The sequence below is a fragment of the Acipenser ruthenus genome, chromosome 1 (assembly GCF_902713425.1).
Source record: "Acipenser ruthenus chromosome 1, fAciRut3.2 maternal haplotype, whole genome shotgun sequence".
NCBI lineage: Eukaryota > Metazoa > Chordata > Actinopteri > Acipenseriformes > Acipenseridae > Acipenser > Acipenser ruthenus.
This window is the reverse complement of record NC_081189.1, coordinates 90,087,392-90,159,480: the sequence shown is the minus strand read 5'-3', so window position 1 is coordinate 90,159,480 and position 72,089 is coordinate 90,087,392. Positions and strand designations below refer to the sequence as shown.

General features: G+C 40.7%; 1 protein-coding gene across 1 annotated transcript; it reads right to left on the bottom strand.

Annotated features, from left to right (window-relative positions):
- Positions 1-12,361: 12,361 nt before the first annotated feature.
- Positions 12,362-49,677, bottom strand: LOC117421357 (neuronal acetylcholine receptor subunit beta-2-like). Its single transcript, XM_059031972.1, has 6 exons — positions 49,397-49,677; positions 29,361-29,506; positions 28,713-28,757; positions 21,535-21,644; positions 17,258-18,209; positions 12,362-15,764 (listed from the first exon to the last, which is right to left on the bottom strand). Exons 1-6 carry the CDS (start codon positions 49,446-49,448, stop codon positions 15,618-15,620), a joined length of 1,452 nt encoding a protein of 483 aa, XP_058887955.1. The 5' UTR covers positions 49,449-49,677; the 3' UTR covers positions 12,362-15,617.
- Positions 49,678-72,089: the final 22,412 nt, after the last annotated feature.

The following is a 72,089-nucleotide window of genomic DNA, read 5'->3' as shown; positions in this document are numbered from 1 at the left end:
GAACACTCTGCGGAACATTGTAAAGTACTTCAGAAACCATACATACTTTTTGCTTTTTTTTCACCACAATAGTTTTTTTTTCTTCTTTTTTTAAGTTAAGTATTTTGTATTATGTATTCTGCTTAGATACATGTATAAAAATGTGTTATTCTGTGACCTGAGGGACCTTACAATACTTCCTGAAAATGTTGTTGAAAAACATCGATGTTTGGGCAAATTACAAGACATTGTTTCACCTGATTGATTGCAATGAGATACACTCAGGGTCTTATAATAGCAATAATGGACACTACTCTCGATTTATTTTCTCAGAATAAATATTTCTAAATAAAAATAATAGTTATTCATTCCATTATTATCAGTAATAAGGGAAAAAAAACCATACCTGATACATTTAGTTCGTGAAATAGTATATGCTTATATCCAATCATTTCTTCATATTTATAAATGTTCTAATATGTCTAATATGTTCTAATAAGTCTTCAAATTAAGAGTTAACTGTCAGAGAGAATCTTTGCAATAAAGATGAAAATGACCACAGCCTATAATGCGGTATGCACCAGATTTGAAATATATAGATTTATAGAATATATAGATTTTCCCTTTACGTTATTTGAATCCAGTACTAAATCATGTTTTGGGAATTATTTGTTAATTTCCAATATATATATATATATATATATATATATATATATATATATATATATATATATATATATATATATATGATGAACAATAAGATAGACTTATACCCATACCTGGACACTTTTGGATTTGACTGACCCTGAGACCCTTGAAAATATGAAATCAAATTTTGCTGCCCTCTTCACTGTAACATTTGTATTTCCTTTTTAAAACATAGGTTACGTGTTTGCAGATAAAACACCACTGCAAATTTGAAGGAAATAATGTTTAACTGCATAGATATTATACACAGGGCTTCTGATTTTCAGTTTTAACCAATAAAACCTGATAAAACAACCCAGATACAAAAAAATTAAATCGATGGATAGCCAATAAACACCAGAAAAACTATGGAAATGGTTACTCAATTCACGTTGACTTTACCATTTTCCCATTAAAAAATAAAACCTACTACAAAAATAATAATAAATACTTTTCCCAGCGCTGCTGGGCAATGTCCCGCCTTCCTGACGTGTATCTATCATTGATTCGTTCTGAATACTTTAAACCCGCCCCAACTACTGAGTGACAGCACATTCCTACATTTCTATTGGAGTCTCTGCTGGCAAGATTTAAAACGAGATTACAATCAGGAATGGAGGCTTGTTAGCTGGATTTAAAGCTGTATTACAGTTAAGATACGGAGGATTTAAAACAGAATTTTGGTGAAATGTAAAAAAATGTCTACACACAAAACCCCAGAAGAATGTGCCCGTGACCACAGGGATTTTGTTGTGGAAGACAGCAAAGGAAAGAAGGTACAACCTAAGTGTGCAAGTACTGTCAAGTTACTATACATATTTTGAAAGAAAAGCATATTGGAAAGTAACCGAAAACACTAATTTCTTACAGTAAGTCAAAAACGAAAGTCCCGAAAAAAACACATTTACATAAAACTCAAAAATAGCTAAAAATAAGCACCGAAAAATACAATTAATAAAAAATGAAAAACAGAAGCCCTAATTATACAATAAGCAAGTTTTGTACTTGCATTTTACTGGTGCAAGGTGTTGCGTCTCCCTTACTAACATAGACCACTAGGTGGCAGTAGGTCTTTACTCTAGTTGCCTTTGAAAGGAAGTCGAGCTTCTAGGATGTAAGATGGCGGATAGAAAATAAAGTTTGTATGAGTTCACCCTTTAACTTTCTACTCCTGAGTTTACTGCTTTGTCCTTCAGCACCACAAATTGACAACGAGGCTGGCCACTGCATCTGTACCTCTTTCTGCACCGCTTTTAGCCAGCCCTGGTACGCCTGTGATACAATTTCAAACTTGGAAGAAAATATTTGAGAATTACATGCTGTTGATAAATGCTACTGGGGATGAGTGACCTGAAGCCTGAAAACACGCTGTCCTGCTTCATTGCCTTGGAACTGAGGGACAGAGAATGTTCTACTCTCTTCCGAACACAGGCACGACATTTGCCTCTGCTGTTGCTGCATTACAAAATCATTTTATTCCAAAAGTGAATGTTGTGGCCGAGCGGCATAAATTTAGACAACAGGAACAGAGGGCTGATGAAACTATTGTGCAGTACCTCGCAACACTCTATGAACTGATAAGACTGTGTGATTTTGGGAGTAAAGAAGATGAAATGCTGAGAGACCAAATTGTTGGAAAAACTAATTATAGAATCTCCGAAAGACAGCTGCTCGAGTCAGACTTAACTTTGAAATCAGCTGTTAAACACGCAGATCTAAAGTGTGGCTATGATTATGCATAGGACCTTTCGTATTTTATGCGTAGGATAATCTAAGGAATCCAGTAGCCTCAAAAATGAGTTTGAATCAGAATCAATGTCAGCATGAAGGTTAAAATTACCAAAAAAAGGAATCCTATCATATTTGACTGTCAATGAGAGCACTGCTGAGATCTACATTTAATTGTACCTGGACTGCTGAAGTACAGGACAACTTCCACACTGTCAAGAAGGTTGAGCACTGTTTGACCCATCGTTGCCTACCTTCGTTTCGACTGATGCCACTGACTGTGGCATTGGGGTGTACGTACACAGCTCCATCCTGATAATACTGAGCGTACAGTTGCTTTCGCTTCCAGGACCTTGTCTATGACAGAAAGAAAGTATTCCACTGCTGAAAAAGAAGCCTTAGCTTGTGTTTGTTCCATTGAAAGATGGAGAACATACCTGTGGGGTAGGCACTTCATCTTAAGAACAGATCGCCAAGCACTAACCACTTTGCTAGCAATTAAAGGATTAGGTCATGCTGGGATGAGAATCGCCAGATGGTCTGCACACTTGCTCTGCTTCACATTAACTCCAAACCTGGATCACAAAACCATACAACTGAGATTGCCATTGCCTGAATCCACTCCTGTCAATGGTGACTCTAAATCTGAATTAGTGGCTGCTATTTTCACCTCATTTTATGCTGTTCCTTTGTGTGAATTTACTGACACCTGCAACACCTGCCCTGAGCTAACGAAACTACGATCTCAAATTGAGGGAGGTTGGTCTAAAACTCTAGCTAAACATCTAGCTCCATATATTGCTCCTTACTTTCCCATTCGACATGAACTTGCCGTGCATGACTCATTTGTTATGAAAGGAAGTAACCGACTGATAATGTCCATTGCTCTTCGACAAAGCTAGTGAACTTAGCTCATGAAGGTCATCAGGGAATAGTGCATACTAAACAGCGTCTCAGAGACCTTTACTGACGGCTGTCATTTCTTCCTATGTGCCAGGTTAGACATATTTCTGACAGTTAAATAGGCCATGATAGGTGCTTTAAACTTCAGAGTTTTAAAAATCGCCAGCATGAAATGACTGAAACAGAAAATTATGCAATAATTCTAAACGATAATAATTTATTTTGAATATATTTATTGCACTGAATATTAAGTAGTTATAATGCTGTCATGTTGTTTAGGGTTTAATATGAATTAGTGTGGAGTGGATCATACATTTTATTCATAAAGGAATTCCTAAGTAATTGCATTGTTGGCAATGGAACAACATGAACAAAGCAATACTAGAATGTGTTTGTGGTTGTACAGAGCCAACTTTCAAGTTAGTACAGTTTTACTTGGTCCCATTAAAATCCCATATAACCTCAGTCATGAGGCAAAGTCATATAAATATTCATTTAATAAAAAATGAACATGGTTGGGAATACATTTTATATGTTGCTGAACCTATTTTTGCTGATGATAGGTAACTCAGCTTAGTGAAAGTGAAGGCTCTGCACGTTTCTTTGACATTTCTGCGGGATTGTTTTGAGTGTCTTCTTGTGTCAGGATTATGTCAGATTGTTGAATGCTAGAAGATGCACATCTTGAATTCAAAATGCTTCTGTAGGAAATGCACCCAATAATGAATGTACAGACGTGCTCAAATTTGGTACCCCTCCACAAAAAACGAAGAATGCACAATTTTCTCTGAAATAACTTGAAACTGACAAAAGTAATTGGCATCCACCATTGTTTATTCCATATTTAATAGAAATCAGACTTTGCTTTTGATTTTTTATTCAACATAATATTGTAAATAAGAAAACAAATGAAAATGGCATGGACAAAAATGATGGGACTGCTAACCTAATATTTTGTTGCACAACCTTTAGAGGCAATCACTGCAATCAAACGTTTTCTGTAGCTCTCAATGAGACTTCTGCACCTGTTAACAGGTAGTTTGGCCCACTCTTCCTGAGCAAACTGCTCCAGCTGTCTCAGGTTTGATGGGTGCCTTCTCCAGACTGCATGTTTCAGCTCTTTCCATAGATGTTCGATAGGATTCAGATCAGTACTCATAGAAGGCCACTGCAGAATAGTCCAATGTTTTGTTCTTATCCATTCTTGGGTGCTTTTTTAGCTGTGTGTTTTGGGTCATTATCCTGTTGGAGGACCCATGACGTGCGACTGAGACAGAGCTTTCTGACATTGGGCAGTACGTTTCGCTCCAGAATGCCTTGATAGTCTTGAGATTTCATTGTGCCCTGCACAGATTCAAGGCACCCTGTGCCAGGCGCAGCAAAGCAGCCCCAAAACATAACCAAGCCTCCTCCATGTTTCACTGTAGGTATGGTGTTCTTTTCTTTGAAAGCTTCATTTTTTCGTCTGTGAACATAGAGCTGATGTGACTTGCCAAAAAGCTCCAGTTTTGACTCATCTGTCCAAAGGACATTCTCCCAGAAGGATTGTGGCTTGTCAATATGCATTTTAGCAAATTCCAGTCTGGCTTTTTTATGTTTTTCTTTCAAAAGTGGAGTCCTCCTGGGTCTTCTTCCATGGAGCCCACTTTCGCTCAAAAAGCGACGGATGGTGCGATCAGAAACTGACGTACCTTCACCTTGGAGTTCAGCTTGTATCTCTTTGGCAGTTATCCTTGGTTCTTTTTCTACCATTCACACTATCCTTCTGTTCACTCTGGGGTCGATTTTCATCTTGCGGCTGTGCCCAGGGAGGTTGGCTACAGTTCCATGGACCTTAAACTTCTTAATAATATTTGCAACTGTTGTCACAGGAACATCAAGCTGCTTGGAGATGGTCTTGTAGCCTTTACCTTTACCATGCTTGTCTATTATTTTCTTTCTGATCTCCTCAGACAACTCTTTCCTTTGCTTTCTCTGGTCCATGTTCAGTGTGGTGCACACAATGATACCAAACAGCACAGTGACTACTTTTCTCCATTTAAATAGGCTGAATGACTGATTACAAGATTGGAGACATGTGTGATACTAATTAAAGAAACTAATTAGTTTGAAATATCACTATAATCCAGTTATTTATTATCTTTTCTTAGGGGTACTGTGACAGTCTGGCTCGCAGTGGTGTGGTGGATGACGTCACGGACCAGGAAGTAACTGACTCCAAACAGTGGATGGGCGGGTGAAACCGAGTGCCAAAGCACTCAGCGTATTTAATAATAAATAAACAAAAGATTTAAACAAAATACAAACAAAAGGGCACGAGGGCCAAACGAATAAATAAACAAACAAGTAAGTGCCGTGCTGGATTATCCAGCACGTATTAGCAATTGTTTTTTAAATATTATTCCTTCTCTCCGCTCCCCGTACTCTCTACTCCAACACCCCAACATCAAGTGCAGAGAGCTGCAGGTTTATATACTCTGGCCGAGGGATTAACTAGTTGGTAATTATCTTATTATCCCCCGGCCAGAGTCTGCACGCGTTTGGTAAGGATGCATGACTGTCAGCTATTTAAGTAATCAGTAGCTGATCAGCCATGCATCCTCACGGGGTTTTTTAAATAATAATAAAAGACGCGGCGCTTTTACCCGCGCCGCAAACAAAAATACAAATAATAATAAATAGGGGCGGGACACTCCGCCACACATGCCCCCCCTTGTGCGCAGCACACATGGCCCCAACGGCCACCTCCCCCCTCAGTCTTAAAGTCCCGGAAGAGGGGGAAGCAAGTTACTTCTGGGGGGTGGCCATGGTGGAATCTCTGGCACCCCCCCATTCTTCGTGGCCGGCAGCTCCCTCTTCCGGGGCTCCCGCCACACTCTATCCTGCCGGGAAAGTGCGGCTGGGGGAGCTGGTCTCCTGACCTCTCCCCCCTTCTTCATGGCCGGCAGTTCCCCTCCGTGGGGCTCCGACCACATGATCTCCAGCCGCGAAAGTGCGGCTGGGGGAGCTGGTCTCCTGACCTCCCCCCCTTTCTTCATTTCTGGCAGCTCCCTTTCATGGAGCTCCGGCCATCGTGTAGCGACCCCAGGCGAAGCAGGATCCCTGGCGACCCCAGGTGAAGCCGGACCCTCGACGACCCCAGGCGAAGCAGGATCCCTGGCGACCCCAGGCAAAGCCGGACCCTCGACGACCCCAGGCGAAGCAGGATCCCTGGCGACCCCAGGCGACGGCAGCAGCAGCGGACCCTCGGAAGGCGACGGCAGCAGCAGCGGACCCTCGGAAGGCGACGGCAGCAGCAGCGGACCCTCGGAAGGCGACGGCAGCCGCAGCGGACCCCCGGAAGGCGACGGCAGCCGCAGCGGACCCTCGGAAGGCGAACTCGGGAGGGGAGCCCCTGGCCATGGAGGCGGCAGCGGGAGCTCCACTTCTCCCTCGTACCCTGTGTCCTGTGGAGAACAAAAGGCAGCCCCAGGCGATGCAGAACAGCCATCCCCAGGCAATGGCGATGGTGGGAGGGGAAAGCAGTCCTCCCACAGCGGCTGAGACGGAACCAGCAGGTATTTACCCTCTGCTGGTGGAGCTGGGAGTGGCAAGCAGTCCTCCCACGGCGGCTGAGGCGGAACCAGCAGGTATTCACCCTCTGCTGGTGGAGGTGGGAGGGGCAAGCAGTCCTCCCACGACGGTTGAGGCAGAACCAGCAGGTATTCACCCTCTGCTGGTGGAGGTGGGAGGGGCAAGCAGTCCTCCCACGACGGTGGAGGCGGAACCAGCAGGCATTCACCCTCTGCTGGTGGAGGTGGGAGGGGCAAGCAGTCCTCCCACGACGGTGGATGTGGAACCAGCAGGCATTCACCCTCTGCTGGTGGAGGTGGCGGAGGCAGAGGCAGCTCTTGCTGCTCTGCTCCTGGTGATGGTGGAGACAGAAGCAGCTCCTGCTGCTCTGCTCCTGGTGGTGGTGGAGACAGAGGCAGCTCCTGCTGCTCTGCTCCTGGTGGTGGTGGAGGCAGAGGCGATGGGGCGGATGCTGGCCACTCAGAGGGAGGCTGTGGCGGTGCTGGCTCCCTCTGCTGTGGCGGCTGGGCTGGTGTGTGCCGTGCTCCCTTCAGCAGCATAAATAGAGGCTGCTGGGGAACACCAGCATCCTGCCCTTCTCCCCCCCAGAAAAATTCAGGGGGTTGAGCCTGTAACTCCTCCCCTTCTGGCTCTTGGGACTGCAGCTTGGGTCCTAAGGCTGTGGAAGCGCAGACTTCCACCTCTTGGGCTATGGACGCACCGACTCCCCCCTCTTTGGGCTGTGGACGCACCGACTCCTCCCTCTTGGGCTGTGGACGCACCGACTCCTCCCTCTTGGGCTGTGGACGCACCGACTCCCCCCTCTTGGGCGTAGGACGTTCGGGCTCCTCCCACTCGGGCGTAGGACGTTCGGGCTCCTCCCACTCGGGCGTAGGACGTTCGGGCTCCTCCCACTCGGGCGTAGGACGTTCGGGCTCCTCCCACTCGGGCGTAGGACGTTCGGGCTCCTCCCACTCGGGCGTAGGACGTTCGGGCTCCTCCCCAGGCTGTGGAGGCGAAACCAGCAGGCATTCTCCCTCTGCTGGTGGAGACGGTAGCGATGGCTCCTCTCCCTCTGATGCTGGAGACGGTAGCGATGGCTCCTCTCCCTCTGATGCTGGAGATGGCAGCGATGGCTCCTCTCCCTCTGATGCTGGAGACGGTAGCGATGGCTCCTCTCCCTCTGATGCTGGAGACGGCAGCGATGGCTCCTCTCCCTCTGATGCTGGAGACGGCAGCGATGGCTCCTCTCCCTCTGGCGCTGGAGACGGCAGCGATGGCTCCTCTCCCTCTGGCGCTGGAGACGGCAGCGATGGCTCCTCTCCCTCTGGCGCTGGAGACGGCAGCGATGGCTCCTCTCCCTCTGATGCTGGAGACGGCAGCGATGGCTCCTCTCCCTCTGGCGCTGGAGACGGCAGCGATGGCTCCTCTCCCTCTGGCGCTGGAGACGGCAGCGATGGCTCCTCTCCCTCTGGCGCTGGAGACGGCAGCGATGGCTCCTCTCCCTCTGGCGCTGGAGACGGCAGCGATGGCTCCTCTCCCTCTGCTGGTGGAGACGGTAGCGATGGCTCCTCTCCCTTTTGTGCTGGAGATGGCAGCAGCAGGGTCTCTCCCATATCCGCAGCCAGGTAGTTGAACACCATGGCTGCGATGTCTGGGAGGGAAGCTGGGTGGTGTTGCTGTTCCCAGGCCTCCCAGCGCTCCCCATCTCTTGCCCACAGGAGGTTGATCACTGCAGGGAGGGCTTCCTCATAATCCCTCCCCGGCTCCACCAGCCAGTCCCAGACTCCCTCAGAGGAGAGTGCATTCGTCCTCTTTGGAGGATGCAGGTCCTCCCTCACTGGACGCTCTGGCTCCTCTTTCTCCTGCCATGGAGGGGGTTGGTCGGGTGCTATGTGACCCACCTCCCCAACAGCGAAGCACCACTCCTCACCTTTCAAGCAGGTGGGGCAGACGTCCAGCATGGTTGAGCTACAGTGGGACCTGCGACCGGCCCCACGCTGCTGTAGCTGCTGCTTCCTCCGTCCGCTTCTTCCCATATTTTTTTTTTTTTTTTTTTTTTTTTTTCCCCAAAAAACACACAAAAACCACTTTGAAAAAAAAACGAACAAAAAAAACGAGCTTTTCTTTCCTGGTCCGGCTATTGGAGGCGTTTGTTTTATCCCACTTCTGACACCATATGTGACAGTCTGGCTCGCAGTGGTGTGGTGGATGACGTCACGGACCAGGAAGTAACTGACTCCAAACAGTGGATGGGCGGGTGAAACCGAGTGCCAAAGCACTCAGCGTATTTAATAATAAATAAACAAAAGATTTAAACAAAATACAAACAAAAGGGCACGAGGGCCAAACGAATAAATAAACAAACAAGTAAGTGCCGTGCTGGATTATCCAGCACGTATTAGCAATTGTTTTTTAAATATTATTCCTTCTCTCCGCTCCCCGTACTCTCTACTCCAACACCCCAACATCAAGTGCAGAGAGCTGCAGGTTTATATACTCTGGCCGAGGGATTAACTAGTTGGTAATTATCTTATTATCCCCCGGCCAGAGTCTGCACGCGTTTGGTAAGGATGCATGACTGTCAGCTATTTAAGTAATCAGTAGCTGATCAGCCATGCATCCTCACGGGGTTTTTTAAATAATAATAAAAGACGCGGCGCTTTTACCCGCGCCGCAAACAAAAATACAAATAATAATAAATAGGGGCGGGACACTCCGCCACAGGTACCAACAAATGTGTCCAGGCCATTTTAGAGTATCTTTGTAGAATAAGCAATAATTAATCTCTTTTCACAGCTTCTTTGCTTTATTCTATGACATACCAAAGGCATGCAAGTATACATGATAAAATAGCTTTTAATTTCATCACTTTTCAGGAGGAATGAAGCATTATTCCAATGAGCTGTAAGGGTACCAACAAATTTGAGCACGTCTGTATATGCATTTTGAATATTACTGACAAGGAGATAGTTTGTTATTTGCCTATATCGTGTAATTTGAACCCATTAGTAGCATTTGTGTATTGAATGTGGGGTTTTACACAAGCATAACACATTTGACTTCATTTAAATGCAGACCAAGTTGTATTTTGTTCTGCTATTTTTTTATTCTAGCCCATGGCAACAACATGTTATCACATATGGACATAACACAGCACAAACTTTATAACTACACCAGCTGGATATATATTTATGAATACCTCAATTTGGATCTGTGGCAATGTGGCAGGGTGAAAGCACGTGTGTGTATTTAAAGGGTGATTACGGGTGTTAGTTGGAAATGAGTTAATTTGGAGAGGGGTGCCACTTCTTCCCATGTTGGCTGCCAGCCCTCGATCAGTCTCGCCATGACAGGGCCCAGTTCTGTATCAGCTGCCTGCAACTGCAGCAATTCGTCGGCCGGTACTTCCCACAGTGGCCCCTTGATCATGGTGACGACATTGACTCATGTCGGGGTCACCTTGGTGGCCTCTTTTTCTTCAAGGCGGTTGCAGTGCCAACACTGTTCTTCCTTGCAAGGTTGGCGGGATAGGGCATCCACATTCCCATGCTGCCTCCCGACCTGGTGCGTGAACTCAAACTGGAACCCTTGCAGGGCCTCGATTGACTGGGCGGTCTGCCCCTCCAGCTCCTTAAATTACAGTAGCCACTGCAGCGACACATGGTCCTTCTGGATGGTGAAGTGCTGTCCATACAGGTAAGGTCGGAGGTGGCGGGCGGCAATGACAGCATCAAGTAACTCAGCAGGTGATGCAGTAATTGCGCTCTGTCTTGCTGAGGGCCTGGCTGTAGTAGCCGACCACCTGTTCTCCTCTGGGGGCGTTTCTGGGACGACGCCCCCGATTCCCACATCGCTGGCGTCGGTGTCCACGATGAACGGTAGGTCAGGGTTGGGATAAGCCAGCACGGGGGCATTGGCCAGCACGTCGTACAGTTCCCGGAACGCTCCCTCGCACTGCTCCATCCAGCCCTTCTCGGTGGTCTGGTGAAGTGACCGAGCGATGTCCGCGAATTCCCTAACGAACCACCAGTAATATGAAGTGAGGCCTAAGAATTCGCAAACCTGGCAGACGGAGGTCGGGGTGGGCCAGTTCCGTATTGCGGCTACCCCATTGACCCCCACTATGTCACCTAGGAAGCGTACCTATTGCCTCATCAGATGGCACTTCCCAGGGTGCAGCACCTCCCGCAGGTGGTCCAGGCCCTCGTCGAATGTGGCGTGCACCAGCAGATCATCCAAATAAACCATGCAGTCAGACTGCGGCACCCCTTGCAACACCCTCTCCATCAACCTCTCAAACGTCGCCATGGCGTTGCAGAGCCCGAATGGCTTCACCCGGAACTTCCAGAGGCCTTGTCCCATGGTAAAGGCAGTCTTCATCCACGTATCAGGGGAAAGCTCAACCTGCCAGTACTCTTGGCTCGTCTACTCGGACTCCAGTCCGGTCTCTCTTCTCATAACCGGTAGCCCCCTCCGTTCCTTCGGCTGTCCGTCTTCTCCCTCTCACGCACCCCTCAGTCGAGGCTCCAGGGGATCACGTAGCTGTGTATAAGGGGACTGTTCAGCAGCCCGTCTGTGGTAATTGCTCTGTTTACGTTGTCTGTTTGCCTGTCGTCTCCTTCTCCCTTCCCCAGAGCCTTACAGTCCTTATATACAGTACCGCCCCTTCTCCCTTCTAAGAATCCGGTTGGTGGAAGCCTACCAACAGCCCTCACCTCTCGTCCAATTGGTGCTTCTGCCACCTGTCCATTACAGGGTCCTCCAGGAATCTTAAAGGGGCCGCCAGCCCTCCCGAGGTAGTTACAATATTAAGAACTCTCAATATTCAGTGCACAGCTTTATTAAGCAATAAGGCACGAGAGAGCATGGGTTGTGCTGGATATTGTCACTTCTTGGTTGGTTACAACACACCAACAAGTGACAATATCCAGCACAACCCATGCCCTCAAGTGCCTTATTGCTTTTATAAAACAGATGTAAAAAGTTTTATAAAAAAGAAAGGAGAAATCTATATAGGTTCTAAAGATGTATTAACATTTTGAGGTATAACCTTCCACAACAGAATATAGTCACTGAACTAAAAATAATATTCAGGTAAAACATTTTTTTGTTTGTTTCAGTAAATGCATTTTATTTGTATTTTTTAATAAAGACTTTAAATAACTATAAATAAAAAAATCCTGCTTAGTTGTGTTTCAGTTAATTTGTCTTTATAGACATTAATTTGAATGTTGCAGCTAATTCCACAATTATTAAACTGTCAATTGCTGCAGAAGGAGGCATTAAAGTGCAGGAAGAGTTTTTACTATCATCTAATCTTGTTTGTTTATTTGGCAATGCTGTGGAGTGTTTCCCTGCGCTTTCTATTTTCCAGCAAGGGTGCCCAGTAACTGTAACATTGTTGCTAGGCAATTCACTCCCATTGGCTCTAGCGTATGTATGGAAAAGTGGTTTGCAGAGCGCAGGTGCAGGAGTGATGCAGTGATCAATGAAAGACAGACAACGATAATCCAGGTGCAGTGGTGTTTATTTATAATCCAAAGTCACTTAACAACTGTAAATAATAATGAATGGTAGTACACAACAACGTGTACTACACAGTATAACCCAGGGGGTTCAGTCCCTAAATAATAAACACAGTATAAACACACACAAAACACAACACAGTCACAAGTCTAAAGCTAACATGCAAGTGGTGAAATACAATTTATTAGGTGAACAATAGTGCAGTGTTGTCCAGGTTTGTGTTTGCCTTTAGCGACAGCTCTCGGTACGTGTTGAGCCGTCTAACAATAACAAACGAGCAATAATTAGACACGACAAAAACAAAAAAACACTCACGGTATAATTCACGGTCCTTTGGGTATGTCCATAACCACAACAAAGGAGCAGAACACTTGGCCACGTCCCCTTAAGTACCGTCATTCACGCCCCCTTGGTTAACGTGTGCAATCACTTTCTCCAATCCACGATCGCCACATTGCTTCCCATCTGGGACGATGACTTAGTGTACTGTGGCTCCGCCCCCTTTCCAGATGGCCGATTTCCAACTTTCCCTGGAATGAATTGTCAGTCCTTCCAGTCTGGGGCACTCTGTTCCTTTTCCACAGCGCCCTCACAGGTCGGGAGGGAGATTTATAACCAAGGTTCATTTTCTCTCTGTCACAGAATACCAAGTTTAAGGTATTTGTTGGGATGAAGATAAAAGGCAGGCAGATTTTCTAGAATTTTAATAAGTACTTCTCCAGTGAAGCTACTGGGCACAAGCAGCTTCCGGACTTCCGGGTAAGGATTTTTTGTATTTTCATTAAAGGTCATAGTGGCATACTTAGCTTTGTTTTCATCTTTTTCTATAACAAACGAGTCAGCTTATAGTTGTCTGTTTCCATTCTTTCCTCTGCATCCGAAATGTAACTGGATGTCGAACCAAACTTTACTGACAAGACCAGGGCATCAGAATATCAAATAATGTGAATGTCTCTTTCCGTTATTGTGTGGTGATGTTGTGTTTTATCCCAGGCTTCTTGTCTCCGTTTTTTAACTGTACCCACAAACACATTATTTGAAGTTGTGAATTCTGTGTCACTCATTAAACTCCAGCATAAACATAGCGGCGGGTGTGGGGGGGATGGTGGCACGGAGCCCAGCACAGCTGTTATTTCTGTATTGCTCACCTTTACAATTCCCGACTGTGCTGTAGAAATCTCTAAGGATATTATTTAACTGTTCTTTTGTAATTAATTTAAAGTCAAATTGTATATTTGTTTCAGAAAGCCAGTCATTGAAGCATTTAACAGCCCAATTTGTTTGTTTTTAGCACTTCAAGGTTACATTTTTGTACCTCAGCATGACTTGTCAACGTATTCTTTTCTTCAGTTTCGAGAGAGTTGCTTTTTTGAATTGATGCAGCTTCATTTTGTAACCATTCATCAATTGTCATGGGCGCAAACAGTTCAAAAGTGATCTTCAGTATCTTCCATGACAGCAGGTATTTTGACAGGTGTTTTCTTTGATTTGGTGGAGCAGTGATTTGCCTTTGTTCCTAAGTAGTTCCTAATCGTGACATTGTGCTGGATATTGTAACGGCTTGGAACACTAAAGGGCCAATCAGCATGCAGCATTCTAACAATCTCTTTTATAATAAGGAATAAAGTACACCCTACTGCAAATAAGGCAGTCATTTTATTGAGTTCTGGTGACACTATACACCCACTTGAGCAAAGCTGGAATATAAGTTGTGCTAAAAAGTTTTTTGACTTGCAAATCTATCACACTTCCCATATATTGTACTGCATTACAATATGACATTTAGTGAACTTTTTTAAATAAATAAGAAGACACTGGATGAAAAGCTATTTACTGCATTGCATTGAGGCAAACCAAGTTTTTAAAGCAATCAGGTTAACTACACAGTGAAACAGAAGTAACATATTTTATTTAAACAAAAGACAAACTAATATCTTTGTCCTAAGAGCACATCTTTTTTATATATATTTTACTCACATTTTAAAGATTGCTGTCTTGCTCATTAAACATTTTATATAGTTATGTTGCAACAATTTCATTTAAGGCTACACTGAAAAAGCGTAGATTTTTGTTTTCTTAATGGAAATGCACCTTGTAGTCTGGTGTATTGGACATTAAATGTACAAATGTTATTAGACAATCATATATTTTTAACAACAAAATAGAAATAATATAGTCAAAGCTCTGCTTGTGAAGAAACACCCCCACCATGCGTTCTGTGGAGTTCTGTATGTTCTGTTCCCCTCACAGATTGCTGCAAGATCTTTAACTAACCCTATCACAGATTTCTAAATAATCTGTCATATACCAGTAAAACAGGTACTGTAGACCTGATCAGCCATGCATGGACATAATACATGTTGATGTCTTATACCTACATTCATCATTAAACTATCTTATAAAATGTTTTCATGTGCTTCAGTTTTTTTGGGTTTTTTTAGCAATTAAAAAAAAAAAAAAAACTAAATTAGAAGTATCACTATGACCCTGGTGGCATTACTTTTCCTGTGCTAACTTTAATGCAATCTGGACACACTTCACATGATACAATATAGGAAGCCACAAATATTAAATGTTGCTTTTCAGAGTTAACAGACTCTATCTTCATGTATTGCCATATTTGTCTTGTGACTACATTACCCTTTTAAAAAAATCCTTACAAATCCAATCTCCTGGAACAAAATGGCAATGTACTTATCTCTGACACAGCAGAATGAAATAAAAAAAAAACATTACTTTTGAGTCAGATGTTTGAGGAATTATATTTGCTTGTGGATCAGTATGTCCAAGCTTCCCTTATACCTATTTGCAATAATAAGTTGCTACTGAACTTCAGGCAAATAACACATTTTACCCCAGTACAAATATGGTCTATGCAAACCACATGGATGTAAAGTCTCTTTAGTTGTCTTATCACCATCTTTGCAGTGTTTCTTTAGCCTTAGCAAGCAACTTTTCAAGAATTAATAGCTAACTGATTTCTCACTTTGCTAAAAAAATTATTCAAAAAAAAAAAACTATACCTTGACATGCTAGGCAAACCATACAGTTTATTATTTATATAATCAGAAAATTGTGATTAAATTAAAAAAAAAAATGTATTTTGTTATTTGAAAAAAAAAAAAAAAAGATAATAATATAGTGCCATCAGAAGAAGTCCTGAGTTGCTTCTGAGCATGTGACCTTTTTGTAAACTTTACAATTGGTATCTGGTTGCATTATGTCAATACATGGAGCAATTACTCGCCATCAGCCATACTTGGGGTGTAGTTCTGAAACAAAGGCTGAAGAAAAAGTCCAACTGTTCCAACCACGCAGACAAAAACAAATATCCATAAGAAAAGACGATCAATAACCATGGCAACATATTTCCAGTCCTCAATTATCTAAAAAAAAAAAAAGAAAGAAAAAGAAAACAATTATTATCATCTACTCCTTCGTATTACACATTCACTAGGTAGGGCAATGTTTGGTGGGTGACAGAGGGTATTAGTAGGTAGATTTTGGCCTTGGGGTCCCACCTTTTCCTGACAACACCACCCTCATTGCCATACCTTCTGAATTTCACCACGGTTATAATAAATTCACATACTGCCAAAACAGGTAGAGGTATGGTTTACATTAAACAGGTGGCAATATTAAGATACACCTCCATTTATATTCATTAAATAGACCTCAGAAACTGGATTTGTATTTCGTTGTCTGTCCTGGGTCATTTGATTTATATTTTAAGCAGTTTCATTTTTAACATAGCTAACCATTTTACTTATGTTAAATGTGTTTGCACTATTTAGCTTTTCTCCCAAAAGTGTACAGTAGATTTTAATGATGACCCTTTATTTTTATTGTGGCTTTAACAGAACAAAATAACAAAAACTATGATGACTGAAATTATTTAATTATAACACTGCATAGGATGCCCCAAACAGGTAATTATCACAGTTGTCATTTTTCAATATTTTAAAAGCATCTGTAAGGATAGCTGTCTAGTCATGTTCGGGTACTTTTACAACTGTTGGAGTAGGCAGGTTTTCTCCTCTTCCACATGTTTAGAGGCATTGTGATGAGGTGGCACTTTGTTCTTTGGTACTTTTTATTTGGGTCAAATGGCAACACAACAAAATAAAAAATATATAAAAAACAATATTAAAGATTGTTTTTTAATATTAACCTGGGTTAGGGCTGGATACTAACTAATCCACAGAGCCAGACTTAACCAGTCAGCAGATTTGACTCCCTGTTTAGAGTCAGTGTTCTGCAGTCATACACCCATTTTGATGACATGAATATTCACTTGGAGGTATGCATCTTGTATATCTTGCTTCCCCAATAAAACAACTGGATTGTCATTGTAGTGAAACACCACTGTCAATAAAGATCCCATAAAGGGCATTTAATGTTCATTCTTTTAGTTTTTCCCCCACTATCCCCTTACTTTTTTATGATTTTTGTAATGATACCATATCGTACAGTGTGAGTGGTTTTCTTTATTCTTTGATAAGTCAGTGTTAAGGTGCTTTCTCTTACTCTTCAGTTCTAGGCTAGACCACTTAAAGTGTCTTTGCAGAAATAAGTGCCAGTGCCATCTAGTAATCTAGAGGGAAATAACATTTCCTTTAGTTTTGCTGGTGATGCACTGCTGTGCACTAGATGGTGCAGGTTCTTACTAATATAAAAACACGTTTGCTCATCTATATTACATTACATATGTCTATGGCAAGCAACTAAAACTGAAAAGTATCTCCTGAACTCATAGTCAAATGATTAACAATGACCTGAAAATTGCAGATTGCATACATCATAAAAAGTTAAGGGGATCCTAACCTCTTCCTGAGTTTTTGATTAAATAAGAAATAAGCAAAAAGACAACAAAACTCACACTTTGATCATCATCCTCGGTTTTCATGTGTTCAGCAATAAACCGCACCCCCTCAACAGCCTCCTCGACACCAGGGTTGCACTTAATGGTCATTCTCTTCCTGAACTCTGTGTTATCAGGTATGTCACTTATTTTCCAGCCATACTTCTTGGCAGACTCTTCATTGACATAGAACGACTCACCATCACTTTTGTCTACTTTAAGATCAGAGTAAGATTTCCGTTGCTTTCTACGCATTCTCTCTCGTATATTTGTATTGTCTGGCCTCTTCATGAATAATAAAGATGGTAGCTTTTCTATAAACACTCTCTTTACCCACTGCGGCATTGTATGAGTGCTCGGTGACCGATGATGAATGTTCAGCACACAGACACTAGTGACAATGGAAAAAGTCACCAGGACCATGGTAAACATCAGGTATTTACCTATCAGTGGGACATCCAGTGATGTTGGTGGAACAATCTTTGAGATTAGCAGCAAAAATACAGTTAAAGCAAGAAGGACTGAAATGCATAGTGTCATTTTTTCACCACAGTCTGATGGAAGATAAAATACCAAAATTGCCAGCGAAGTTATAAGCACACAAGGAATAATCAAGTTGATGGTATAGAACAGTGGCTTTCTCTTAATAATGAAATCATAAGTAATGTCCACATACGTTGGGTCTTCAGGGTTTTCATTTTTTCTCCCTGGTAGAGAAACAATGTCCCATTCTCCACTAGGGGTGAAGTCATCTCTGCTTGCAAAATCACTTGTTAAAACCAGGTCAATTTCAGTATGATCATAGGTCCAGGAACAGAACTTCATTGTGCAGTTTTGTTGATCAAAAGGAAAATGTTTGACTTCAATCTTGCATGCACTCTTATAGATGGCCGGGGGAAGCCAAAAAACATCACCGTTGTTAGATACGACTGCGTTGCAATAAAAGGAGACTTCATAGTTTCCATCAGCACTTTAAAGGAACACAAAACATTTTAAATTACAAATATATTTGTGCTTAACTTTATTTTAACAACATTGTCTGCCCTGAGATGGAATTTATTAAACATACTGCAGGACTGCAGGACATATAATAGAATATTATCATAACCCTGGTTCCCTGAAATAGAAATGTAACCATTACCATGTGGGTATTTACCTCCTAAACCCCCGAAACCTGAATAAGATATATCAAAGCTGCTCGACGAGCCTGTGACGCAGTCATGGCCCGAACCCCGAAGTCATAAAAACACTGTGGTCACAGACCTCAGCGTCATTTTTCCTTCATGCCTGCTGCTAAGCTGACAGGCTGCCTTGTGCGTTAACATACGGAACCCCAGTAACAAGTAGCTAGTGCTAATAAAATTGAGGGAGAAACTCACCTCTATGCCTGTGTTGTAAGGGTCAACCTAGTAAAGGTATGGGGACTAGCTCACACCGCTGCACTGCAAATATCCTTGACAGATGCACCCTGGAATAAAGCCCATAAAGTTGCCATGCCCCTGGTGGAATGGGCAGTGAGCTTTTATGGAGGAGGCAAGTTGGCCAGCTCATAGGCAGTCCTGACCATGTCTGCTATCCATTTGGACAGCCTCTGCTTAGACAGGGCTTGACCATGTGATTTAGCCCCATAGCAGACAGAAAATTGTTCAGACTGCCTCCAACTTTTCATCCTGTCAACATAATACGCCAAGGCCTGAACTAGGTAGAAGCTGTCGCTGTCTGTCAGACTGGAAAGTAGGTGGATGGAAAGCCTCCAATTCCACAGACTGGTTGACATGGAATACCAAGATCATCTTCGGCAAAAAGACAAGATTGGTACGGAGCGTGACCTTTGTCCTGGCCTCTGTAACAATTAAGCAGGCTTTTGCAATAGTGAATGCCTGCATCTCACTCACCTGCTTTGCAGAGGTGGTAACAAGCAAGGAAGCCACTTTGAGCGATAAAAATTTCAGCTCAGCTGAATGTAGGCTTCATGAGTGCATTAAGCACCACGTTTAACCTCCAGTGAGGAACAATGTCCTTCATAGAAGGCCAAATGCGTGGGAATTCGTGGACGGTGATCTGGCATTCTGCAGGGTGTCAATGACTCTTAAAAAGCCCCAGACGGGTCAAATGCAGCCGTTCAGGGGCCAGACCCAGAGCTACAGGCTTGATGGGTTGGGAGGCCATAAGGTCGCCCATGCCTGACTGAGCAAGTCGTGGTGCCTGGGCACTCCACTGCTGGCCGCTCAGGAGCTGCATCAGGGTTGAAAACCAGAATCTCCTAGGCCAATGACGGGTTACTAGGAGCACCTTGGCACGGTCCTGCCTGATTTTCTCCAGACACAGCGGGAGCAGGGCGAGCGGAAGGAAGGCATATAACAGTTGCCTCGGCCACTGGTGTGCCAAGGCATCTATTGCCAGTGGTCCCCGTCTCCCATTATGGAGAATCAGAGGGGACATTGGCTCACCACCTCGTGGTGAGCTTCACCTCGTGATATGTGGATATGGGCAGCAGTGTGGAGTAGTGGTTAGGGCTCTGGACTCTTGTAATTGTATGTAAAAATAATGTGATATCTTGTAACAATTGTAAGTCGCCCTGGATAAGGGCGTATGCTAAGAAATAAATTATAATAATAATAATATACACTTAAAAGTAGCTGCATACTACGTGACACAGGGTGATAGGTGTAAGCTTAAAGCATTACAGGATACATTTATTTAGATAAGTAAATACATTTTACTTGATTCCTCAGGTGGTCCGTTTACTGTCATAGTTATTTGAAACTTGCCAGGGGGGGGGGTCTATAAATGACACATGTGGGTACCTCATACACTTGTCACATCAGTGGATCTCGATGTCCAAATCATACAGCAAGGACACAGGCATTCACACTGGGTAGTATCATTATATTAAAATATATCACTTGGAGAAAGGTCTGGACAGGAATATCAATCTTGTTTTGGTTTTGGATTTTATGAGTATAAAAATAAACTACAATTACCATTCCAGACACCAGGGGGGTGATGTAAGGATACGCACAAAGTGATTTGTGTTTAGCAGCCATAAAGTCTGATTTTACCGGTTGCTAAAAATGCGGTGTATGTAAAGAATGGTGTTCACCTGGTGTTTTGCACCCACTATCAGATTTGCACTTTGCCATCATTAATCCATTAAAATTATATTGAAATGCATTCATGGAATTGCGCAGGATCTGGATACTAAGCAGGCACAAACATTATAATGTGATGTAAGGATTTTGCCTTGCAATTGCTGACCCTCCAAAAACTTTACACCTCTTCTTACAAGGTGCAAACCATTGTAGAAGCGAGTAAAGAAGAGCTATATAAAAGCACACATCTGCACAGACCTGTCACTGGCTTCAGGATGGCTGCTGTGGTACACTTCCTGATGCAGCGACACTTAGCTGTTGTTGAGGAGAGGCAGGAACACGTTCGGAGGAGAAGGGCAAGACGAAGAAGACCCTGCATATTCAATCCCAGGGTCACTTTGTTTGGGATGCCGGAGGATGTGGTGCTCAAGCGTTATCATCTCAATCCGCAGGTCATCCTAGACCTAATAGCTGAATTGAGGGACCGCTATCCCTGCACATGTGAAAGTGCTGTGTTCTCTGCACTACTTAGCCTCTGGATCCTTTCAGACCACAGTTGGAAGGTCTAGAGGGATAGCCCAATCCACCGTTTTTCAGAGTGCTGAAAAGGGCAGGCCAATACAATCCAATTTCCTAAGGATACTGATAACTAATGTTGGCTGAGACGTTTCCATAATAACTCTGTTTCATGCTGAGTGACCTCAACCGTAAGGGCTCTCTTCTCAGAAAACTTTTCTTTTTTTTTCCATGCGCCAAGAGGACTTTGCTGCCCTTCTTCTGACAAATTTTTTTTGCTTTGTATTTTCGTGCTCCACAAATATCATACAGCGACTTCTGCGCTCTGTACTCCTAATTCTGCAAGTGCGGCCGCTAAATAGACCGAAGCGCTTATTGAGACTTTCATTATCATAATTGCAGATCACTATTTGTGTGTGTTGAGTAATTTGCATTGCTCTTAAGCTTACATAAGGCGCAGTGCAAAATAACTGCCTGGCCTCAATGCAATTTGAATTTTGCAACCACAACTATTTGCGCTGCACCTATACTTACATCACCCCCCAGGTTTTAAAGTAAGGAGCATGGTGACTTGCCTTCTAAAACAGTCAATGGCAAAGACTTACTATGTAAGTATAGTGAGATACATGACTCTAAACAAAGTAGTTTCATTGGTTGGCATAACGGTCAGTGACAGAACAATCTTACTTATTATATAGGATGATATCAGGTAGCCAGATGTGTTGTGAAGGGATTCTGAGTTTCTTAATGCCTTCATACTCCTGGGGATCCCACATCAAGCGATAATCATTCCACTCCTGTGAAATTAAAAAGATAGTGGTAAAAATGAACAATGACTTCCCACTTAAATACTGTATTTATATAGAATTTCACTGGAGAGGTTTTAATCATTGAAAAACCTGGCTAAATTAAACCTTAAGATTTGCTGATACTAATATTGACTTAGCTGTACAATGAGATGTATGCTCTCTATTTACTGTACAATATTTTAGTTGCACATTTCATGAACTGCAGTAGTGATAATGATTTTTTTCAACTGTATTATTTGAATCCATTTTAGTGCAATGCATCATTTAAGTCATATTCCAATTCCTTATAAAAATGTTATATTAAAGATTAAGTAGCTTAAAATGTCATTTGAATTGCTTTTGCAATCATTTTGAGTGGATTTTAGTTCCCCAATAGTTATAATGCAAGCTTTTCAGTGCCAACACTTTCTACAATCAAGCTCAAAGCCAGGTAAAAGGACATTTAGAGAAAGAAAAATGTATTGGAGTGTATATATATATATATATATATATATATATATATATAGAGAGAGAGAGAGAGAGAGAGAGAGAGAGAGAGAGAGAGCTATGTGTTATCATTTAACGTGATAAAACACATAGTAAGAACGATTAAACAAACATCCATTTAAAACAAAATAAATGACTGCTATTATTATGCTTCAGTTTTGTACTCATAAAAAGCCCTTACAGGAGCAGCGTATCACCAGTCTATCATTAGGGTGGGTGAACACAGCGTGATCGAGTTCATCCTCTCATTCTACCACCAACTAATACAGTGGAATAGTTGTATGCCTTTGTGTTTGTAGGTATTCACTTCAATTCAGGCCACTAGATTTCAGTTTACAAAATCTCCCTTATTTTGAAAACTAAACGTTGACAGGTATGCGAACCCACTTTCGTAGTCAGTTTTTCAGCGTCTTCATGCACAGAATCAAGGATTATAATCCTTGAACTGAATAAAGGTAATATTATGGAACAACCACCCCTAATGTTACCATGGCTACCACCCCTAAGTCACGTGAACAGGACCTAAATTAAGTTCAGAGTTATTTGGTTTAAACTCAAATCAATATCAGTAACCAGATAACCAAGAAGAGGCCGGGAGGTGGGAAAGTAATTAAAATACAAAATAAATAAATAAATATGTAGCCTAAAATCGTGGGGCAGAGTGTTAAGAACAATGACTGGTTACACTCTGGTGTGCCCGCTGTACTTAAAGAGAAGACCTGTTTAATAGCTCTCTTGAGGTCACAGGGGAGTTTAGAAAAGTCGTCACAATGGGATGACTGAAACAGAAAATAACATACAAAGTGGATCTAAACAAGGTATTACTGCATTATTTTAGACCAGAGCTTTGCAACCTATTACCAGTTCTTATAGACCCATACAAAAAATAAGTATCACCAACGAAAAACTTTACTTTCCTTAAAAGCTGACTAAAAAGCAGCAACTACACTAAGTCACTGCTTCAGTAGTTTTCTCCTCATTACAAATGTTGTATTTTTAAAACACAACATACACTGATTTTTGACTTTACTTTCTCCTACCTACAGTAAGAGCAATATAGTGGAGCTCAATGAGTCATATGGCTCAAGAGACATCCATTGGGCGACCCTGATTTAAACAACTTGGGTCCAAGGATTATCCTGGTTTACCTTATCGTAGTGTACCTACTCAAGTGCAATAATGTCTTATTTGCAGTGACACTGCATTAAAAACGGAATGCACAGGAATTCTCCTGCCTGGCCTACAAGTGATCTGAAGTCAAGTGAGAGAAGAGAACGTTTTAGGTAACCAGGGTGCTGCAGCCTTGTTACCACAACAGTTATTAAATTATTTTAGAATCAAAACATATACAGACGTGCTCAAATTTGTTGGTACCCCTCCACAAAAATCGAAGAATGCACAATTTTCTCTGAAATAACTTGAAACTGACAAAAGTAATTGGCATTCACCATTGTTTATTCCATATTTAATAGAAATCAGACTTTGCATTTGATTTTTTATTCAACATAATATTGTAAATAATAAAACAAATGAAAATGGCATGGACAAAAATGATGGGACAGCTAACCTAATATTTTGTTGCACAACCTTTAGAGGCAATCACTGCAATCAAACATTTTCTGTAGCTCTCAATGAGACTTCTGCACCTGTTAACAGGTAGTTTGGCCCACTCTTCCTGAGCAAACTGCTCCAGCTGTCTCAGGTTTGATGGGTGCCTTCTCTAGACTGCAAGTTTCAGCTCTTTCCATAGATGTTCGATAGGATTCAGATCAGGACTCATAGAAGGCCACTTCAGAACAGTCCAATGTTTTGTTCTTATCCATTCTTGGGTGCTTTTAGCTGTGTGTTTTGGGTCATTATCCTGTTGGAGGACCCATGACCTGCAACTGAGACAGAGCTTTCTGACACTGGGCAGTACATTTCGCTCCAGAATGCCTTGATAGTCTTGAGATTTCATTGTGCCCTGCACAGATTCAAGGCACCCTGTGCCAGGCGCAGCCAAGCAGCCCCAAAACATAACCGAGCCTCCTCCATGTTTCACTGTAGGTATGGTGTTCTTTTCTTTGAAAGCTTCATTTTTTCATCTGTGAACATAGAGCTGATGTGACTTGCCGAAAAGCTCCAGTTTTGACTCATCTGTCCAAAGGACATTCTCCCAGAAGGATTGTGGCTCGTCAATATGCATTTTAGCAAATTCCAGTCTGGCTTTTTTATGTTTTTCTTTCAAAAGTGGAGTCCTCCTGGGTCTTCTTCCATGGAGCCCACTTTCGCTCAAAAAGCGACGGATGGTGCGATCAGAAACTGACGTACCTTCACCTTGGAGTTCAGCTTGTATCTCTTTGGCAGTTATCCTTGGTTCTTTTTCTACCATTCGCACTATCTTTCTGTTCAATCTGGGGTTGATTTTCCTCTTGCGGCCACGCCCAGGGAGGTTGGCTACAGTTCCATGGACCTTAAATTTCTTAATAACATTTGCAACTGTTACTGTCACAGGAACATCAAGCTGCTTGGAGATGGTCTTGTAGCCTTTACCTTTACCATGCTTGTCTATTATTTTCTTTCTGATCTCCTCAGACAACTCTCTCCTTTGCTTTCTCTGGTCCATGTTCAGTGTGGTGCACACAATGATACCAAACAGCACAGTGACTACTTTTCTCCATTTAAATAGGCTGAATGACTGATTACAAGATTGGAGACATGTGTGATACTAATTAAAGAAACTAATTAGTTTGAAATATCACTATAATCCAATCATTTATTATATTTTCTAAGGGGTACCAACAAATGTGTCCAGGCCATTTTAGAATATCTTTGTAGAATCAGCAATAATTCATCTCTTTTCATAGCTTCTTTGCTTTATTCTATGACATACCAAAGACATGCAAGTATACATGATAAAATAGCTTTTAATTTCATCACTTTTCAGGAGGAATGAAGCATTATTTCAATGAGCTGTAAGGGTACCAACAAATTTGAGCACGTCTGTACGTCTCAATATTTCCCTTATTTATATATTAAAATGTAATACTGAACTCATGGCATAGATCTAATTAGAGGTAAAATAATAATACATTAAGCAAGGAAGATTATTTTAATGGCTAATCGGTGTATTTGAAACCAACCATAAATCATATTTAAAACAAATAAGTAGCAACCCCCCCACAACAGCTCAGGAGAACTGAAGGTCAGTGGGGGTCCTCCAATCCCACGACCAAGTCAATTGCCTCTTTACACCCAGAAGCCCAACAGCAAATGTCGATGAGGTACTGGCTATTGGAGGACAAAGGCCAGCCTTGCAGATGTCTGCACTGAGCGCATGGCTAGCGTGATGAAGAGAAAGTCCTTGCTGATTTTGCCTCCCTGACCTGTAAGAGTGTCAGAGGCAATGTGGAGCTTCATGTGGAATCCCTAGCGAAGATTGGCAACTTCACAAAGCCAGGATATGCACTCTCCTGACTGTATAACTCACCCTACAAACCACATGGTTGTGCCTTTACAAGGTGAGCCACTTAGGGACTCCTAAACCATTTTAAACTGTTCAATTTAATTTTGTAGTGCTACAACATGATTTTAAACAAATACAATAAAACAAACTAAGTGTTACACTTTGATAGATAATAATACAAAAACAACTGAGCAGCTAAAATGTTTTGTACAGCTTTGTAAGTATTTCTTCAACATTAAATTATAGCACTAGGGACAACATATGGTCTAATTAGCTGTGACATTGTGTTGCCCTTGCAGACAGAATTAAAACATCAGTATAATAGACATGTGGATGTGCAGGGAAAAGCGCTACGGCACGTATTTATTAAATAAAACAAACAAAATAAACAGTTTAAACAAAAACAGATCTCGCGCGCACACACAGGATCAGAGATCTACCCTCTCCAGAATCCTAACACCCACTCAACCTGTGCTCTCAGTGCTCCCTTATATACACACACCTGTGCAGCAATTTACACCCACTTAATCAATTAAACCCTCCACCACATTCTCACATGCTTTTAAAGTGCTGGTGAATTAACCCTTTAATTACCCACCACCACTACAAAACACACATATACATAGGCCAGTACCCTCATTCTGCCACATTCCTCCCCCCTTATGTGCGTAGCACATACAGGCCCTCAACGCCCCCCCCCCCCCCCCCCCATTCCACCAGATTTGGGAGGGAGGGTGGGAGGAAATGTTGGGGACCAGCCGACCCCTGTCAAACACCAGACGGGCAGGGCCAGTCCTCCCCCCTTGTGCACCCTGCCGTCTGGAGTCCGCTGGCCCCAACACTCCCCAGCACTCCTTCACCTCCATGGGGCTTTTGTAAGGGGGTGCCCATTTAACCCCCGTGACTACCCCTGGGCTTCTGTAAAGGGGCGCCCGTTTAACCCCCGTGGTGACCCCTGGGCTTATGTAAGGGGGTGCCCGTTTAACCCCCGGCCTACCCCATAAACCCAATGTCTTCATTGTCCCTTCGCGGGTCCCTCCTGGATACCCGTCAGCTGGCCCAGGCAGGTTGGCCGCCCCTAGCGGCATAGGCACTGGATTGGGTCCCTCCGCTGGCACTGGAATTACTGGCGCTGACGCTGGATCCTCCTGAACCACTGGCACTGGACCCTCCGGAAACACTGGCACTGGACCCTCCGGAAACACTGGCACTGGACCCTCCGGAAACACTGGCACTGGACCCTCCGGTGTAGCAGCAGACAGCATGGCAACCTCGGGCGTGGCCAACAGTGCAGGAACCTCCGGCCAGGGTGGCAGCGGCCAGAGTTCCTCTTCCCTGTTGGCAACAGGAGGTAGAGTCCGCTCCAGCTCCTCTGATGGCGGAAGCGGGAACAGCAGCTCGTCTCCCTCTGGTGGCGGAGGCGGGAACAGCAGCTCATCTCCCTCTGGTGGCGGAGGCGGGAACAGCAGCTCGTCTCCCTCTGGTGGCGGAGGCGGGAACAGCAGCTCGTCTCCCTCTGGTGGCGGAGGCGGGAACAGCTCCTGCTGCTCTGTTCCTAGCGGTGGTGGAGACAGAGACAGCTCCTGCTGCTCTGCTCCTAGCGGTGGTGGAGACAGAGGCAGCTCCTGCTGCTCTGCTCCTGGCAGTGGTGGAGACAGAGGCAGCTCCTGCTGCTCTGCTCCTGGCGGTGGTGGAAACAGAGGCAGCTCCTGCTGCTCTGCCCCTAGCGGTGGTGGAGACAGAGGCAGCTCCTGCTGCTCTGCTCCTAGCGGCGGTGGTGTCCGAGACAGAGGCAGCTCCTGCTGCTCTGCTCCTGGCAGTGGAGGTGGCAGAAAGGCAACCGACTCCTTCGGCAGTGGTGATGGGGCTGATGCTGGCCACTCAGAGGGAGGCTGTGGTGGTGCTGGCTCCCTCTGTCGTGGCGGCTGGGCTGGTGTGCGCCGTGCTCCCTTCAGCAGCATAAATAGAGGCTGCTGGGGGACACCAGCATCCTGCCCTTCTCCCCCCCCAGAAAAATTCAGGGGGTTGAGTCTGTAACTCCTCCCCTTCTGGCCCTGGAGGCGGCAGTAATGGCTCCTCCCCTTCTGGCTCTTGGGACGGCAGCGATGGCTCCTCCCCCTCTAGCTCTCGGGACGGCAGCAGCAGGTGAACCAGCAGGCATGCTCCCTCTGCTGGTGGCGGCGATGGAGGAAGAGACAGCAGGTAATCTTCCCTCCTCCCTCTTGGGCCGTGGACGCACCGACTCCTCCCTCTCGGGCCGTGGACGCACCGACTCCTCCCTCTCGGGCCGTGGACGTTCGGGCTCCACCCACTCGGGCTGTGGACGTTCGGGCTCCACCCACTCGGGCTGTGGACGTTCGGGCTCCACCCACTCGGGCTGTGGACGTTCGGGCTCCTCCCACTCGGGCTGTGGGCATTTGGGCTCCTCCCACTCAGGCTGTGGACGTTCGGGCTCCTCATAGTACTGGAAGGGACAGGCGGCAAACTGATGTTGCTGGTTACAGAGGGGGCACAACAGTGGTGACCTACAGCTCCTCGGGTACCTGGCCCTGATGTACTCCTCCTCCTCCCTGTCCCTCGCTTCCCGGTCCTTCTTCCACCTCATCTTCTCTTCCTTTTTTTAAATTTTTTTTTTTAAACAAAACAAAAAAAAATCCTGCAGTCCTGCTCCAAGTCTCCAGAGGCGCTATCTCACTTCTCACACCAAATGTGACAGGCTTACCGGGGTAAGGAGACGCAGAGTCAGGATGTGCAGGGAAAAGCGCTACGGCATGTATTTATTAAATAAACCAAACAAAATAAACAGTTTAAACAAAAACAGCTCTCGCACACACAGGATCAGAGATCTACCCTCTCCAGAATCCTAACACCCACTCAACCTGTGCTCTCAGTGCTCCCTTATATACACACACCTGTGCAGCAATTTACACCCACTTAATCAATTAAACCCTCCACCACATTCTCACATGTTTTTAAAGTGCTGGTGAATTAACCCTTTAATTACTCACCACCACTACAAAACACACATATACATAGGCCAGTACCCTCATTCTGCCACAACATATCATCACTTTAAATAAAATAAATTGTATAATAAGGAAGAAGAATGCAGATATTATACCAACCTGGGTGAGCCAGACATTTGTTGTCATGATCTGTTCCCTTTCATTCTATCAAAAACAGCAAGAATACATTTGTAAGGTTTTACAGGATTTGCAGACTGGGTAATTCAGACATACAGGAAAATCATTTCTCCTTGTGGGATTAGTCTAAACATTTATTTTCATTTTCCATTTGCTACAATGTTTTATGTTGCCCCTCAAGAGAGATTAACCCAAGTGGATTACTTTAATACTATCAAACAAGAATCACTGAAAACAAGCAAGGTTATACTTAAAATATTCCAATTTCTTAATTTAAAACATAGAAACATAAAAACAAGATGTGTTGAAAAAGGAATCTATATATAACAACTTTGTTTTACACATTATGTACACAAGAATAAGAAAACAGAATCAAAAACAAACTTCTAACTGCAGTGATGGTAAAACATGGAAAGCCAATCCAGATGGAAGTAAATCAAAACGATGGCCTGACAATGTAATGGTATTAGTACTTAGTCATCCATGCATAGTTGGTACTTTATATATATTTTTTGTTTAGCTTTTTAGGTTCCCTATAATTGAATATATTCATACAAGCCATTAAGTGTTACAATTAATTAAGTTATCCACATGTGGCTCATCATTTCTTCTTTCTCGCTCACTACTTACCACACTTATGAGCTGTGAAAGCGATACTTGAATCGCTATAGTTACTAACTGGCTTCTATTTACTGCAGGCCTGATGAGCTTGTTGTATCGATCTGGACCCAACAGGCTATTCACCAGCCGTTCTTCAGCATCAGCACCATCAGCAGCTGGATACAATACAAAACAGAAAATACATTGTAAGCGTCATAAAACAACTTGGAGCACATTTATTTGACTGTGAAAACGCACATAAATAAAAGGAAAGTACATCTTAACAGAATTAAGCAGTGAACAAGAAATACCACCTCATGAATAAAGGCATTTAAATATTTGAAGATGCATGAATACAATAGTAATAAATAAGAAATAGACTTCTAGTTTAAAGTTTGTGACACCCAAGCTGTTCCAATAAAAATATATTTATAAAGAACCCGAGAATTTAATACTGAAAAGTGAACATGTCAACCCATTTTGTGATGATCTGGCACCAGCTGGTTTAAGATTATCTTCTGAAATGTAAAAGAAAATCATACAGTGGTATTAATAAGAATGCCTAAATTTATATATTTAGTTTCCTATCTATTTAAAGTTGAAGTCTGAATGAGTTTCAATTTAAAGTTGATCTGCATTATAAACGATGTACCACTCTCCTCTTCATTATGTAGCACCCCATAAAATGCCACCCTGTGTTCCTTCAGTGTTCACCGATATAAATCAATGCTATTTGCATCCCTCACTTTACTGCCAGCAAGATATTCATAAGTAATGAAAATGCAGAACATACCTAGGGGAGACCGGGGTTGGTTGTCACTGTGCTCATAACTATGACACTAGATGGTGCAGGCAGGTGGTACTAACACTGAAATGTGTGTTCTACTGTCTGGAACTCAACCATCTTGTAATGGTCAATTCCATCTAACATAAAGGTTAGCACATATTTCATTTTTTTTCATACCCAAAGTAAAAAAATTGTATCTTGTTGTTTATGTTATAACTCTTAGTAGTATTGGAGTTTGTTTGAACTGATGGCCATGTTAATAGAACCAGATACTGGATATCTTTTGGTTTAAAAACAAAACCAGTAGGTTCTCCCAGTAGTACTGAGAGAATTAAATTGTCATGTAAGGTCAGGTTGTGGCAGGTTGTCACATAGTTTTTGGGGTTGGTTGTCACATGTAAATCCTATAGGAAGAAGTCTTATATTTTTTCTTTCTACTTTTTTTACACCAACATGTGGGATATGTCACCATATAATGCTTATTTAAGTTATTTACTGTTTGTCCTCCGGTCCTGTGGAGTCTGTGGTATTATTTTGTAGCGTGGGTCAACATTTTAAATATATATAGGTCTATATTTTTTATGTTCACATAAAAAGTAAAAATACAACTTTTTCTGTCATTGTACACAGTAGAAACGTTATGTTATTTAAAAAAAAAAATGTTGCATTATTGTCTACTGTAAAACCAAGAAAATACTTTGTGACAACCAACCCCATATCGTGTGACAACCAAACCCAGTATGGGGCAGGTTGTCACAGGTGACCGGCGCATTTTCAACCGTCTAAATATCATATTTGGAATAAAGTTACACTGGAATAAAAAACATCAATTTGTACGTGAAGAGTTATTCTTCAATATAACGAGGAACAGAACCTTGCAGAATGTCACCAGGTTGAAAAATATAATAAAGAGTAAAAAGTGTGAAAACCAACCCAGGTCTCCCCTACTTAACCTTTGACTCATTGGGGTAGATTTTCAAAGGTGACTACAGCTTGTTAGAGCCGTGATTTTACTGTTGTAAGTTGATGTTTCTGACGACCAGGGATGCTGTTTGAGCACCCAGATGACTAAAACCCTCCATAAGGTTACATCGGTTTTAGACGACGAGCAATCGATGTGATTTAAAGAGTTTTAAGCCCGCCGCACACAGCCCGACTCAAGCCGTCCCGAATCATCTCACCTGAGTTTGGACAGATTCTGCGATCAGTTGTGCTCAGTTTTGGTTTGACGTCACAACTGAGTTTTTTTCCCGACTGGGTGTCGCACACTGCTAAGACTGAATTAGACTGAGGATAAATCTGTGTTGGTGCAATACTGTAAATCCATATTCTAGGAATTCAATTTGTTATGATGTTTACGTGCTGCATCAAGTTTGTGCTTAATAGAATTTAATAGAATTTTCCATTATGTATCTGGAATAACAATACAAACTGTAGGAGACTGGTAAGTCATCTTTGACTTTCCCTGGGTACTTCATTACACTTTCCACTGCAATTGTCCAATTTCTCCACCATTGCTGTTTAGCAGAGTCTGTTTTATGTGTACTAAATAGACCAGGCTTCAACAAGCTTAACAAGTTTGTTATATATTCAAGTATCAGTAGTAAAAAATACACTTTTGTTTTACATTTGCTTAAACACACCCCTAAAACACAATAATAAAAAATGTAACCTTGTGATGAAACCCATGACCAATCCCATGGTCATGCATTCCTGTGTCTTTATTAAAACCCATGAAACAAGCATGAACCCCATAAAGGTATTATACAGTTCCCTGCCAAATTAAAATGCACCCCTGAAAACAGTGGAATCATCTGAAATACCCACAATACTTCCACACCCATGGTATAAATATCAGCCATCTGCATTGCAGAGCTCAGAAGGAGTATACAATATGCCTCAGAGAGTAGGTGTGCATGATATCTCATCTTTTACACAAAGTCTCGTAGATTAAGTATTCTGACTGTTGGCGAAGTCTGCGGCAGATTGCCAGAGATCGTGGACTTTAAAATGGGTGTGTGCATAACACTATTGTGACATCATAATGTCTGACAACTTTAGCCTGTCTGCCCATTATAGCTGAAAGCCTTCCATTTACACAGTGCAGAACCCAGTGGTAGATAATGAATAGAATAATCTGAATGGCCATGTTCTTGGCCAGTTCATTAGATGAATCCCTACTGGATTTAGATCAATCTCTTTAGGAATACATTTAAGATACTTGACATCACTTTCAGCTTGTTTGAGCTTTATGTCTCAACCCTTACTGTTTCAGCACCATCAGTCTTCTGCATATATCAGCAGCTGTGACACAACCTGTTTTCTGTTCTTTAGAAAATCTTCATATTTTAAAGTGTAAAATACTCTGAACACCACTCCATGACACATGACATACACAGTAACCAAGATCAAGATTAAATGAATAACACATTGAGTCTGGTCCTACTTTGAATGTTTTCTGGGACCCCCGTGGTCTATTTACTTACTCTGGGCCCTAGGATACGCACATTCTAAATGAAATAATAAAAAGTGTCTCTCTTGCAAATACATGAAATAAACATTAATACAAGTTCATTAACTCGAGAAAGTTAATTAATTTCAATGTTATCATCCTAAATCCAGCCTCCAATTTACCAATAAAGTTTCATAAGATCTACCTAAAATTGTTTTACTGATTAACATGTGCGCACAGACATGTGATTATAGAAAGTGACCAGGTCAAATGAATTATACAGTTCAGGGACTGAAGATTGGGCAGGTACTAAAAGTACTTTAGATCTATTCCATAATCTCTTACAATGTAACCTTACTGTACTGACTTCGTTCCAAACAAAAATGCCAAAAACGGTTGACAATTTCAGTATGGGTGTAACAAAAGACCAACCAAGCCAAGAAACTTGATATTATTGCACTTGAAATTAATATATCATTTCTGTTCTTTTGTATCATTCAACCTGCCTGCGTTAATAATTGCAAGCAGGTTGAATGATACAAAAGAACAGAAATGTACCCATCAAAATGTGAAGCGGGATGCCACACAATGACAACTGAAGCTCAATATCTTTCCTCCTTATACGCAATGTTTCAAAATAAAAAATCAAGAAATATGCAGACATGTTTCATGCTTTGCAAGGTGGTGGAAGTAAAACCCTATCACTGTTTTCCAAAAAGAAAAACAATCTATTGCCCTTGTAAAATCCATCCATTGCAGTTGTTCAAACTGCAAATAGAAACATGTCAAAAGCTGTTGTTTGTCAAAAAAAAAAAAAAAATCAGCTGATCACAGCATAGTTAAGACTGCCTGGTGTAACTGACATGTTTTTAAAGACATAACAAAGTCAAACGTGCTTCTGCCTTGCCAACGGCTGACAGAAAACCTGAATTCAAATGACAGTTTGTGATGGGGTAATTTAATGTGACATGTTAGGGAGAATTACATAACATAGGCAGACGCTGAAGAATTAAAGTATCTTCCAAAATTAGGTTTTATTTATGAGCTAGTGGAGTCAGCCGTCACAATTCTTTTAATAAGGAAATCAATGTTTCATTGTTTTAATTCAATACATGGAAAGAAATATTCCTTTGATATTTATTATATACCTTGCTTTGCCAACACATTTAACAAAGTATTATTTACTTTGCACATATAACTATTAGTTTATAATCACAGAAAATACCAGCAGTCCCAAATTAAATATCAGTAGGCCATTAAATCAGCACACTTCAGAGTGAGCCACTCTTGCTTGAACAGCATGGAATGTTTAATATTGCGATTAAAGGCATCTGCCAAACAGTGGCGTGCCGTGACAAAATGGACTGGGGTAGCAGAGTCATCGCACCCCCCCCCCCCCCTCCTTTTTTTAAGTGGCAGCTACTTGTAAGCCACAGATACCTTTCAGAGAAAGTTCACCTTGAAAAAGGATTCATAACCAAATCGACTATGATGTCTCCGTTTTTTTAGTGTAAAATAAAATTTGAAATAATTAGATATTGTAAAGGTATTTGTATTTATCAATGTATATTTATAAGCAATATCGTGCAAAATCCAGCTATCCTCCTAACTGCAGTGCTAACCAAGGAATATTCATGTTTTGGGGTTGCTCACTAATGATTGGTCAGCTGTCAGAGCTTTGACTTTCCCATTGGTTGCTAAAGCAGGGCCTTCAAGTGGGAGATTTAGGGCCCGCTTCTGCTCACTCCTGATTGATCGCCTGTCTAAAAAAAAGGACATTCTTCGACTCACCTATTGGTTAAACTCACTCAAGACTTTCAACTGAAACAGAGAATACCCTCAACTGTTTTTTTTCTAGCGTCTGGTCGTTGTTTTAGACTTATGCAGGGGAAATGCAGATCTCTTATTGGCTGATCACATCCCCTTCAGGAAACCCCTAGACTCTTAAAAAACCTTTAGTAAACCCTGCAAGTCATCTTGGATAAAGGCATCAGACAAATGAACAGTTAATAATTAGAGTAGTATGTTTCATAGTATAAGCAAGCACACTGTACGCAAGTGAGTGAGGCAACGTAATGTCATTTGACTGACGGTTTACTTGGCACTGGTCAGCAGAGAATACCTTGAAGGTCCTGACGGCACGCCACTGCTGCCAAATAAAGTATTATTATTATTATTATTATTATTATTATTATTATTATTATTATTAATAATAATAATAATAATAATAATAATAATAATAATAATAATAATAATAATACATGCACTGTTGCCATACTGTATATTCTAATCTTCTGGCCAAATAAAATTGTTTAATTGTCCTGGAAAGTTATGTGACACTGTCAGATCATCGTGACTTGCTCACTACAATTACATCACCACTTTTCCCAAATGGTGTAATTCATTGTTTGTAGGAGTGTTAACCACAGTTTTAGAATCCATTTCTTACCTCTTCTCAGCACTAGCAATATCACTGGTGCCGCGTTTCTTCTGTTTAAGATCTTTTGGTTATTTGCTTGTAGTTTATACTTGAGTTTGGAAGATGCAGATATGTCAAAGACAACCCTTACCGACTATCTATAGCATTACATTAAAAAATTAATTACATGTATATAGCCCGAATTAAGTGAAGAATTGGGGGAGTGGGGCAGTAATAATATTACTAGACCTCATCATAACATTAAATTAATTGGTTAGTACCTCTTTATAATGTAATCATGTTGTTTTTTCAAACATGCAGAGGCATGAAGTATTCTACTTGGCTTGCATGATATATTTTCTTATGAAAAAGGAAAGAAAACAGGACTAATAGTAAGTGAATAAATGGGTTGCTTTTTCTTTACAACATTTTTTTTTACAAATAATTTCAATTTACAAAAATATGCTCTTTATAAATAATGAAGACAGCAACCATCTGCAGTGGCTTCCTTTTAGGCCAGTTCTTTTCAAGCTTCACCTGTTTCAAGCATCTGCATTAAGCATGCATTGAATAACTTTAAAACAATACGCTGGCTCTCTCTGATATAGAATATTAAATTCTGAAAGTAGTCCAACTGCTGTATACAGCTTCTAAATGTTTCATTGCTATAGTTTTCATAGCAAGAATAAGCTAACGTATTTTACAGGAGGTATTATATGTAAAATGCTCACAGGTGAAAAAGATCCTGGCCTTATTTTACATTAAGTTCAATTAAAGAGTACCAAGGTGTACATTATACCAATGAGTGATAGCCTTATATGTAGTAATGTGTAATTTATTTTGTATACTTAATTGAAAACTTTAGTTTCCCCATTTTCTCACATTCATATTCAATGTGCACAGTATATCACTGAATGTTTTTTCATTGTTGCAGTATTTTCTTGAATTTGTTTTCTTCCTTTGAAATCAGGACTTTGTATCTATTAATGTTACTGGTTGGTTTGTACAGCTCTTCTGGGGCAAAATTGGTGAAAATGTGTTTTTGAACTACAGGTGGAATGTGCAATCTTATTATCTTACAGGGGTTGCGTGACAACAGTAAATAATAAGGCTGTAACTCCTATAGTATAGTTTGTGAACTATCTGTAACATATTCAGTGAGGCATCTGGGAGGCCAGTAAACAAGGAATAATCAACCCATGAGGTTTCATAAGCATGAAATCAATGCCTCAGCATCAGCTTGTAACAGCATGGCCTTCACCTTAGCTATATTTCTTAAGTGCCAAAAATAAATCTTAGTGATAGAAAAGAAGTAACTTTTCAACTCTCTCAGCCTTGCCTACTCTCTCTATACAGTATATACAGTTGCAGACAAAAGTATTTGGGCAGTTCTAAAAAAAAAATAGAAAAACCACAAAGTGTTTTATATAATTCCTAATTGTTCTATTGAAATATATAAATTAAAGTAGCGATTCAGCTTTATAATCAAACAAAAAATTATTACATAACATGCATAAAACGAAAAATAACATTCAAAAATGAATTTCATACTTTGACAAAAGTATTTGGGCATCCTTACATTAGTACTTTGTGTACCCGCCCTTTGCTTCCTTTACAGCTTGCAGTCAACTTTGGTTTCCTTTTTGCAACAGCAGCCTTCAAGTCAATCCCAACATCTCGACGGGATTCAAGTCTGGGGACTGAGATGGCCAGTCCATAACAGTAATATTCCTTTTTTTCAGAAGTTCATTTGTAGACTTCACAGAATGCTTAGGATCATTATCCTGCTGGAATACAAACTTCCATCCAATAAGCCTTCTAGCACTAAGTAACAAATGAGAGTGCAACATTTCGTGATATTTTGCAGCATTCATTGATCCTTCTTCAATAAAAAGGCTGCCAGTGCCTGAGGAAGAAAAACAAGCCAATACCATCACACAACCTCCACCATGTTTAGCACAAAGCATGATGAACTCTTCCTCCAAACATATTGTTGCTTTCTTGGTGAAAAAAGTTATATTTTGGATTTGTCTGACCATAAATTTGGTTGAGGAAATCATCAGGCTTTTTAAAGTAGTCAATGGAAAACTGCAATTGTTTTCTTTTGTGTATTGTTTTTAACAAAGGTGTGCATCTTGGTTTTTGCCCATGGACATTCCTCTTGTTAAGGTATCGTTGAATTGTTCGCTCGTGAATTTCTTGACCCTCTCAATTCTTGTGTCGAATCTTTTGCAGTAATCCAAGCTGCTTGAACGATTCTTCTTTCAGATTTTGCAGAAATCTTTCTTGGTCTTCCACACCTGGAACTAGTTGCAGTTGTTCCTGTTCTCCTGTGTTTGTCAATAATAGCCCACACAGTGCTTTTCGGTAAACTGAGTCTTGCTGCTATTTTTCTGGCAGTTTCTCCTTTTTCGTTTAGTTGTACCACTGCCATTTTTAGATTGTTGCATACTCTTTAGTTTTAACCATTTATATTTCCAATTTATTTTCAGAACTTGATGATTATGTATTTATTTATTCTATAATTATCATCAGGTGTTGGTTTTCAGTCATGATAACTGTCAATAATTAGCAGCGAATGGGTTTCATACAAATACTTTTGTCAAAGTATGAAAATCATTTTTTCATTTAATGCATGTTATGTAATAATTTGTTGTTTTATTATAAAGCTGAATCTCTACTTCCATTTGCATATTTCAATGGAACAATTAAAAATGATAGAAATCACTTTCTTTATGGTTTTTCTATTTATTTATTTTTAGCTGCCCAAATACTTTTGTCTGCGACTGTATATACAGTGGGTGGGGCTCTATTGTTATATGATTTAAATCGAATGAGGAAGGCTGTTCATTGCAGGTATTTAGCATCTCCAGGCGAACTCAAAGCAAGAATTAATATTAAGAAGTAAACCTATTATCTACAATCTGTCAACGTCCCCACTCACACCCGTTGACACACCCTGGATCTGCTTATCAGCAGGGGCCTTGATGTCTCTAATCTCTCCGTCTCAGATGTCTCTCTCTCTCTGACCATGTCTTAACCACTGCTAATATTAATTTCCCTGCTCCTTCCTCCATTACTGATGTTGTCTACTTCCGTCCCAAGAATCTGCTGAATCCTCTGAAACTCTCAGAATGTGTCTCTGCATCCCCTCTAACTGGTACTCTCCCGTCCTAAGTTGATGATGCGGTGACCCTCTACAACGCCACCATTACTTATATCATTGACACTGTTGCCCCGCTTACAACCAGAACCGTCAAGAAAGATCGAAGCTGCCCATGGTACACCCTCGAAATTCGACTGCTTAAGTCTGCCTGCCGCAAGCTTGAGCGCAAGTGGAGGTCATCTGGACTAACGGTTCACCGAGATCTGGACCGACCATCTCCTGAGCCACAGGTGTGCGCTTGCCATGGCCAGGGTGAAATACTTCTCTGAAATCAAAACTATGGGACACGGTAAACCCAATGTTCTCTTTGAGACCACTGACCAAATCCTACATCCAGCCACAGACAGATCCAACTCCCGTCCATCCTCCTGTCTTACCTGTCATTATTTCTCCTCTTTCTTTCGGAACAAAATCGACAACATCTATTCTACGCTCGCCCACCACAAACCCAGTCTACTACTTGACCACCTTGATGCTCCTCCGGTTGCCCCTCCTGCCCTCTCCTTCTTCTCCTCTCTTCATTGCTGATGTTTCCTGCTTACTGTTGAAATCAACTACTGCCACATGCCCCCTGGACCCCTGGCCGACTAACCTTGTCCGTCTCTGTGCTTCTGATCTTGCTTTCTCCATTATGCACACTCTCAACCTGTCCCTGGACTCTGGCTTGGTTCCTGCTGCCCTTAAGCTTGCCCGAGTTACGCCGGTACTCAAAAAATCCTCCCTTGACCCGGCTGACTTACCTAATTTCGGTCCCATCTCCAATCTCCCTTTTCTCTCAAAAACTCTTGAAAGGGCTGTAGTCAGTCAGCTGATGAAACATCTCATGGTCAACAATCTGCTTGAATCTCTACAGTCTGGCTTCCGGCCGCATCACAGTACTGAAACTGCTCTGCTCTAGATTGTGAATGATCTCCTGCTCAATGCTGATGCTGGTGCTCCCTCTGTGCTTGTCCTCCTTGACCTAACAGCTGCTTTTGACACCATAGATCATGGCATTCTTCTTGACCGCCTTCAGAAGTATGCTGGGATCTCTGGAACCTGACTCTTCTGGATGTCCTCTTACCTATCCGGACGCATGCAGTCTGTTTTCTATGCTGGACGCAGTGTTGTTGCAAACCCAGTCACTTGTGGTGTCACCCAAGGATCTGTTATTGGGCCCCTTCTCTTCAATATCTATATGCTTCCCTTGGGTCACCTCATCCGCCAACACAGCCTCATGTTTCGCTCCTATGCTGACGACACCCAGCTCTACTTAAAACTCGACCCTGGTAGCTCCTCTGCCATGGTCCAGCTCTCGGCTTGCATTCAAGACATCGAGGCCTGGACGTCTGCCAATTTTCTTCAGCTGAACACTAGCAAACCTGAACTCCTTTTAGTAGGATCTAAAACTCAACTTAAAAATCTAAATATAACAGCCCTGAAACTCGGAAACTGTCTGCTGCTGCCTTCCCTCACAGTATGAAGCCTTGGTGTACTTCTTGACAGCAACCTCTCCTTTGATGCCCACATCTCCTCCATGGTCAAATCTTCCTTCTACCATCTTTGAAACATCTCCAAAGTCCGTCCCTACCTTTCCCTCCCAGATGCGGAGATACTTTGTCATGCATTTGTCTCCTCTCGACTCGACTACTGCAACTCTCTATATGGTGGTCTCCCGGCATGCACCATGAACCGACTGCAGCTAGTCCAGAATGCCGCTGCCAGGATCCTTACCAGATGTAAAAAAACTTGATCACATCACCCCCCGTCTTGCCCAGCTGCATTGGCTACCTGTAAAGTTCAGGATTATTTTCAAAACTCTCCCTTCATCACACAGGTCCTGAGTACTTCCTCAACCTGCTGACCCGCTATGTCCTTGCCCGTAAGCTGAGGTCCTCCGGCAAAAGTGCACCACATTTGGAGAACCCTCGTTTAGCTTCATGGCTCAGACTCTTTGGAACTCTCTCCCAGCTTTGGTGCGTGATGCTCCCACCGTCGCTCGCTTTAAATCAACTCTCAAGACCCACCTGTTCTCTCTTGCTTTCCATGCTCTTTAAGCCTGATATCTGCTATTAGCTGCTGTGTTGCTGCTACTATTTTATGTATTATGTTACTATCATGTATTATGCACTTTCCACTGTATTTAATTTATTATGCTTTTTTTTTTTTTTTTTACTGAATATCATGTATTATGCATTACTCTGTATTTAAAGTATTATGGACTTTCTTGTTGTTACTGCATCTTGTAAAGTGCTTTGTGATAGTGGTCCACTGTGAAAGGCGCTATATAAAATAAACATTGATTGATTGATTGATTGATTGATATTAAAACCATTAAGCAACATTATGTTAATCTGACATAGTTGGATATCAAGTTTTTCCAGGACACCCCTCGGTACACTCCATTGTTTATCCTCTTGTGCCCTCTACTTCATTAAAAAGAAGACCAGTTTGTTTACATTTTCCAAAGGTAGTTTCAGCTGTAGGGACACAATCTCCGAACTCTCCCTAGAAACCTGCCTGCATGGCACTATGGCCCAGATATTTGAAGCGATGCGCAATCCCCTCGCAAAATTTGTGCCTCGCAAAAATGTGTGCTTTTACACAAAAATTGATATTTTCCAACACGGCACAAAACAGTCGCACGAAGTTGGAAAATATCAGTTTTTTGCTCAATTCGCAAATGTGTTTGTGCCTCGCAAAACCACCTGCGCATTCAATACCAATATAGCAGAAATGCACAAGAGCTACGTGTGAATGCGCAGAATTGGAATACTACACGACAATGGACTGTTTACAATACCCTGCCAAGCAGCTATCATTGGTGTATAATACATACCAATATTTCTCAGACGAGTCTACACTCAAATGTAACCTGCACATGGAATGCAGAATCAAAGCTCAACACACATTGGTAGCATTGGTACCCCCAAAGTTGCATGCCCACCCCCACAAATATAAATAAGATACAAAATGGAGAAATTAAACAATGGACCACAGGATAGTGTAGGCTATTCAACATCTAACTTAAATTAAAATATATTGTAGCGACTTAACTGTAACTGGATAAGTGTCAACATGAAGGAGACTGACAAAATATCTCTGTAGCATCAAACTCCACTCTTTATTTTACAGAAACGTGCCTGTCAGCTGTTGTTCTGAGTAGCTCTGATCCGTGCTCCTTACATTATACATAAACATATTTACAGAAGTGAGGACTGTAAACCAAACCCACAATGCTGAAAACACTACTCTATTCGGAAGCCCCGAAGATGGGAATCTCAGGATGGAGCTGGCCAAGAACGCTGCCTGTGGATGCAGCCTGCACATGTGTATCCCTTACTCATACTCCTCCTGAAAGCCCCTTCCAACTGCCCCGCATTCACCACGCCCCCTGCTTCTACCACACCAGTTACGCATTTCCGGTTGCGCAGTTGGTCCTGTAGCAGCAGGTAGGAGTGGTCCTCCGCGAATCGTCTCTTCAGAGCCCTTAAAGGGCTCCGTAGTTGACTCTTTCAGACTGGTTTAGATCCAATACGATCTCAGATGCAGCACCTTCCAGGGACAGGTAGGTGGCTGTGGTGGGGAGGTTCCAGTCATGTCTCCGCAGCTAGCTCGAACTAGGCTAAGAAGGCTTCCAGGGAGGTCTGACCAGTGAACCGGGTAGCTTCAGTCTGGGTCCAGCCATGGCTGTGGTGGGTGGGACGGTGGTTACCTCGGTTCCGCTGTTAGTTCTCGGTGTCATTATGTCAGGTAGTAGTAGCGCTGTTACGGTCCACCCCAGGGGTGTTGAGAGGACGGGTGGCTCTGCAGCCACAGAGGGTTCTGCTCCACTTCTCTGTTGCTGGGTTCCGGGCAGTGTGGTTGGTGTTAATGGGGGAGTGGGGTCTTCCCATTCTCGCTCTGGGGGATGGCGGCGACGAGAAGTTGTGGCTCCGTCCGGTGCTCTCTCCACGTCCGTCTTCCATAGCGCCTTTGCTACTCAGTCCATGTTCATCCAGAATTTCGCCCATTCCCTGCTGTCCAGTGGGGAATTGATCCCGGTGCCCGTCTGTGCTTCCATTTGATCCCGCTGTTGTGGTCTGACACCAATGTAACAGCCGTGCGTGTGGGTTCCCAGTGGATGTAGAATGAAAGACACTGTAGGCAGATTTCAAGTTGAAGGCGGTTAGAACCACCGTTTATTTTCAGCTGTTTCAAGATAGGATCTCTAGGTCTCTCTCTCTCTCTGGATAGGTGTGTAGACAGCTGTCTATATGCAGTCAGCGGTGGTAATGGTGGGCGGTGGCTCGCTGTCTCTGGAGGTAGTGTAGGGCTCTGCGCTCTCTCTCTCTCTCTCGCTGTGGGACTTGTTTTCCGCTCGCGATACCAGATGCTGGACTCTACAGCAGAACAGGTTACAAGTTGCACACAGCACATAGTGCAACACAATAATCAACTATTTATTATTATTATTATTATTTATTTCTTAGCAGACGCCCTTATCTAGGGCGACTTACAATTGTTACAAGATATCACATTATACATTATTTCACATTATACAGATATCACATTATTTTACATACAATTCCCCATTTATACAGTTGGGTTTTTACTGGAGCAATCTAGGTAAAGTACCTTGCTCAAGGGTACAACAGCAGTGTCCCCCACTGGGGATTGAACCCACGACCCTCCGGTCAAGAGTCCAGAGCCCTAACCACTACATCTCCCAGTAATTCCAGTCCCCTTGATAGTTCCGAAACCAGTCCCGAGAGTTCCAGGGCTCGCGCTCGTTTGACCCAGCGTTATAATATAATAACTATATAGTTATATAGTTATTATATATAACTTGCTTGACAAACCTGGGGGGCAATTAATTCAACTCAAAATGGACGAATAAAATGTACCAATACAGTAATCAGTAGCCTAGCCTACTACTGTATAAGCAGCGTCTTTGATATTGAAATCTATGTGAATGCAAGGTAAGGAGGTGCAAACTGTTGCTTGATCGATCTTGGATTGATATACTGCTGTATGTGTCTATTAAAGTAAAGCTTTCCTGCATTATATAGATGTGGATATAGATGTGGACGGAACCTTGTATGATCGCTCGGTGTTTTCCATTGTTGTAGTACCTCGGAAAGCACCTGCATTTCACTTCAGTGATTGGGTGAGAGTGCTGGAGTGATGTGCGCAGAGTTAAGGCTTGCTTTTTAAAAATGTTATTTTGTGCTTGGTGCATAATTTCAAACATGGCAGGATCTCCAAATTGTCGGCCACTCCCTCCAAATTGCGCTCTGCATACATATATTTGTGCACAGCGCAAAATGGAAGTTTTGAATATGGCACATTTTGCGTATTCACACATAATGGCCATTTGCGACGTGCATAACCCTATGCACGGTGCGCAAACCTTCCGAACATCTGGGTCACAGTATACAATTTGACACATTTTAACCTATAAAAACTTATTTTAACCTTATTCATGTGAATATATACAATTTGGATGACATTTACAGTTATAGTTATATACATATATTTTAATAAAACACCATTAGTGTATATATGACATACACTCAAGCAAAAAAATGGGTCTATGGATTTAAAGAATATTTTTTAATATGGCCGTCAGATAGTAAACGTCATATGATATGACATCTTTCAACCCTACATGTTGATTAATTATATTTTGAGCTCACAACAACTACTGTATTTGCCTACTCTTGGTATTGGGACAGCAATTTGATGTTAGATAGGAATTACTTTTAAATTATTTTATTTCCTACCAAAATTTCTGTTTACTGATGAATGAAAAACCCATATGTATTAGTAGCAATTGTAGAAAAAAATTGTGCAGCTCCAAAAGTGGGGTTAAGTTCAATCAATCTGCCTGCCTTTTTGGATTTCAGGTCTGACTGGTAGGCTGAAGTAGTTTTTTAGCTACAGCACTTTTAAAAAACTGGTGGTTTTTCGTGTAAGTTTGGTGTCGGGAGAGCGTTTTTTATTATTCACCTGTAGGTAAAAAAACTACTGGACAGTTACTACTCCCATTTGGCAAGTTACTGCATCTAAGTAGTCTTTAATGCCCTTTGTGGGTGGGGAGCTTTAAAATGTGTATTTTAATATAAAAAAAGGAACTGCACATGCGCAGTTGTATGATTTGGTAACCATTTTTGAGTAGTTCTGACTCGACCTGTAACAATACAATCACTTAGAACGCTCTCCAGTTTGAACTACAGCTCCCAGAATGCACACCGAACAGCTGATCGTAGCTAACATTTCAAGCTTTTCACAAGCGTAACAAAGCATCATATTGTACTGTATAAAGTAAATAAATAATAAAAAACCGTGTCAGTCAGTGATAGGTGAATGAGTATTTAAAACCTACATGTACACTACTGTGCGCCAGAGCAGCTATATATAAGCAGCAGTGTGGAGTAGTGGTTAGGGCTCTGGACTCTTGACCGGAGGGTCGTGGGTTCAGGTGGGGGACACTGCTGCTGTACTCTTGAGCAAAGGTACTTTACCTAGATTGTTCCAGTAAAAAAAAAATCCAACTGTATAAATGGGTAATTGTATGTAAAAATAATGTGTAACAAAATAAATAAATAAATAATGTAATTGTATGTAAAAATAATGTGATATCTTGTAACAATTGTAAGTTATTCTGGATAAGGGCGTCTGCTAAGAAAAGTTATTTACAAACCACTAACCAAGATCATGCAACAGTCTCTTGACACAGGGGTTGTACTGACAGACTGGAAAATTGCAAACATAATACCGATCCACAAAAAGGGAGACAAAACCAAACCAGGTAACTACAGACTAATAAGCCTGACTTCTATTATATGTAAACTTATGGAAACTATAATAAGATCCAAAATGGAAAATTACCTATATGGGAACAATATCCTGGGAGACAGTCAGCATGGTTTTAGGAAAGGGAGATCATGTCTAACTAACCTGCTTGATTTTTTTGAGGATGCAACATCGACAATGGATAATTGCAAAGCATACAATATGATTTATAGTGATTTTGAGCCGCAACCTTAACGTTATTTTAACAAAGTGTTTATTGCTGAAGATATATTCTACTATACATATATACATATATATATATATATATATATATATATATATATATATATATATATATATATATATATATATATATATATATATATATATATATTGTAAGATAGCGGGTAGTGAGAGACAGCAGGGAGGGGGTTAAAACCTCCCTGCGAGAGAAACATGTGCGCAATGCACCTTTTGTTAATTGTTTGATTGTATTGCTTTATTGTTTCATTTAATTTGCTAATTGATTTGTTTAATTGTTTTGTTTAGATTAATTGTTTTATTGCTTAATTATTCCCTGCACCTGGAGATCATTATTAAAGTAGAACCAGGTGCAGGGTATAAAAGAGGAGCAGTCAGAATGCTCAGGGCTGCTGAGTAGAAGGAGGCAAAAGAGGTGCTCTGTCTCCGGGTAGCCAGAGTTAAAAAAGTAAGTGCTGTATCAAACCAGTGTTTTTGTAAGGACGGGAAAACAGCTTAGCTGTCCCGTGTTAGACAGTGTGTTCCTGAAAGTTGAGTTAGTGCTCCAAGAGGAGTTAGGTGTTTATTTTGATTTTGTATTTGTTTATTTTTGTGTTTATTAAAAATTAGCGCGTCAGCGCTTGAAAACTCCATTTCTGACGTGTTGGGTCGTATTTTTAAAGGGGCACGAACCCGAGTGAGTGCAGCTGGTTTACAATATATATATATATATATATATATATATATAGTAGAAGCACCAGACTGACTAGAAATGCAGATTATGTTCACTAAACTGCACCCTGTCAATATAGAGTCCCATTCCATTCATTAGTAGCTGGTGATTGAGACATTTTTATTGCACATCTATTGATCTGCATTAGAGCTTCCTGTTTTCTTTGTAGAAAGTTATGCAATTGGTTATTGTGTTTTAGGTAAAATGTTTTTTGTTTTTTTTTAAATTGGGTCAAATCACTTTAGAACACTTAGATAGTTGCTGTACTCTATATGATTATGTACACGTCTCACATATCAGACAATATCAGACAAGGCTTTGACTAACATTACAATGGGCTACTACCATCACAATATTGATGATGGTTTATATAATGCTTTTAAAATGCATTATATAAAATGCTTTTTAAAAGAGTAGTGATACTCCTATATATATAACTATATATACAGTTATTCGAGGGTATTAAATTATAAACCCAAGATACATAACATTTATCTTCCAAAATATTATATTATAATATTATAATAATTATAGTATAATACCATTCAGAAACCTGTGATTTAACCCTTTTTTATTTCTGTTATGAAATGTCATGCACCAGGCGGAGGGCATGCCAGTTTGGCACTCACAGAGATGTCGGTTTAGATATTTGAAAGGTTTGCACACCGCACAGAAGGTTATGCGCGTCGCAAATGGCCGTTATGCGCGAATGAGCAAAATGTGCCATATTCGAAACTTATTTTTGCGTCCCACAATCTGTTTTGCGCTGTGCACAAATATAATGTATGCATAGCGCAATTTGGAAGGAGTGGCCGACAATTTGCGAGATCCTGCCATGTTCGAAATTATGCGCCAAGCACAAAACCATTTTTGCGTGGCACAAAATAAAGCTTTTAAAAAGCAAGCCTTAATCTGTGCACATCACTCCAGCTCTCACTCACCCAATCACTGAAGTGAAATGCAGGCGCTTTCTGAGGTACTACAACAATGGAAAACACCCAGTGATTATACAAGGCTCCGTCCACATCTAATGATCATATTCAAAAGAACGATCGTGATAGCAACATCACTATGTTTAAAAAATAAACAGGGAAGCTGCAATCATGATCTTACTTTCGGACCGAACAAAACTAATCACTTTCCCAAGCACGCTTTCTTGGTGCTGAAAGAATTACTCCCAAAACAGAATCAATTTTGTCGCCGTTTTGAATGTAAAGTTAATGTACGAAAGGTGCTCCTTTCTTATTCCACTCGTTCAGTCCATTTTATTTAATTGCCCCCCTGGTTTGTCAAGCAAGTCTCTCTATTTCTCTCTCTCTCTCTCTCTCTCTCTCTCTCTCTCTCTCTCTCTCTCTCTCTCTGCTATAAAAAAAACAGGTGATTCCAGCTGGATTAATATTATTAATTGTTGTTGTTGTTGTTGTTGTTGTTGTTGTTAATGTATGTGTGTATTTTCTTATAACAGACGCCCTTATCCAGGGCAACTTACAGTTCTTACAAAAAAACACATTACAAAAATCAGCTCAGTCCAGACACGGAGCAATTGCGGTTTGTTAAGCGGGATCACGGCTAACACTGAGTTTGAAAAACAAAAACGGATGGTACTTTAACAGAAAACAAGACAGTCAAAAAATGTAAATGAATTAGAATGGGTAACATGTACTCATATTTGTGTGACACCTGTCAAAATTATGGAGACAGAAGTAGAGAAATCATAAACTCACTTCCCAACAAACAGCACAGCATAGATACATCTGTTTGAATTCCGTAGAATCTCTGATGGCCCTTTAAATATTTAGCTTATTAGCCATGCTAATACCTGTGATAATGATAAAGATTAGATACAAATGTATGCATGTGCGCAAAATTCATATGCTTAAGCACACTTATTTTAATTGCTCCGAAGGCCAAATTTGAATGAAAATGGCTAGGTTTTGCGATAAGCGTGACAGGCTTGCAATATGCTTGCAGAATGTTTCCATTACATGCGTTTAGCTGTGCCCTATTCTCAGCAACATTGGCAAAGGGCAGCAGTGCCCAAAGGGCTCAATCTGTAAAATATCCCTGTAGTTGCATTCTCCAAAAGGCTCCCTTTCCTTTTCATGCCATACTCGGTAACTCCACAGTCAGGTATAAGGACACAGACTTTTTTTTAAGTATTGTTATTTATTTCTCATTGATATCAGAAGCATACTTTGACACCCACGATCTGCATTCCATGCTATTGACTATGCCACACAGGTGTGGTAGGAGCAGGGGGCGTGGGGAAGGGGGGGAAGGGGGGCAGTTGGAAGGGGCTTTCAGCAGGAGTATAAGGGATACACATGTGCTGGCTGCATGCTGAGATTCCTGTCTTCGGGGATTCCGAATAGAGTAGTGTTTTCAGCATTGTGGGTTTGTTTTACAGTCCACACATCTGTAAATATGTTATAGTGTAAGAAGCACGGGTCGGAGATACTTATTTGTGGGGGTAGGCATGCAACTTCGGGGGTGCCAATGCTACCAATGTGTGTTGAACTTTGATTCTGCATTCCATGTGCAGGTTACATTTGAGTGTAGACTCGTCTGAGGAATATTGGCATGTACTGTACACCTATGACAGCTGCTTGGCAGGGTACTGTTAACAGTCCATTGTCCTGTAGTATTCCAATTCTGCGCATTCACGCGTAGCTCTTGTGCATTTCTGCTATATTGGTATTAAATACGCAGATGGTTTTGCGAGGCACAAACACATTTGCGAATTGAGCAAAAAACTGCTATTTTCCAACTTCGCGCGACTGTTTTGTGCCGTGTTGGAAAATATCAATTTTTGTGCAAAAGCACTAATTGTTGAGAGGGGATTGCGCATCGCTTCGAATATTTGGGCCTGTATCTTTAAATCTCCTAAAGCATAAATATCATATTGCATAAATAAATAAATAAATAACGTTATCTTTATATTCCACTTTTTATTTTAATTAACATGTTTTATATTTCAATTTTAAAAGAGTAAAAATACAAAAAACTATTTAAACATCTCAGCATTCACCCAAAAAATATCTATTGCGATTTGGTTTAGTAGCTGACAAACACAATATAAAACAAACAAACGATTTGCAGCTTTTTGGACATGGTCCGTACAGATAGTGAGTGCTGCTTGTGAATTTCTGAAGATACTCAACTGAAATATCTCTCCGGCTTTGCCAGGTGCTACGATCAAGACACATACAAACTAAAATTATTAAACGCAAATGATTCATAATCTCTATAAGCATGCCTGTAATCGAGATATTATTATTCAACACGATGACCCTATTCAAAGATTAGTTCCAATTAAGAAAATAAATAAATACAACACCCATAAAACATATTTACTGCTACAGCTAATTTAGATAGTGGGCTACTACAATCATCGGTTCTTTACTACGTATGCCAGACTATAAATCTTTTTTTTTTACTACTGTAAAAAAAAAAAAAAAAAAAAAAAAAGTTTAGTATGATCTGTTTAATGGGTGTGTTTTTTTTATTACTTACTTGTCACCGCGAGGATTAGAAGAGCGAGAGACAGGGTCAAGAAAGAAGCCATCTCCTGTCCGTAATCAGACGAGATTGAGAAAAGCAAGACAGTCAGAGAAATCGCCAACCAGACAGCGGTTTAAGGAGCCAAATTCAGTCCATGCATCTCACAAACTACGCTCGGCTGGTAAGAGAAAAGAAACACAGATGCATTTGAAGTAGGCGATGCTAAAGAGAAAACGCGCTGTGCTTCTGTGGTACTATCTCCGAGCAGCTCGGAGAAGTGGCTTCTTCCTCAAACTCATTAGGGGAAAGACAGACGGGACTACAAATGTATTGCACACATTCTTCTCTTTATCCAACCCAGTCACTGGCGAAACGGTCACCTTTTCATCTACCATGAACGACAGTTATTCTTATAAAGATAGGTGTTTGCTTACTTTTGTTGTTAAGAAGCCTCTGCACACTAATTTGGTCACAACAGCGACGTGGCTGCTTCATATTTGCAAAAAAAAAGGTAAAAACGTAAAAGCGGGGTAGTTAGTAAACAATGCATTGTATCGTTTAATTATAAAGACAGTTTTGAGGTGTAAGCGCTTGTTTTTCAGAAGTGAATTTGTAATCAACCGCACTACAAAGTTCGCTATTAACCAACTAGTGATAACTTTAAAGCAGGCATGTTTGCAGTCTTTAACACAATTATAACCGTATATACAGTAAGAATAACATATGGTTTGTTGTATTTCTTGTTAAGCTTTTTTTTTTGCCAGTTTATAAACGCTATGTACCTTGTCTAAATATGTCCCCTATCGCAGCTCTCCTTTCTCCACACAGTGAGTAGCCTTGTGATAGACACAAGATTGCATGAAATAGACAAAACGCCCCTCCCTCATTTAACGTTATGTTACTGAAAAGGTTGGGAGAATTGCAATACAGTACTGATAAGCATTTAATCATGTGTTATCCAGAAAACGGACTATGCATTTAGGAAAAATGACAAGCCAGCTAAAGAAAGTTCGATTTTTTACATGGTTGGTGTATAAATAAAATTACATAACAGTGAAAACTTTTGGGATTTATTTTTTGTTGCATTTTGGTCCTGATGACAGATGCTGGAGTGCAGATGGGTTGGACAAGCTGTGACAAAGTGAGCATCTTCATGCTTCAAGCCTACCCCGGAGGAACCTCCTCTTATAGGAAAAGGCAATAGAGCAGTTCCGCCTCCATGTCCATGCCAATCAAATCTTTTTTGACAATGCACATTCCAAATGAACTAAGTTGTGTACCGGTTTATTGATGCATCTCTGTTAAGACTACCATGCTGAAGACAAATTCAAACCCATGCTCCTTTTTATAGTTTCCAGATACATGCCAGGATTGGCCTTACCCCCACCATTATATTTTTAATCAACCTAATCATATCTATCAAATACATTTGCAAAAAATAGCCATTACTGAGATGGGTGTCCATAGGAAAAAATTGTAAAACAAAGGCAAAATATTTAGGAAGTATCGCCCAATAACTAATGTCAGGGCCCCAATTTGTGAGACACTTTTATCCATCTCAAATGCTGATCTCTAAGGTCTGTACAAAGCAAGAAAGAACAAAAAAGCTACTCCCAACTAATCACAGGAAATGTGCACATCATCGCAAGAACTGACAGATGTAGACAAAGGGCCAAATTCAGAACTTTTGGAAAATATAAATTCATACAATAACAAAGTGATTCTGATACTGGATCAATATTTCTTTGAGAGGAACCAAGACAACATCAATAATGTGTTCATTTAATTAACGCATGCATTCATTTATATTTTCCCAAAGCTCTTTTTTTCTGGCTTTGAAATTAATAGATTCATGGCCAAGGCCAAATTTAAGCTGATGAGCTGCTTAAATAGAGTTTTACCTCAGAAACTAGTCCCTATACAACAGATTCTATCCTGTCATTACTCAGCTGTGATTCCTACTGTTTGCACCGTGTTCGATTTATTACTTGAGTAAGATGCAACTGGTTTAGGTTAGTTGGTCGGTAAAGCAATTTTATCTTAAACGTATCTGAGTTCTGTCAGGTTCATTCGGTGTTGCTGATTTACAATAACAGGTATAAAAGGTTGAGTGAAGCTTATCCAGCCCAGTTTGATGTAATTTCATGAAGGACAGTTGTCTGATTAAACAAGGTGTAAGAGTCTGTCTCATATTAGTTGGAAATGTGCAATAGTAAGACCAGTTAGCTGACTAGACACATGTGGAATATAATAGTGCAGTCAAAGGAGGAACAAGCTGGGTGTGGGGAAGACCACGTATGAGGGAAGTGAATATTAAACCAAAGTGTCAAGACAGTCTTTTAGCCTGATGACTTGCAAGTGTCATCCACTCTAAAGGTGGCACCACAACATGCTAAATGTGTATGGTTGGTCCCAGACGACATACATCATATATTAGATAGGTTTACTCATCTGCTGTTTTGATTGGATGTCTGATACTATTAGAGCAGTCTCCAGTTTTAAGTGGAGTTTTATATTTCCTAGATATGTGTACAGTGTTGAAATAGTTAATTACACTAAGTAATTTATTTATACATAATATGAGTCTCAGTTTGTTTGATTAGGTGACACGGCAGCCTGTAATGGTATAATTCTGTCAACTACCAGAAGTTAAATTAACACAATAATTATGGTTATATGTTTAACTTGGATGGATTGTATGTAACAGTAAACCCTGTATACAGTATTTAGCCAACCTTCAGGGACTTGAGTCTGCGATAACAGCCTAAGCTAATCTATGTAACCTAATCCTTGGTGTCAATGCACAATGTCTAAATATTTAGTGGTGGGAGGAAGCCACAAACATATATTACCAAGTGCATGATTGCATAAACCTATTTCTGTATAATTGTAATATCAGAAGTGATTAATGATGATAAACATCTATACTGAAGACAACATTATTTTTTTACAAGATAAAAGGCCTCACATCCAAGCCTATCACTGAAATCCACAGTAAGTAAATTTAGCAAAATCAGAAAGTTATACATTTACAGTCCTCCCTCGATATATGCCTCTCCCCCATTACAATGCCTCCCTCACACTCCACTAGCAATTTTTTCTGGACCGATGTGCACCCATTTAAGCCAATGCTATTTTCACCCGTTATACACTGCTGCCCTCGCTGTCCACCATCTGCTTGTGCAGCAAGCTAAGCAAATGTGCACAAATGCACTGAAGTCTCCCACACTTCACCACAAGCAAGATACTCAGTTAAAATGCAGAAAATAACTTATCTATTTGTTTACTGTACATAACACACAATTGTCATTTTGTGTATAATAAAAGCCATGCTATAGCACCATATTGGTACCTGGCTTGTGTTTGTATCAGAGCACTGTGTAACATTGACAAAGACTTCTTATGACAATATTTTATTTGTACTGTGTGTACATTTTTTTGAAGGAAAAGGGTTTTTGTTTTTTTTCGTTTGTGTAAAAATGGGAAGGAAGAGGTGGGGGACCCGACACCCCAGGACAGGACCACCCCAGGATTGGCAGGTGGAGCAGGAGCAGTGGATGGCTGAAGGGGCTCTGAGGTGTGGCTGCTGTGCAGAGTTTGGGCATGTAGATGAGAATTGTTCATATGAAGACCCAGGCTTCCACGCAGCCTATGCAAGGGGGGAGATGGCAGATGCAGGCGATCGGTTTTGGCTGCAGGACCAACAACTGCTGTCACCTCCCACACTAAAGAAGTCCTAGCTGCCATTCCAACGGCCAGAGATGGTCCCCCCTGCCTGCCAAGCCACCTGGAGCATTAGTTTGGATGCCCTACCGTGGTGCCTCGCCTGTGCAAAAGTCGGGCACTATACAGTGTGCCGCCCCCTCCAGGGTGAAAAGGAGGAGTCGTCACCTGCCAGGAAGAACAAGAAAGGAGGAGGAGCGGCCATTCCCAGAGGCAATCCAGGAAGACAGTGCTAGAGAGGGAGCCACTGCCATCCCCAGTGCCTGTGAGGGGGGAGCCGCCATCCCCAGCACCCAGAACGGGGGAGCCCGAGCGTCCACAGCCCAAGAGGGGTAAGCCAGCGTCTCCAGTGTCCAAGAAAGGGAAGCCCATGTGTCCAGTGACCGGGGGTGATTATTCAATCTGGAAATGACAAGATTTCTGTAATGTTGTATGACTCGAGCCTGGCCTTACAAGAAAGGTGTAATCTTGTCATCTTGCATAACAGCTCATTTAATGACAAGGGGCTAGACTGGAATAGTTTAATCAAAATCAATAATGCAAATGCTGGTGCTATGGAGTTCATTGGAGGAGGTGAGGGAGATGTCCCTTGATTATTGTTTTCAGTGTAAATGCAAGATGCTGTCACGTGACATGCCACTTTAATGGCCAAAGTAATAATTTGTTCTACAGCAGCCATTCTAAAAATTGAGTGATAGAAAGAATGATCTAGATTTTCACACTCATTTATATATTCACAGCAAATAAAAATAAGTGACTTGCTTTTCCATCAATAGTTAACTGAAAAACAGGGAAAGTGTGCTGATTTTTCCTACTTTTGTTAAATAAAAAAAAAAAACACAAAAAAAACTACATTAAGGGCCTTGTGTTAAATAACTCCCTTCTTCCAACCAGCTCAACATTAAAACCGAATCACCATTTCGATCCTGTAAGCAGCTTTGTAATACTGTGACATGCTGGTGAATATTATTATTATCCTTAATATCTCTCTTTTTTTAAACCTATTGCTATATATCAAAGAGTTTGATTTTTACACTGGAAGACAGTTCGCAAATAAGATTAATAGAGACCATAGTGGAACATGTCACATTTTTATTTATAATATGCTCCACCTCTAAAGTGTTTCTTTAATTAAAAGGAGCAATCAGGTGTTATAAATGGACTGTGATACCTCCCTGTCAGTGAAGTGGTAAATGAGAATATCAGTCGTGGTTGCTGTGATACAGAAATTTTTGTAATCATAAACTGTTTCACCACACACAGTGTTGGCCACACACACACAACCTTTGTGTTTCTAGACTAGTTTTAAACCACTACATGAGTAATATATCTACATGCACAGCAGAGATTAATGTATAAACATTATTATACATTTCATTGAGATTCCCCTATAAAGTGTGTGTATACCTGTGTTTGTAAGACGTAAATAGCAAAATGTCACTAATTCTAAAAAAAAAATATTATACTTTAAAAATACAGTTCTTAGTATAAAGTGAAGTATATCATTACATTTAGGCAGTATAGAAATGTACTGCCTTGGGCCTCTGCCTTTTGCTGTAGAGTACATACCCACAGTGTGATTTGAGATCAAATACTGGAACTGAAATCCATCTGCTGGGTTCTGTCATGAGAGCTGTCAAGCATATTGTATTATAATCCAAGTACTTGGTTCAATTCTACCACCTTTTGTGTATGAAATTATAGATTCCAGATTGATAGGGTAGGAATTTAGTAAGCCATTGCAATGTTTTAGTAGGTCCAAGTAGAAGGCAGAACTTTGAAGACAAAGACTTGTAGTCAAAACGTTTGTCATTGAATATTTATATATATATATATATATAGAGAGAGAGAGAGAGAGAGAGAGAGAGAGAGAGAGAGAGAGAGAGAGAGAGAGCAAACTTGACTAGAATAAATTGAGATTGAGACTGGAGAAATAGAGAGATGAAAACAATCAAATAAGATGCTTTTTAAGTGAAAGCGGCTTCATGCTTGTGATTAGAGATGCTGGGGCGAGTGCCATACTGTCCCAGGGTGGTGTCCTTGAACACAGATATTGCTTTTCTGAAAGGTGACTCATCCTATCAATACACTCATTAGCTGGCTACATTGTTTATTATTTGACATACATTCTCCCCTAATTCTGACCTCATGTCTTCTTTAGAGCCAAGGGAAAGTAAGTCTTCTGAACTGTACAATACATCCTTTGATATACCGATATGAACTAATCTTATTTATCAACTCCAAGGGACAGTATTATAGATTTATTGCTGTTGCTTCAAATTCCCTTTAGAAATTTAGGGGTGCATTGCTTAAATAAATCACTCACAACTGCTAATATATCGACAGTTGCACTATATAATCATAACTGTACTTTAGATTAACTTCTTTGAAATAAAATCTGATAGCAGAATTTCTCTAAACTTTCATTGAAGTTATTATTTAAGCAATAATAGTGGCAATTACCACAGATTATTGAATGTTTTTTTAAAGAAGTAATTTAATTGAAAGTTTTGCAATCTATAAACCTTTCAAAAGGAATAATAACAATGTACAGGAATTTCTTAGGAATTTCAACTAAATTTGTATATACCGTTTGTAACCACATTGTACATAGAAATTAGAATAATATTAGGTCCAACATATTATCTAATGGAGGTTTTTATCCATATAGTATTTTTAAGACTATTTCAATCCCAACAGTAAGTATTTCTTATGAGACTCGTTTGCTTTTAATTGTTAAATTTGCCCATTAGCCCTGTTAAGATTAAATCTGCTTCATTTGTGCTCGTAAATTGGTGTCATGGAGAGGACACAGCAGTTCAGTGAATTAATAGACTTCCTTAATCCACTGACCTTTTACATCAGAGACCTGCAGATCAAAATAAAGACCTTTCTAATTGGATGTCAAAAAAAGGTTAGATATAAATATATCTGAGCTAAATACTGTATTACAACTGTATTGCTTCAGAATTTTTCCATTCTTTTAAGGCAAATTTCCTTACGCAGGTAATCACATGAATAAGCAATGAATGTATGATGTTGGATGTTATCTATGTAAGTGAAAGAAACAATCATTATAGAGTTGTATCTGTGGTAATTTGTTGTAGTACATTAGTACTATTTAACTTTACAAAATATTTGCAAACACCCTGTCTTTCTTTGAAATACTTCTTTAAAAGTTTATCTTCAAGTACTTCTTTTTTCCCCATAACAAAAAAGAAAACTTCCAGGTGCCTCCACTATATTACCATCAGGGATAGTTCACATCAACTAAACCCAGTCACAGGCACACATCAATTAAACCCAGTCACAGACACACATCAATTAAACCCAGTCACAGGCACACATCAATTAAACCCAGTCACAGACACACATCAATTAAACCCAGTCACAGACACACATCAATTAAACCCAGTCACAGACACACATCAACTAAACCCAGTCACAGACACACATCAATTAAACCCAGTCACAGGCACACATCAATTAAACCCAGTCACAGGCACACATCAATTAAACCCAGTCACAGACACACATCAATTAAACCCAGTCACAGACACACATCAACTAAACCCAGTCACAGACACACATCAATTAAACCCAGTCACAGGCACACATCAATTAAACCCAGTCACATGCACACATCAATTAAACCCAGTCACAGACACACATCAATTAAACCCAGTCACAGACACACATCAATTAAACCCAGTCACAGACACACATCAATTAAACCCAGTCACAGACACACATCAACTAAACCCAGTCACAGGCACACATCAATTAAACCCAGTCACAGACACACATCAATTAAACCCAGTCACAGACACACATCAATTAAACCCAGTCACAGACACACATCAATTAAACCCAGTCACAGACACACATCAACTAAACCCAGTCACAGGCACACATCAATTAAACCCAGTCACAGACACACATCAATTAAACCCAGTCACAGACACACATCAATTAAACCCAGTCACAGACACACATCAATTAAACCCAGTCACAGACACACATCAACTAAACCCAGTCACAGACACACATCAATTAAACCCAGTCACAGACACACATCAATTAAACCCAGTCACAGACACACATCAATTAAACCCAGTCACAGACACACATCAACTAAACCCAGTCACAGACACACATCAATTAAACCCAGTCACAGACACACATCAATTAAACCCAGTCACAGGCACACATCAATTAAACCCAGTCACAGACACACATCAATTAAACCCAGTCACAGACACACATCAATTAAACCCAGTCACAGACACACATCAACTAAACCCAGTCACAGACACACATCAATTAAACCCAGTCACAGACACACATCAATTAAACCCAGTCACAGACACACATCAATTAAACCCAGTCACAGACACACATCAACTAAACCCAGTCACAGACACACATCAACTAAACCCAGTCACAGACACACATCAATTAAACCCAGTCACAGGCACACATCAATTAAACCCAGTCACATGCACACATCAATTAAACCCAGTCACAGACACACATCAATTAAACCCAGTCACAGACACACATCAATTAAACCCAGTCACAGACACACATCAACTAAACCCAGTCACAGGCACACATCAATTAAACCCAGTCACAGACACACATCAATTAAACCCAGTCACAGACACACATCAATTAAACCCAGTCACAGACACACATCAATTAAACCCAGTCACAGACACACATCAACTAAACCCAGTCACAGACACACATCAATTAAACCCAGTCACAGACACACATCAATTAAACCCAGTCACAGACACACATCAACTAAACCCAGTCACAGACACACATCAATTAAACCCAGTCACAGACACACATCAACTAAACCCAGTCACAGACACACATCAATTAAACCCAGTCACAGGCACACATCAATTAAACCCAGTCACATGCACACATCAATTAAACCCAGTCACAGACACACATCAATTAAACCCAGTCACAGACACACATCAATTAAACCCAGTCACAGACACACATCAACTAAACCCAGTCACAGGCACACATCAATTAAACCCAGTCACAGACACACATCAATTAAACCCAGTCACAGACACACATCAATTAAACCCAGTCACAGACACACATCAATTAAACCCAGTCACAGACACACATCAACTAAACCCAGTCACAGACACACATCAATTAAACCCAGTCACAGACACACATCAATTAAACCCAGTCACAGACACACATCAATTAAACCCAGTCACAGACACACATCAACTAAACCCAGTCACAGACACACATCAACTAAACCCAGTCACAGACACACATCAATTAAACCCAGTCACAGGCACACATCAATTAAACCCAGTCACAGGCACACATCAATTAAACCCAGTCACAGACACACATCAATTAAACCCAGTCACAGACACACATCAATTAAACCCAGTCACAGACACACATCAACTAAACCCAGTCACAGGCACACATCAATTAAACCCAGTCACAGACACACATCAATTAAACCCAGTCACAGACACACATCAATTAAACCCAGTCACAGACACACATCAATTAAACCCAGTCACAGACACACATCAACTAAACCCAGTCACAGACACACATCAATTAAACCCAGTCACAGACACACATCAATTAAACCCAGTCACAGACACACATCAATTAAACCCAGTCACAGACACACATCAACTAAACCCAGTCACAGACACACATCAACTAAACCCAGTCACAGACACACATCAATTAAACCCAGTCACAGACACACATCAATTAAACCCAGTCACAGACACACATCAACTAAACCCAGTCACAGACACACATCAATTAAACCCAGTCACAGACACACATCAATTAAACCCAGTCACCGACACACATCAACTAAACCCAGTCACAGACACACATCAATTAAACCCAGTCACAGACACACATCAATTAAACCCAGTCACAGACACACATCAACTAAACCCAGTCACAGACACACATCAATTAAACCCAGTCACAGACACACATCAACTAAACCCAGTCACAGACACACATCAACTAAACCCAGTCACAGACACACATCAACTAAACCCAGTCACAGGCACACATCAATTAAACCCAGTCACAGGCACACATCAATTAAACCCAGTCACAGACACACATCAATTAAACCCAGTCACAGACACACATCAATTAAACCCAGTCACAGACACACATCAATTAAACCCAGTCACAGACACACATCAACTAAACCCAGTCACAGACACACATCAATTAAACCCAGTCACAGACACACATCAATTAAACCCAGTCACAGACACACATCAATTAAACCCAGTCACAGACACACATCAACTAAACCCAGTCACAGACACACATCAACTAAACCCAGTCACAGACACACATCAATTAAACCCAGTCACAGGCACACATCAATTAAACCCAGTCACATGCACACATCAATTAAACCCAGTCACAGACACACATCAATTAAACCCAGTCACAGACACACATCAATTAAACCCAGTCACAGACACACATCAACTAAACCCAGTCACAGGCACACATCAATTAAACCCAGTCACAGACACACATCAATTAAACCCAGTCACAGACACACATCAATTAAACCCAGTCACAGACACACATCAATTAAACCCAGTCACAGACACACATCAACTAAACCCAGTCACAGACACACATCAATTAAACCCAGTCACAGACACACATCAATTAAACCCAGTCACAGACACACATCAATTAAACCCAGTCACAGACACACATCAACTAAACCCAGTCACAGACACACATCAACTAAACCCAGTCACAGACACACATCAATTAAACCCAGTCACAGACACACATCAACTAAACCCAGTCACAGACACACATCAATTAAACCCAGTCACAGACACACATCAATTAAACCCAGTCACAGACACACATCAACTAAACCCAGTCACAGACACACATCAATTAAACCCAGTCACAGGCACACATCAATTAAACCCAGTCACATGCACACATCAATTAAACCCAGTCACAGACACACATCAATTAAACCCAGTCACAGACACACATCAATTAAACCCAGTCACAGACACACATCAACTAAACCCAGTCACAGGCACACATCAATTAAACCCAGTCACAGACACACATCAATTAAACCCAGTCACAGACACACATCAATTAAACCCAGTCACAGACACACATCAATTAAACCCAGTCACAGACACACATCAACTAAACCCAGTCACAGACACACATCAATTAAACCCAGTCACAGACACACATCAATTAAACCCAGTCACAGACACACATCAATTAAACCCAGTCACAGACACACATCAACTAAACCCAGTCACAGACACACATCAACTAAACCCAGTCACAGACACACATCAATTAAACCCAGTCACAGGCACACATCAATTAAACCCAGTCACAGGCACACATCAATTAAACCCAGTCACAGACACACATCAATTAAACCCAGTCACAGACACACATCAATTAAACCCAGTCACAGACACACATCAATTAAACCCAGTCACAGACACACATCAACTAAACCCAGTCACAGGCACACATCAATTAAACCCAGTCACAGACACACATCAATTAAACCCAGTCACAGACACACATCAATTAAACCCAGTCACAGACACACATCAATTAAACCCAGTCACAGACACACATCAACTAAACCCAGTCACAGACACACATCAATTAAACCCAGTCACAGACACACATCAATTAAACCCAGTCACAGACACACATCAATTAAACCCAGTCACAGACACACATCAACTAAACCCAGTCACAGACACACATCAACTAAACCCAGTCACAGACACACATCAATTAAACCCAGTCACAGACACACATCAATTAAACCCAGTCACAGACACACATCAACTAAACCCAGTCACAGACACACATCAATTAAACCCAGTCACAGACACACATCAATTAAACCCAGTCACCGACACACATCAACTAAACCCAGTCACAGACACACATCAATTAAACCCAGTCACAGACACACATCAATTAAACCCAGTCACAGACACACATAAACTAAACCCAGTCACAGACACACATCAATTAAACCCAGTCACAGACACACATCAACTAAACCCAGTCACAGACACACATCAACTAAACCCAGTCACAGACACACATCAATTAAACCCAGTCACAGACACACATCAATTAAACCCAGTCACAGACACACATCAACTAAACCCAGTCACAGACACACATCAATTAAACCCAGTCACAGACACACATCAATTAAACCCAGTCACAGACACACATCAATTAAACCCAGTCACAGACACACATCAATTAAACCCAGTCACCGACACACATCAACTAAACCCAGTCACAGACACACATCAATTAAACCCAGTCACAGACACACATCAATTAAACCCAGTCACAGACACACATCAACTAAACCCAGTCACAGACACACATCAATTAAACCCAGTCACAGACACATATCAATTAAACCCAGTCACAGACACACATCAACTAAACCCAGTCACAGACACACATCAATTAAACCCAGTCACAGACACACATCAATTAAACCCAGTCACAGACACACATCAATTAAACCCAGTCACAGACACACATCAATTAAACCCAGTCACAGACACACATCAATTAAACCCAGTCACAGACACACATCAACTAAACCCAGTCACAGACACACATCAGCTAAACCCAGTCACAGACACACATCAATTAAACCCAGTCAGTGAATTCAGTAATGTCAGTGAATGCAGGTGTTTTAAACTATTGTGGCAGGGGACTGTAGATCTGAAAGACTTACATTAACAACATCCATTCATTTTACTCACACAGCTCCTTCATTACATGACTATGACATGGAAATGTAGTCAATCAAAGTGGAAGAGGGCATTCGTGTCACTCATTGGTATTAAGAGCAAGCATTTCCAACAGCCTACAGTGAAATGATTAAGAGCACAGAATAAAATCCTTGCCTGTAACCTTTCGTATGTATCAAAGGCTACATTTCAAAGCTCAAGACCAAAATATGTAGATCACAATTTAGTTTAAGGATCGATGTATATATGTGTTAGTAAATGTTTTGACTATTACAAAGAATAAAAGTTTCCTTGCCTCCACTGCTCTCTCTCACCTCCCTCCTATCGACTCCTTTTCACAACTCTCCGTAGACTCTGCTACCTCCACCCTCTTCTCCTCCCTCACCTCCTCCCTCGACTCCCTCTGCCTTCAAAAAAGCCTCTATCACTCCCCTCCTCAAAAAACCTACCCTCGACCCCACCTCCCTCCAGAACTACCGTCCTGTTTCCCTCCTACCCTTCCTTTCCAAAACCCTCGAGCGGACTGTACACCGCCAGCTCTCTGCTTTCCTGTCCAACCACTCTCTGCTCGACCCTCTCCAATCTGGCTTCCACTCTGCTCACTCCACTGAAACCGCCCTCCTGTCTGTCACCAACTCACTAAAGTCTGCCCGAACTGCCTCTCTCTCCTCTGTCCTAATTCTCCTTGACCTCTCTGCTGCCTTTGACACTGTTCTCTATTCTATTATCATCTCTTGCTGACCTGGGGTTCTCTGGCACTGCTCTGGCCTGGTTCTCCTCCTACCTCTCCAACCGCACTTACCAGGTAACCTGGCGTGGAGCAACCTGTGGTCAGCTTTTTCTCCTGACCTGAGTCCAATAGAACATCTGTGGGACCAAATTGCCAGTGCCATCCACAGGAGACAACTGCGTCCAGCCAACCTTCGCCAGCTGACTGCAGCTGCACAGGAAGAGTGGCAGAACATCCCACAGCAGTCTATCCAGAGGCTGATCAGGTCTATGCGCCAACGCTGCCAGGATTGTGTTAATGCTCAGGGAGGTCATACCCAATACTAACTTTGTAATGTTTTCATTTTGACAGTGTGACACGTTTTATACTGAAAACTTATCATGATTCTTTGATCTGTATTTTTGTAAACATTTTCTGTGATTCTGTTTGATATCCATGTTTAAAATATTTGATTAAATCTGAACACACAAACACTTTGTAAAATAAACACAAAATACATTTATTTTAAAAAATAATCCACCCATACATTTCACCTGTGATAAATAAACATAAACAATACATTTAACAGCATGGCTTTGCCCTGCCCCCAATTCCCCTGGCACATAACCCTTGGTATTTTTCTGAGAAATTGTATACAGTTGAACCTTGTGAGACATATTATTATTCCGGTCAGATACAGGCACACGGTTTTTCAAATGGAGGAATGACTCCAGCGGATAAAAAGTGTATGCTTTAAAGCTACTTTCACATCAATACCTTCAAGATCTGTTATTCATATGAGAACACAGCCTAATGAAGTTGTTTTTGTGAATTATTTATTGTATATTTAAACACAAATAGCACAGTACCAAGCTTACAAAAAAGTAAGCAATACAAAAAGAAAGTCTTAAACAACATAATGCTGCTTTATTCCCTGAGGACCCCTTGGGTTGTTTGCACTACTTGAAATTGACAGGAAATAAATCCTCATGAATTGTTTTTTACATACTATATACAGTATATTTTAATTTTGTTTTTTATTTAATTGTCTTTGAGATTTATTGTATATATATATATATATATATATATATATATATATATATATATATATATATATTAAACACAAAAAACTAAGTTTTCTTGATGGTATGAGATGACAATTCCGAAAAAAATGGGAAATTGTCAGGTCCAGCACACACTTCAGACAACATGTGTAGTCACCACTGGGCAGGCCAGGTCAGGTCTAAAATTATTATTATTATTTGTTTATTTAGCAGACGCTTTTATCCATGGCGATTTACAGAGACTAGGGTGTGTGAACTATGCATCAGCTGCAGAGTCACTTACAACTATGTCTCACCCGAAAGACGGAGCACAAGTGACTTGCTCAGGGTCACACAATGAGTCAGTGGCTGAGGTAGGATTTGAACCGGGGACCTCCTGGTTACAAGCCCTTTTCTTTAACCACTGGACCACACAGCCTCCTATAACAACCATGGTTATTAACACATATGATTTATTGTGTACTTTTCCAAGTATACAACTACAACACAACTATTTCAGCTTTTTTCCTTCTTTTTGGATTTGGGTTTTGTTTATGAAGGACACTGTGACAAGATGGTTTTGTGGTGACGTAAGACCCAGAAGAAGATGACACACACAGACAGTACTGCAGGGTATGAAAGCGCTGCTTGCGCATTTTATTAATAAATAAAAAGGTTGAACAAACCAAAACAGAAAAACAAAAAGGCACGGTGGCCAAAACAAACAGAGACTAAACAAACACTATCGTTGTTGTAAGTATCGTTCTGGTGTCAAGCCAGCACAAGTAGCAATTGTTATTTTATGTTTCAGTTTCTCTTTTACTCACATTCTTTCTCCCTGAACACACCAACACTGTTTGGCCAAAGCTGCAGGTTTTTATATTGTGGCAGAGGGATTAACTGGCTATGAATTACCTAGTTTATCCCTCTGCCACATATGCATGGTCAACAGCCAGTCTGTCAATAATCACTCGCTTTTGACCCCACATTCTCACAATTTTATCTGGATGGGGTATTATATCACACAAACAATATGTTTACCCCGTCACAGACACAAAAACATGTGTTTGATATTCTGGAAAATAAATTTGATGTATGTGTGGCATAGTAATGTACGGAACCCCTAAAGGTACATGGTGTAAAAATTTAAATGGGAGGCTACTATCCTGCCATCTCGTGCGCATGACTTACTATCTCGTGCGCACAACATAATATCTTGAGAGAGTAGCCTCCCTTTTTAATTTACACCATGTCCATTTAGGGGTTCCGTAGTAATAATTGAAAGAAGACAAATAATATGTTACACAAGCATTTTGCAACCATGCATAGTGCATAGTTCACACACCCTAGTCACCCTGTAAGTCGCCTTGGATAAAGACGTCTGCTAAATAAAGAAATAATAATTGTTGTCCTCTCTGTATATCTTAAAGGAAGTTTTTGGTTTGCTATTTCTTTTTTTATTTGTGGTGAAACTTTTAGTTTTTGTATGAGGAAAATTCTCTACTATTATAACATGCACACGGATTAGGGGGTGGTTAGCATGTAGAAAACAGAAAGTACTGATTAGAAGAGAAACCTCAAAATGGAGCGAGGTAACCAGTGGTGTACCATAGGGATCAGTATTAGGTCGTCTGCTATTCCTAATCTACATTAATGATTTATATTCTGGTATTGTAGGCAAACTTGTTAAATTTGCAGACAACACAAAAATAGGAGGAGTGGCAAACACTGTTGCAGCAGCAAAGGTCATTCAAAATGATCTAGACAGCATTCAGAACTGGGCAGACACATGGCAAATTACATTTAATAGAGAAACGTGTAAAGTTCTGCACACAGGCAATAAAAATGTGCATTATAAATATCATATGGGAGATACTGAAATTGAAGAAGGAATCTATGAAATAGATCTAGGAGTTTATGTTGACTCAGAAATGTCTTCATCTAGACAATGTGGGGAAGCTATAAAAAAGGCCAACATGATGCTCGGATATATTGTGAGAAGTGTTGAATTTAAATCAAGGGAAGTAATGTTAAAACTTTACAATGCCTTATACACATATACATAGACTTCTCATACATAAACAAGCTATTATTATTGTGCTATTTCAATTTTAACAATTAAAAAAAAAACATGAATACAGTAGACCCCCTGTTAATCCATGCCAATTGGGACCAATCTGAGCCCGAATTAGCCAAAATTGAGTTTACTGTTTGGGAAATCCCTGCGCTATTAATTAAAAAGAGCTGGTTCAAAAACGTCACTGAACTTGCTGTGTCTTTAATTGTCATAACTGCTCTTCATATTCTGACTGCCAGGTTAAGAGAGTCTTAAGTCCTGCTTTCTGCTCGCTTGTCACTGGTTTCAGTAACTACAATACAGTACTGTCAGTTGGCTTGCACTATACTGTACTCAATTTAATTGAATTGAATTAATGACGTCCGCTTCCACACAGATACGCTGATTTCCGCACTAATAAAGCGCGTAAATACACACTTCCGCATAGATCAGATCATTTCTGCACTAATACATTTTGATAGTCTACTATTTATATTTATATTCCAGGGCTGGCAATGGAACGTGAAACAAGCAATGTGATTGGTCGAGAATATTCACATATTCAAAATCACTGCACTGCCTCACAGAATTTAAAGTATCGGTAGCCATCTTGTTTAGTTACAGATGTACATTAACTATGAAACTGATTGACCCATTACCTGCAAACAAATCGCAAAAGTAGTAAGTAGACATGCCGATTTGGCTGAAGAACAATTAAATGAACTGGAAGATAGCAAAACATAATAATAATAATAATAATAATAATAATAATAATAATAATAATAATAATAATAATAATAATAATAATAAATAAATTAATTAAATCGCTGTCTTTCAGGTAGGGCTGAAACAAAAAACCAAATTGTCTAAACAACTGTGGAAAATGCACATCTTAAGAAGATCTTCATATAATACTGAGGGGTTTCTATGGAAATAGAAGACATACCCATGGAGAAGAATATAACATTAGTCTCCGAGCTGGAATAAACCGCTGTCTGAATGAAAACAAAACGGGGGAATCTGTCAATATACTCACTCACCCCAACTTTGTCACTTCAAATAATGTCTTTTTAGTGGTTTGTAAACGCTTCAGAAAAATGCAAAAAGTCACTTCTGCACATTATCTACCCTCTCTGATACACCTTAAAAAATTACTGAAACAATTTTGTTTTACTCCCATTCTGCTGAAACAACAACATCTTCCACTCACAGAAACAAAATGAATTCAGTGCTGTCTCATCTCTGCCTTGGTGGATCTTTTAAATGGCACGGTGCAAGTAATGTATACTTACTTTTGCATGTTTCAATGAAATCAATGTTCTCAGTTTAACTTAGTGTGTAGTTCAAAGTTATAAATGTGACTACTTTTGTGGTCCCGTTATTGGTGTAAGGATATTTAATTAAATTACTTCTGCTTTTTTTTTTAAATCCACTTTTTGATTTGGATTATAAATGCAATAAGGCCCTATACGGACTTCTCGGGGGTTGGAGGCACTTTGACTTCATCTCATACCACACAATGCCCTGCTATCGTGCCGTTATAAAACAGTACAATGTATTGATTTCCTGTTTTTATGTTAAATTACATTGAACAAAATGACCCAAAAGCATTGGTTTATATACAGCACATATACTCACAAATATATGGCTTACTAAAAAATGTAATGCTGGTTTGTGTTGGTGGTGGGACATTTGTTACCCATTTAACCCATTTTAAACTCCTTGTTCACTGAAGGTTACGTCCCCTCTTCAAAAATAGGCAAATAAAATGAATAAGCAAGACGTCCCATAAGTGCATTGAAAATGTTATCCAGTTACCACCTATGAAAAATTATTATCTGGCTTATTGTTCATTTTACCCCCAAAGCTGGTATGACATTCAAAAAAGGAATGTTTTTTTAGGAGTTAAACTTACTATTCTTTTGAGTTGCCATATGTTTAAAATAGAAGTATGTTTAAAAAGTATGTATTCTATTTATATAAGCATCAATATTTTATATAAATGACCCAATATATAAACATAAGTTTGGTTAATAGCTGTAACAAATGCTTGCTCAGCTTTTCTCATGCCCGACAGCTACTGTACTCCAGATGATTCTTAACCGGCTGTCAGGACTGAGCCCCCTGTTCCTGCGGTACTGTTTAAATATGCACATCAAACATAAAATGGAATTTGTTTCCAGCATGCACATAGCCGAGGGACAGTGAATCACTGCTGGAGCAGCCCAGTGCTATGCACAGCGCACAAACACCACTAACTTCAATTCTGGGTCAAACCAGGTGCAATAATGTAACTTGGTAAAGATTGGAATATATTAACTGAACAATATTAAAACACAACAGGGTCAAAGTTTAGCTTCACATCATCTAAAAGTATCTTTAAAATTGTTTTTAAGTCAAATTCACAGAACTTGCTCTTTCACCTTATATTCTATACTACTTAGGTAAATGTGTGAAGGGAGGATAAGAGAGAGGAAAAAAATCACAAGCCACTGTCTGACTTCAAAATTCACTGTGTCTGAAAGATGCATTTGTAAAAAAGCGTCTCGTTTTGGTATTTTTAGCTTTGGTATTAAAGTTCTGTACTTGATTTTTCATTGCTGTTATACAAGCTAAAGGAAAATGCTACATCCCTTTTCATCTTATCTCGAGTCACAGTAGTTTCTCAGCCCAATAGGAATGAGCAATGTCAACTGTAGGAATTCAATTATTCTTGTTTTTCTCTACTGTAGATAGACACTAATATCACAGGCAAACAAGTCTTTTAATATCTGTATTCCTGTGTCTGGATCACAGATCATTGAGTGATGTGTGTCATTTCCCCAATCAAGGGGACATCTTGGAACAAAAGTGCCTTTTGAGGAGGGGAAGGAAAACAAGCAGATGAGTTTACCAAGGTTTTAAGAAGGTGTGGGAGGAAGGATCTACCCAGATGACAACGGATAACTTGTGGATTGGTCAAAGCTGCTCTTTTAAGAATCCACTTTTACTGTGAGTATGTAAGAGAGTTTGACAGTGGTAAATAAAACAAGAAAAAAGGAAGAATACAATAACTTGTAACTGAGCGTCTCTGTTGAACTCCACACAACATGTTGCATAGATAAGGAGAGATCTGATCTCTTGCCCAGTGATCTCATTTCATCCCTTATATTTGGCACCAACCGTCAGTATAAAAAGCGGTCCTGTCCCAATTTATCCTCCCCAACATCATCCTCAACAAAGAACTCCAATCTGGGAAGATAATGAAACAGATAGCCAGATGGCCTCATTTCTTGCATTCTGAGGATATAATACCTCATTGTCGTGTAGGCCCAAAAAATTAATGCAGTCTAGCCTCACCCTGGTTTGTATGATGAGTGTTATGGTTTGGGAAGGGTTGCATTCCGATACGCCTTTCAGCAGGAAACTAAGATTTGGTCTGCAAATTATTTTATCCACAAATATAGGAAATGAATTCAGATGGAACTTTATGTCACTGGTAGAACTAAGGGGACTGCCCCTTTATTACATCAAGGTTGAGATCTCACTGGGGACCCTTCTTGGGAGAACACCAGAAAGTACAGAGATGTGAACCTTGATCAACAATGTGTCAAGGCCTTTGAGATAGATAAGTAAGAAAATCATGAAGGGATGGGAAAAAAGCCTCTATTCATACACCTGCCACACTGAGAAACACTTTCATTTCAGTTGGTGTTGAACGTTAGATCATCTCCAGGAAGTCTATAAGAAAATGGAGAGGTTGTGATTGTGAAGTCTGCCTCTGTTCTGGGATATTAGGTGGAAATGAACAATATTGTGTCCCCCTTGTGGTTTGTACTTGACTGTAGTCGTGTTAATAAGGTGCCTCTGTGCCCCGTAGAAGTGGTGCTTTAGTGCCAACTAAACTAACAGAAATTGCAGGTGGTGTACACTAAGCAGCTTCTTTTGTACAGGTTCCCTGAATTAGATAGGCAGGTCAGCTCCCCATCAAGTGCAACTGTCTTGTTAGTAATGCTATGTAATAATGTAAGAGTAAGTTCAGATCAACCACGTAAGCAAAATAGATATTCGCTTTTAAAAATAATGTTTACATTTTGAATGAGTATCCATGGTCTCTTGTAATTTATTTACCCCTGTGATTGACCATAGAATGGCTTGTATGACTGGCATCCTGTAGTGTAGCGTTGACGGAATGTCTTATAAACGCCATATGAATGCTACTGTAGCTGCTACAGAGCAGGATCATATAACTTGTCTTGCTTCCTTTATGTGACACAAGGCATTTTTCAACTCACACCAAAATAGCTGGTCTCCCTGGAAGGCTAATTTAATTATCCTGGTTTTGTTGTCAGCTGTCAGCTGGGTAGTTCTAAGATGATCTCCTGGCCATGATAGCACAGGCATTTGACTGAGTGGCATCACAGGCTGCCTGCAGCTGTAATTTGGCTGAATTTTCCCCTTTAGTGTATGTCTTCCAAGCCAGTTTAATGTTTTCAAGGGTTGGATCTTGTGTCTGAGAAAGCTGGTTATTCTGGGACCGGTATTTTACCAAACTTACTTTTTAAGCAGGCTTGCTTTTTGTACATTTTCAATTAAACCCCAAAATACTTTCAGATCATTTAAAACCATCAGAGTCATTAGACCAACAGAATGCTTATCTGCTGTTTCATATCCAGGACATATTGTTTATATGGGGAAACAAACATTACTCAATTCCTTTATAATGACTAGGTTCCAGAATATTTAACAATTTTGCACTTTGAGTTCAGACTACCACAGCTACTACCACCACTAAACTAAATCGGTAAATGGGTAAAGTACCAATTGTTGTTTTATTGTTCATATGTGTTTTTTTTTTTAATTACGTTTAAGAATACAGAATGCATAAAATGTTTTGAATCAGAACATGAACCATAAAGCACGTAACCTTTTCAGTGCTTTTTCTGCCTCCCCTCTTCCATAACAAGAAGTATTGTCCTAAATGTATTGTTAGACATAGAGGTTCTAACAATGCACAATATACAAATGGTGGTCTTTTTAAAAAGCACACTGACTCTATCTGGCCATGTGGTGTCCTGTTTTGATCCTGTTGTGAGATGTCGTAGATAACCAGATTTTTAATGAAGGCTGATTCAAACCGGTGCAGGCGTAGAGGAGGCTAGGAGTGTCTGACAAAAGTTTGCTGAAAATTGGTGCAAAATCGAGACAGTTATCGTGTTCACCCAGAATAGTGTGATAATCGAACGGAAAGACAGACAGATGGACATGATCAGTGTAGAACAGTTCCTATTTTTTGAATGAAGACTCTAAACACAGATACACAAATTACCGCAATGGTTCATCTGAGGATTATTTTCCAGCAACAGTATTAGGACAATACTCATATAAATATATAAAACACACATTTGAAATATGTTATATTATTATATAAACATGTGGAAGTGATCATGATTTGACAGAGCTATTCTCTGAAACTGGAAACAATTGCTACAGAGTTCCAATTTCTCATTAAAAACCTATATGTTATCACTGCACCAGAGTGTTTTCTTGTCGATTATATTAACAATTTGACAAACAAAAAACACTCACAAATACTTTTTACTTTTCTCTGGGTCTCTCCTGGTCCTTCCAGTTTCTCTGTCTCCAAAAACCAAGTGAAGGAGTAGATTGCGATTCTCCGTCCCCTTTTATGCTATCACGCATGACCCTTTGGTAAATGAGTGCAGCTGTTTCTACAATCTGCAGCTGGTACGTCGTTTCCCTTCCGGGTCAATATGTTCCTGCAACGGAGTCTCGCCTTCTTCCAGACTGAATGACTTCCCGACCCTGTGAAAGAACTGTCAGGCCAGCCCGTCCACGCTAAGCAGCCCGCTGCTTAGCGCCCTGACAGGCAGGGAGGGAGATTTACAACCAAGATTCATCATATTTCTGTCACAATGAATTATACTCAATACAGTACATTACATTGTATGGCAAGACCTGTGGCAAATTCCCTAATGGCTAATGATGTATACAAAAAGAAAAAACCTAATATGCGAAAAGAATATGCATATGATTTCAGGCGGAATTGCATTAATCATAAAATTAGATGTAACTTATATCATGACATTACATTATGACATTTTACTTAATATAAAACCAAATGGATGTATGAAGATAATGAACCACCAAAAAAAATTCCCAAAACTAGTAAGTAGACATGCTGATTTAGACAAAGAACTATTAAATGAACTGGAAGATAGCAAAACAGAGAAAAATACAAAAAAATGACAAAGTGGGCAATTGCCGTCTTTAAGGACTGGCTAAAACAGAAACTGAAATACATATCTCAACTGTAGAA

Bases quoted from the DNA above. Each gene is read 5' to 3' on its own strand.
- LOC117421357 (XM_059031972.1), bottom strand. From the start codon at position 49,448: ATGGCTTCTTTCTTGACCCTGTCTCTCGCTCTTCTAATCCTCGCGGTG. The intron at 29,507-49,396 runs GTAAGTAATAAA...TATTGTATCCAG, and splicing joins TCTAATCCTCGCGGTGACAA to CTGCTGATGGTGCTGATGCT. The intron at 21,645-28,712 runs GTTGGTATAATA...TTAATTTCACAG, and splicing joins CAAATGTCTGGCTCACCCAG to GAGTGGAATGATTATCGCTT.